This window comes from Podarcis raffonei, chromosome 5 (assembly GCF_027172205.1).
Source record: "Podarcis raffonei isolate rPodRaf1 chromosome 5, rPodRaf1.pri, whole genome shotgun sequence".
NCBI classification, from domain to species: Eukaryota; Metazoa; Chordata; class Lepidosauria; order Squamata; family Lacertidae; genus Podarcis; species Podarcis raffonei.
The window spans coordinates 20,125,304-20,197,392 of NC_070606.1; the positions used below are offsets into that span (position 1 = coordinate 20,125,304).

Genomic DNA, 72,089 nt, shown 5'->3' on the forward strand with positions numbered 1-72,089 from the left:
GTGGAGTTAGAACTGCAGCCTCAACCCTACTTCCTACTGTAAATTTTTTAAACCACATGGAAAGTACTGATCTTCTGGATTATATCTGTGCTAATCAGTTAAAATCTTAAGAGTTTCAAGCTTTCTTTAGACTGGGTGTGGAATGAAGCAAGCTAAGTTTAGAGACATCATGTAGGATCCATAGTCTGGGGCAAGCAAGAGTGGGCTCCCTATTTCTCCACTGGGCACGCTCATAATGCAGGGTGCCGACTTGGGCCCCAGATTATGAGATTACACAGGTGGTGTAATCGCCCCCCCCCCGTAGTGGCAAAAAGAGACAGAGACAGGGTTGAATTATGACAGGACACTGAACCACCAAGTTATGAAGTATTGGGAGAAGAAGGAGAGGGAGCTGGAGAACAGATAGCAGACACATCATTAGAGAACCTGGGAACTCCCCCTTCTCCAAGGACAATTAGGATTCAAGAGCAAAGAACCCAGCGATGTTTTCCTCCTGAGACTTTCCCTAGGGACGCAGGGTGTTGTTGGGGAAGGAAAAGGAGGGGCTCAGAGTGAGCAACGTCATGATGGCGTCCAGGACTAGATTCCTTGTCTTGCTCCACAATTGCTGAATAAAACCACAAATACGAACTTTCTTCTTTTTTCTTTGATCCTGGAGGCTGCCGGGGGAGGAGAGAATCTCTTGAGCCTGACAGGTGCTGATGCTGAGCACCCATAACAATTTTTTTGTGGGTGTCCAAGCCCCCGGGCCCCCTATAGCTTGTGCCAGTGACATAATGAGTTTGGGGATATGGACTGATGGGCCTTCCCAGCCGTACCCACAGGCTGACAATGGGCTGACAGTATCATGGTTGCCCTAAGTCAGTCTTTCTCTCCTTTAACTCTAGCCTGCTTGCTGGAGGGAAATGTTATCTCTGTCACCATATGGGATGTCAGAATCCCTGCCCTTGGTGTGATGATGATGATGATGATGATGATGATGATAATAATACTTGTACCCTGCCCATCTGTCAGGGAACTGCCATTGGAACTAGAGGCGGAGGCAAGGCTCCACAGCGATCCTGGAGAAGGGCCCAGCAGGGAGAGAGGCAGCTCTTCAGCTGGGGAAGGAAATCAGCGTAACACCAGGGATACAGGGGGGCCGATGGGGGAAGCAGAGAGGGGGCTCCAGGACTTCTCGCAGGACTCCTCCGCTGCCCACACCCACCCTGCGCAGAAGACTTCCGCGCAGGGAAAGTAGGCGGCGACTTGGTGTCAAAGAACTTCTTTGCTGGAAGAGGTTCAAGAAACGCCCACTGACAGATTCTGCTAGCGACTGAAACAGCCACGAAGTGAAGGGCTGTCCAGACAGAAAAGGTTTAACCAGGCAACCTAGCCTAGAGTGGCGGTAACTTACGCACGAGCAACCCCTAAAACCATTACACCATCTGACTGGGTTGCTTCAGCCACTTTGGCCAGCTTCCAAGAGAATATAAAGAACATATGATACACCAGACATTAAAAGCTTCCCAACAGAGGGCTGCTATAGCATACAAAGTTGAGCCAATGAAGTCTCTGTGTGGATCTTGCTCTCCTTGTCAGCTCTGCTGTGAGAACAATGGACAGCTTACAGAAAATTTGCCTCCTCTGTCTGTGTTGTGGCTCAGAATTTCCCAGTCCTGAAAGACCAGCATCACACCCTGTCAAAGCTGAGCATTCATTCGGGTTTGCTGCGGCTTGCTGCCAGTGTGCAGCTCAGAGTTGTCAATAGATCCTGGTGGTTGGGTGGACAGAGGCTGGCAGTTTTGCGTATAGGCCCCAGTTTAATGCAGAAAGGGTGTGCAAACCTGGGGATTGGTGAAACATCCATAGCAGCGGAAGTCTTAATTCTGGGGCTGCATTACAAAAAGCATCTTTCCAAGAGAGAGAAAAAGAGAAAACATAATTAAGTAAAAGCAATATTCTGCCTGTCATAACCATAGAAACAGCCTGGCTAAGCTGGGGGCATGTAAGAATTCTTGCAAATTTGATGCCAATCCATGTGACAGTCAAGAGTGTACACTCTGAGGCTGAATCAGGGAGAATAATTGAAGCCTTGCAGAAAGCCAGAGTGTGGGTGAACACTTAGCAGTAACTTGAAATTTAATGCACTATAGAGAAATGTGTGTTTTACTTCCTGAAAGAAAGGAATACTCATGTCTTTTGGATCTGGACAGAGAGACCATTTGTAATCCTTATTCCAGGAACTGGGACTTGTTAATAAAAGGCGGGGGGTACAAAACAGATAAGGGGAGAACTGTACTGTTCCTATTGTTATTATTAATCTATTTAAATTGTGCACCACAATAATTTACAAAGTTTTAAAGAATTACACAAGCAAAACAATAGGCCTCTGCTCTAAGGAGCTTGCAATCTAAATTTTGACTGGGAGCGTGGGCAGTCGGAACAAGAGGAGGAAAGAGAGAGGCAAGGAAAACTTATTTTCATTTTTGTGAGTGCCTCTTTTTTATGGGGCTTGGCAACCCTTGCTGTAAACATATTTGAGTTGTTTCAGTGCCATTCCCCTTAGTTTTTGTTTCCCTGCCTCATTGCAGCCCTTGGTCTCGTTTTCTCACATTGTCATTGACCCCACTGGCTGTTGTGACCCTCAAGAATGGATGGATGATGTAATGTGTAACATATCAATGAAATCACATTCGTCCCTGCTGCCAATGGCTTAAATGATAGCGCAGGCCACGAGGGCATTGGAGAAGGAAGAAAATGGCGGCAGGAAGAAGCAATAGCCAAAGGAGCAAAAGGACACTGAATAATATCAAAACAAAGCAAACATTCAGCCAGGTGGGGTTGGATGGTGTTTCGGCTGTGTCAAATGTGCTACTTTCAAAGGCCCATTACAAACGACCAACTTACCAAGCAGCAAGAGTTTTACTTTGTTAAGAACAAAGTTGTGGAGTCAGGCCAAATGTCCAGCATCCTGTTCTCACAGTGGCCAACCAGATCCCATGGGATGCCTACATTAATGATGGAGCCTTGCTAAAGCCCACAATAACAAGAGGTAGTAAATTCAACAGCATAATGATCAGATTTCTCCACTAGCCATATTCAGTCATTCCCCTGCATGAGGGGAAGAGGGCAGGGTCATAATTCTTTGGCTCCACCTTTGGTCACTTCTCAGTGGTCTGGACACCTTTCATCATAGTCAACCTGACGGTCTGCAACAGGAGAACAAAGACTACTCCTGCTGACCATGATCTGGAACCCTGATTGGTTCAGGGTTCTAAAACAGGAGTTGCGGAGCCTCCCTAGTGCAGACGTTTAGCTCAAGTACATGGCGAGCTGCTGAGATGCAACCAAGAGGGCAGGACAGACAACAACAGCACTCTCCCATCTTGTGCAAGTGTTATTTAGTGAGTTGGAAGGCAACTGTATAGGTCTGGACTCTAGAGGATTTTATTTTTGGGGGGATAAGTGAGAAACATATGACTATTGCTATGATTTTAGGCTGAATTGCATGATGGAGCTGCTTAGCTGTGTGTATGTGATATACATAAAACTTGATTTTTAGGTTCTGAGGTGGGACACATTGGCTTAATGGCAATAAAAATCTTTTTTTTAAAAAAAATATATCTAGATGTTTCCCCTGAAGAGAGCAAATCCCATGAAAGGGTAACTTGTTTTAGAAACAAGACCATTATCAGTATGACGGATAAAATATGAATCATCTGTATCCTTAAACAACAAGAAGAACTAAAACAGTGACAAACCATTGCAGCAATGTTGGAGGAGATAGGGCTTCACAAACAGGCTAAGTAGCAATAGCTACAGAGTGCTTCAAAGTGAAGTGTAGTCTCCCATATCACTGCAGTTTAGCACACATTTGGGACCACTTTCCCTTGGTTACAAGGGACGCGGGTGGCGCTGTGGGTAAAACCTCAGTGCCTAGGACTTGCTGATCATATGGTTGGCGGTTCGAATCCCCACGGCGGGGTGAGCTCCCATCATTCGGTCCCAGCTCCTGCCTACCTAGCAGTTCGAAAGCACCCCTAAGTGCAAGTAGATAAATAGGTACCGCTTTATAGCGGGAAGGTAAACGGTGTTTCCATGTGTGGCACTGGTGCTGGCTCACCAGTGCAGCTTCGTCACGCTGGCCACCTGACCTGGAAGTGTCTTCGGACGGCACCAGCTCCCGGCCTCTTAAGTGAGATGAGCGCACAACCCTAGAGTTGGTCATGACTGGCCCGTACGGGCAGGGGTACCTTTACCTTTTTTTCCCTTGGTTACCACAAGTTGTACCACAAATAAATACTGAAATTAGAAAATATGTGGTGCAGCCATACTCTGTGCTTTGGAGTTTTAGTTGACCCATTTATTAAGGCCTCGTTTCCTTCTGTCAAAGCACTGTGGGTGATTGAAGTTTGCCACAGCCACCTGACAGTTATACATTTGTTCACTGAAACAATTTCTTCTTGCAAAGGCCAAGGAACCGTTGGACAGGGGATGGGATTGTGTACAAATCCAACCCCCTTCGCTTTATTTCCAGAGTGTGCTTTGTTTCCAAAGTTGGAGTTGAATTAATAGTCATCACGGCTTCACATAGTATTATGAACTAAGTGGGTTTATGGAGAGATTTGATGGAAAGGCTTTATGGAGCAAGTGGGTTATGCGGAGAGATTTGAAGGAACAAAGGGAAGTGGCACCATATTGATTAGGAATGGGGAACCTGTGCCCCTTTAGATCTTGTTGGAATACAACTCCCATCAGCCCCAGTCAGCAAGGAAAGATAGGAGTTGTAGTCCAACAACATTTGAAGGGGCTCAGGTTCTCCACCTCTGAAGCACTAGGGTAGTAGTTTTCAATCAGTGTGCCGTGGCACCCTGGGGTGCCTTGTATGATGGTCAGGGGTGCCACAGGCAACACTGGCCTGTGTCCCTCTTTCCTTCCCTCCCTCCTCTGATGCCCTCTCACATCTCTGCCTCCCAAAGGCTTGCACAGCTGTTGTTGCAGCAGCCCTGACTGCAAGCTCCCTAGGCCACTGGTGTGTCTGGGGCTGGCCATGGGATGCTTCCCAGGCTCCTGTGGGGCAGTGTGAGGGGCAACCTCAGAGACCAGGGCCAGCAACAGAGGCTGCCCAGAGGACCCCCCAAGGAGAGGGGAGGCAAGAGGAGGCTGAGGGAACACTCCCCAAGGGAGGGTGTTTGAAAAAGGGTGAGAGGCTGCTAGCTCTGCAGGCAAGGGGTGTGACATAACTGGGCTCCTGAGCCCCACAGGGGTGCCACAGAAAGAATGTAGTTTGGTCAAGGGAGTCGTGGACTCAGAAACATTGAAAACCTCTGCACTAGGGGCAGCAAAAGAAAACAAGGGAGCAAGAGATCTTTGGTCATGTTGTTGTTTGGGTTGTTTGCTCCTAAAAGCAAGCAAGCACCAGAGATTGAATGAAAGAGGGAAAGAAAAGCAGAGAGGTTACAAATCAGCATTAAGTAGGAGGAAAACAATCCAGTTCCTGAACAGTAAGCACTGCAGCCTAGCTAAATCGTACACTTAGAAACCTGGTGTTTTGGGGCGTATTGCTGCAAACAGATGGGAAATATGCCTTGTGATTGCCAAGGTTTCGCGAGCCCCACACACTTTGCCATGGCAGTGTATCTGGAAGTTTACAAGTGGGAGGCAATTTGGGAACTTCTCTCCAGCGCTTGTGTTCCCTCCCTTTCCCCCTCTTCTGGAAGAGGAGCAAGAGATGCCTTTGGCTTTTCTTTGGCAACACCAGCAAATGGCGAGAACCTCACATTCCTAGAGATCTTTCATCCAAATGGCTTCCTATATACAAAAGCAATTTGCAGGCATCATTGACTGATTGCACAAACCACGGCCCCCAATGCTGCTGATTGGCCTGTCGCAGCAGTGGGACCGTGCCTGCGTCTATTTTTGCTGCCAAGGCAGGTTTAAAAGCAGCAGGCTTGAGGCCCTTCTTGTCATTACAGCTACAGCCATATGTATGCCCACCATCTGGTTCTGAGGGCAACATATGTATCTGACAACAAATGCAGGACCTGACTGTACGACTCGCTGACAAAAGCTGTACTGCTCTGGAGATGTGAATCAGAGGTGAGTTTGTGCTCTTCTACTTGAGATTAAAAGAATGCTGACCGAAAGGTATCCTTCTCATTGGACTGGATGAAAATAGAACATAAAGGAATGATGCATACTGACTAATGTCATACAGGTTTCACACACACACACACACACACACACACACACACATACACACACACTTTATTTATTTGGTCTTTCATATTAAAATTTTACAAAGATATATCAAACATAAATAATAAAAACAGGATTCCAAGGAATCTCCTGGACTTCCATCCTCCCCTTTGTGGGTCCTATTATTGATCATTTCATCCTACATCTTTTGTTGTTGTTGTTTAGTCGTTTAATCGTCCGACTCTTCGTGACCCCATGGACCAGAGCACGCCAGGCACTCCTGTCTTCCACTGCCTCCCGCAGTTTGGTCAAATTCATGCTGGTAGCTTTGAGAACACTGCCCAACCATCTCGTCCTCTGTCGTCCCCTTCTCCTTGTGCCCTCCATCTTTCCCAACATCAGGGTCTTTTCTAGGGAGTCTTCTCTTCTCATGAGGTGGCCAAAGTATTGGAGCCTCAGCTTCAGGATCTGTCCTTCCAGTGAGCACTCAGGGCTGATTTCTTTAAGAATGGATAGGTTTGATCTTCTTGCAGTCCATGTGACTCTCAAGAGTCTCCTCCAGCACCATAATTCAAAAACATCAATTCTAGGTCTAGGTTTGTCATTGCTTTTCTCCCAAGAAGCAGGCGCCTTTTAATTTTGTGACTGCTGTCACCATCTGCAGTGATCATGCAGCCCAAGAAAGTAAAATCTCTCACTGCCTCCATTTCTTCCCTTTCTATTTGCCAGGAGGTGATGAGACCAGTGGCCATGATCTTAGTTTTTTTGATGTTGAGCTTCAGACCATATTTTGCGCTCTCTTCTTTCACCCTCATTGAAAGGTTCTTTAATTCCTCCTCACTTTCTGCCATCAAGGTTGTGTCATCAGCATGTTGATATTTCTTCAGGCAATCTTAATTCTGGTTTGGGATTCATCCAGTCCAGCCTTTCACATGATGAATTCTGTATATAAGTTAAATAAGCAGGGAGACAATATACAGTCTTGTTGTACTCCTTTCCCAATTTTGAACCAATCAGTTATTCCATATCCAGTTCTAACTGTAGTTTCTTGTCCCACATAAAGATTTCTCAGGAGAGAGATGAGGTGATCAGGCACTCCCATTTATGATGATCCAAATCTTTTACATCTCCATTGTGTCTAGAATTCACCCTTAAACTCCAAGTGATATTCCAATCCTACTAATGATTTCAACTGTTTACAATGATCTTTAAGATGTTAAAATTCCCACCCCCCATTCCTTATTAAAATTTTGGTCCTCCTGATATCTGATTCTTCCGGTCATTTTAGCCATTTCAGCATAGTCCATCAACTTCATCTGCCATTCTTCTCTGGTAGGAACTTTTATCTTCTTTCCAGAGATGCACACACACATATCTTTTGTCCCTCGCTCTCACACTCTGCCGTTACACCTATGAAGTAGCATACAGCCTACACCTCTGATCCCAGATCTTTTCCTAATATGTGAACCCAGCCAGTTGAAGCTGTTCCCAGGGTGTGGCTGCTGTCGCATGCTGAAAGCTTACCTTGGGGCCACAAGTGAGAGCTGAGTGCAGGGTGGGGACCAAAGGTGGACAAACTGCCCCAGAAAGAGCATGATGTGTCCCCCACCAAAGGTACTCCCCCTCCCCCTAACACCCCATACACCCCTGCAATGCTTCCCCCCTAAAAAAATGTTTAGGGGTGCAGTGGTACCTCGAGTTAAGAACTTAATTCGTTCCGGATGTCCGTTCTTAAGCTGAAACTGTTCTTAACCTGATTTACCACTTTAGCTAATGGGGCCTCTCGCTGCCGCTGCGCCGCTGCTGCGCGATTTCTGTTCTCATCCTGAGGTAAAGTTCTTAACCCGAGGTACTACTTCCGGGTTAGCGGAGTCTGTAACTCGAAGTGTTTGTAACCCGAGGTACCACTCTACTCTCCTTTTGACTCAAGAAAATCACCATTTCATACTTCAAATCGGGGAAAATAAATACAGTAAATGGACAAAAGTACAAAGAACATGCATTACACTGGGAAAGGAAATGAAGCCGCCATCAGGGGTAGCAATGGAACTAATGATTCACTGTGCTAGAGAAGAAACTAATATTTTTTTTAAAAAAATATTAGTTTCTTCTCCCATTAGATTTACAAAATGTTTAGGGGTATGTGTATTCCTGCGTCCCCCTCCCCCCCCCCAAATCACTGCACTCCTGCATGTATACTGCTCTAGGCTAGATCTACACCACTGACCTGTTTAACGTTATTAGAACAATATTAGATACATTGTTCTAGAATATCACAGGGCATACATGTAATTTAAATCATTTTTATTACTTTGTTGTTGGTTTATTTCCGTCAAAATGCTGCTGGTTGCTCTGCAGAGCCCTCTGGTGTGACGTTTTAATAACACATTAAGAACGTTAAAAACAATGCACCATTTATCCCTCCACGTTACCACAACCCTTTTTGACCCTTTCTTAACGTTAAAAACATGCGTGTAGATCCACCCCTGGCTATGTCTGCTTGTCGCCAGCAGACTTTTCCCAGACCATCTGTGTACACACACACACACACACACACACACACACACACACACACACACTGGTCTTGAATCCAGACTAATTCTATGAGAAGATAAGATTCAAATGTGGCTCCTATTTTAGTTCAGAAAAATAGTGTGTGTCACCTCAACAACCAGAAGCATGGGAGGTACTGTCCTCATAGCGAATGGTGCGGATTTCATAAAGGGAGATTTGGATTTTTCAACATCAAGTACAAAACTGTATTTAAAAAAGCACACCTCTGGCTAATCGCCTGATGTTATACTTGCCCTGAGTGTTAAGGATTAGTACGTCAGGTCATGCCACATGCAAATTTACCACTTTTCATCATATTCCGGCAAATAATTCTCTTGGTGTGCGTCATTTTAAGCTGTCACAGCCATCTGCTTTTCCCATGGACCTGAATCAATACTGATCTCAGTTTGAAAGCACTTATGACAGGGCTCATATTTGTAGACCCACAAGCAGAATGGATATGTGCTAAAGCTAGTCACCTTGGCATTTTTGCAGCCTCACTGACGTATTAAATATAGGTATTCACCGTGACTATTAACCTTACAATTATTAAGCAATAAACCCCCACATACATATTTATTAGATGAATCTTGTATAGTTGCATAGTGTCTTCCAAAACAGATGTGGTTGTGGAAGAAGGTGCTACGAAGCCAGACTATAGAATTGGCAGAGAAAGGGGGAATCAAAAGTGGATATACCCTCTTGTTTCCCTTTGATGTCAGTGACTTGATATTGATCATGCGATAAGAAAAAGTAGTGAGTTTCCCTTACAATAGGAAGCGTCATTCACTCTAATATCAGGTATCACCTGACAATCTCTTGAATGCAGTGCTAAAAATACTGCCTAGAAGGGTACATTTAGGAGAAAATTACACTTGCCCCCCAAAATGTCACCTAAAGGGATTTATTTCCAGCTTCTTCTTCAGGTAAAAGATCTGAGGAGTTACAACTGAAGACTAGCGAACTTTCCTGGGGAGGCTCCATACAACCTTAGATTGTCATTTGATTTTGCCAATGATTAATAAACATATTATTATTATTATTAATTTCAAAAGGAGAGGGAGAAGGAAAGGAAATGTCACACAGATATAAGGAAGAACTGAAGTTACTACAATGAGGTCACTGGAAGCATCAGTATTAATTCATTTTATTAATTAAATGATATTTGTTGAAATTATTTAATTATCAAACATGTTATAATTTTTCATTAATTAAAGCATCCTTAGGGCACCTTTCAGGGCAAATACCGTCACAAGGTGGCTTCTGATACACAAAATGCAAACAGCCATAAAAATGGATAAAATAAGAAACGAGTAGCAGTTCAAAAACCTGGCAAATGGGTGGCATATAAAATCTCACCATCATAGCTTTGACGATTAAATACGACTTTTGACGGCAGCATTAGAAGAGCAAACAGGTTAAAAAAAAAAAAAAAGCAGGAGTAGGTCAGATTTGAAAAAAAAACTTTTAAAAATACCCGCTAGCCTGGATAGCTCAGTAGGTTAGAGCGTGGTGCTGATAATGCCAAGGTGTTTATATTATTCTTATTCTTATTCTTATTCTTATTCTTATTCTTATTCTTATTCTTATTCATATACCGCCATATACCTGGGGGTCTCAGGGCGGCTCACAGAATAAAATGAAGATATAAAACCACAAAACACATAATAAAAATAAAAATGACAACCCAATAACCACCCCCAAAGAGCCATATTTTAAAAGGGATAGGACTCATTGTTAAAACCGTGTTTATGGAAGACAATCTTACTCAGCTACGAGTGATCACCAAAGAAGAAGAAGATGTCAATCAGATCAACCGAAGGCCTGGTTAAAAAGGAATGTTTTTGCCCGGTGCCTAAAGGTGTATAATGAAGGAGCCAGACGAACTTGACTGGGGAGACCATTCCACAGACGGGGAGCCACTGCAGAGAAGGCCCCGTTCTTGTGTTGCCGCCCTCCGACCCTCTCGAGGAGGAGGCACACATAGGATGGCCTCAGAAGATTATCTCAGGGGTAGGTTCATATGGAAAGGGGCGGTCCTTGAGGTTGTGAGTTTGATCCTCATACGAGACAGCTGCGTATTCCTGCATTGCAGGGGGCTGGACTAGATGACCCGCAGGGTCCCTTCCAACTCTACAATTCTATGGTTGTGAATTCTATGAGCTGAAGGGGCCAAATGCACCTCAGGGGTAAAGAGTTCCCTAGACTGAGCTGCCCTGGGCCTAATGCGAAATGAGTCTGGGGGCTTCCCTGAATTTCAACTGGACTGTACTTATATGCCACCATATAAGTTGACATAATGTGCCCTGGTGTAGCAAAGGATTCCTCCTAAACACTGAGCCTCCCCTGTATATCTCTGCCCTGCTCACTTCCTGCCCTCCCACGCTGATGGTTTCTTTCAGGGACTAAAGCTTCTGCCCGCGATACCTTCCTCTGGTACAAGGCTGGAGCCATGCCAGCGCAGATCCGCTATGCTAGCACATTTCTGGACTTTTCTAGCGCGCGCGGGGGGGGGGGGGGTATTTAGGAATGAAACCACCCCCTACCCTGAGGAATGTTGTTGTTGTTTAGTCATTTAGTCGTGTCCGACTTTTCGTGACCCCATGGACCAGAGCACGCCAGGCACTCCTGTCTTCCACTGCCTCCCGCTGTTTGGTCAAACTCATGCTGGTAGCTTTGAGAACACTGTCCAACCATCTCGTCCTCTGTCGTCCCCTTCTTCTTGTGCCCTCCATCTTTCCCAACATCAGGGTCTTTTCCAGGGAGTCTTCTCTTCTCATGAGGTGGCCAAAGTATTGGAGCCTCAGCTTCAGGATCTGTCCTTCCAGTGAGCACTCAGGGCTGATTTCCTTCAGAATGGATAGGTTTGATCTTCTTGCAGTCCATGGGACTCTCAAGAGTCTTCTCCAGCACCATAATTCAAAAGCATCAATTCTTCGGCGATCGGCCTTCTTTATGGTCCAGCTCTCACTTCCATACATCACTACTGGGAAAACCATAGCTTTAACTATACGGACCTTTGTTGGCAAGGTGATGTCTCTGCTTTTTAAGATGCTGTCTAGGTTTGTCCGAGGAATAGGGACAGGCTATTATTAACCAAGCTGAGCAACCAGCTGATAAAAACTCCCATGAAGTGCATGCGTTGGTAAATCAGATCTGCGTTTCATTTGAAAGAGAGAGAAAAGCCCACGGGAAATGCAGATATGGCTTGGTGTACGCTCAGCATATGCTGATGTTGAACATGGTGCATTTAAGAAACGAACTGACAGACGCGAGGCTCCATGTTCACTGATACCCCTGGTTAAAGGGGGCCGTTTTAGCAGTTTCACCAACCCCTGTCACTAATTGGGCCTTTTACGTGAGTTACCATGTTGGTTCCCCCCCCTTAATAAATGAGATGTTTCCATAGTAACTGCCACATTACATGGGCCTGTACTTGTGATCTGTCGGAGACACAGATCAACAGCTCAGATAAATAAACTTCTCAACATGACATAAACACCAAGCTTCCTTAATATGCTATTGAGATGAAATAGCGACAGGCAGAATCTGCTCCCCTCCTTCCATCTCTCGCCCTCCCTTCACTTTTGCATTCAGCTTGGCTTTTTTTAAAAAACGGAGTCTTTGAATTCAGTCTAGCCGGCTAATGGAAGTGGAAAGAACTGCGGCTTAAAACATAAAAGGAGCTTGTGTCATCATGGTTGCTCTGTCAGGGACGGCAGCAGGTGCGAGCCTTGCCCCCGACAAAGTGTTGTCGGGTGGGCTTCTTCCTGCATTAGCGGGCTTTCTGACAGCAGGTGGTTGCGGCGAGCGGCAGCAGCGCTGCGAAATTGATTTGATTATTTAATTTCTATACAGCTTAATCTCTTAAACATAACTCAAAGTGGTGTACAAAGGGTTGCAGCGACAGCAGACAGTACAATATGCGGTGTGAAGCTGAATACCGCCTGCCATTGGGATTGCCCACAATGCTCTCTGGGAGTACGGCAAGCAATTTAAAATGGGGGGTTCCAACTGCCCACCACTGGCACTCAAGTGTGTGTGTGAACAGGAGGTCTTCGTATCAAGGGTCTTAGTAGACCACAAGCCTAACATGAGTCAACAGTGTTATGGAATGGCGGTGGCGGGGGGGGGGGAGCTAATGCTATTCTAGACTGCATCTACAGAAGGGATGTAATTGTCCCATTCTATTTTGCCTTGGTCAGACCACACATAGAGAGCTGTGTCCGGTTCTGGGCACCATAATTTATAAAGGATACTGATAAGCTGGAAAGTGTGCAGAAGGGAGCGACCAGGGCTGGATTTAGATGAAGAGAGGCCCTAGGCTACTCCATTTGTGAGGCCCCTCCCCATCCCCCACCCTCACGACTAGAAGAAAATGGAAGAGTGTTATAAACAAAATTGAGTGAAGCCAAGGATAATGACGGGTACTTAAAATTTTGCAGTGGAATTAAACTTTGTAAAGTTGACCTGAATAGTGAAATAGCCCAGGTGGGGCTTGTTAGCTTGGGAAGTAGGTGTGTGGTGCCTCAACATCCAGGACAGGTGGCCATCCAACCACTGCTTAAAAACCTCCAATGAAGGAGACGCCACAACCTTATGAGGGAGTTGGTCCCACTGTCAAGCAGCTCTTACTGTCAGAAAGTTCTTCCTGATGTTTATTTGGAATCTCCTTCCTTGTAACTTGAATCCATTGGTTTGGATCCTAGCCTCCAGAGCAGGAGAAAACAAGCTTGCTCCATCTTTGAAGATGGTATTTGAAGATGGCTATCCTATATCCTAATCGAAGAGCTGATGTTGGTTATGGTGCCCTTATTGAGTGTATGAGCAAAATTGGGCTAACTGATATGACCCCATGACTCAGGTATCAGACACTGCAAGCAGGCTCAGAGGACAACGAGGCTCTGACACTATCCTTGTGAGAAAGGTCTTCCAGAACCGAATTCGGGACCATCCTGATTGAAGAACACAGTCTTGCCACTCTCATGTGATGCTTCACTTGGAGCCAGACAGAGACGATATCTTCTTCATTTGGTAGAACCATAGGAACTCTCAAAGAGCTTTCAGGTGTTCTGGGTGCTTTGAACTCTTAACTGAGCACCACTAGGCTGCCCCTGAAAGCTTTGAGCTCACAGATCAGGGCACTAAAATAGCATTTATTGGAATAAGTCAGGAGATGAAGCGCATGATCCAGCCCTAATTAAATACCGCCTGAATCTCACCATTTGCAGCGGGAAAGTTAAGCACATAATAACTTCAGAATGAATTAACAAATACCTCTCTCTAGTATTTTTCAGACAATCCTCCCCACTCTCCCTGCTGGTTTTTGTAGGGGTACAGAAGAGAACTACTGCTGTCAAATTTGATTAATCTCCTTCCACTCAGTTTTGAGGGAAGATTTGTGGCAACGGAGTCCAAAGGAAAGTGGCTCGGAAGGTGTTAAGAAAGAAGCCAGTGACCCTGAATTAGTTGGTCTCTAAATGCCGTTACAAAAGAAAGAAAGAAAAATACATTGAATATTCTAATTTGGCAGAAACATTAACCATCTACGTCTAACGTACTTGATAGAAGAACTGAAGGGTAAAAATGGTCAAATCTGGAGGACAGACCAAAGTCTAATTTCTGTCAAAAGAACATGCAAGGCATGTGATAAAATAGCACCCGAAACAGCAAAGTGCTGTTAAGATTTGGCAGCATTGTTCAATAGAATTGCCCTTCAGCTAGGCAGGGCTTCTTAAATTTCTGATGGATGAGGTTAGCATTAGGCAACTGTTAGATCCCTGAAGGCTGGAGTGAAAGGGGAAGGGTGTGTGTAATGGCCTCTTCCAAAGGAACTACATCTGTGGAAAGCATTTTGGCCTTGTGACAGAAAATGATGGATATATGAATGTGAATGGCGTTAGGTTGTTTGTTTCTGTAGACAGCAGAAGATGCCCGTCAAAAGGAATTTATTCATCGACAGTATTTGTTACGTTAAGTTGTGCATAACCCAGGTTCTCTGGACAATGTACAATTAAGGACTTTAAAACTACCCAAAAGTATTTAAAAAACCATATAATGCAACACTAACATTCAGTAAAGCCAAATAACCCAAAACAGAGAATAAACATAGTGTTGGCTGCAAACATGTGACCTAGGAAGCAGTATTGATTGCATACGTTCTCTGCATTTCTGTATTTCTTTATTAGATTTATGCCCCATTTCTCAACTGTCAGGTCTTCAAAGCAGTTTGTTTGCTATTTAGATTTATTAGTCACCTCATAAAATAGGCAACGCACAGATATTTCAAATATAAAACAAGGGTAAAACGCAAGAAAAATGTAATCAAATCAATACACATTTTTTAAAAGCTGAAAGCCACCCGGTTGAAGCTAAAACCAGCCACTATCCATCAGAGTTTTGAGAGCAGAATCTCCTATTCAGGGGTTGTACACAGAGAGCTGTTGCTGCCTTACTGAGTGCACTTTTGATTCTTCAAAAGTAAAACTCTTACTCAGAGTAGCTCCAATGAAATGAATTAACATGACTAAGTTAATTTCATTCATTTCACTGCATCTCCTCTGAGTAAAACTTAGCTGAATACCACCCAGTCTTGCCACCAGTGTCTGCTCCTCTGAATGTTTCACTGTGGCAGGCATCCCCAAACTCGGCCCTCTAGATGTTTTGGGACTACAACTCCCATCATCCCTAGCTAACAGGACCAGTGGTCAGGGATGACGGGAATTGCAGTCCCAAAACATCATCTGGAGAGCTGAGTTTGAGGATGTCTGCACTGTGGTACTCAGTTCCATTAGTAAAAAATAAATAAAATAATGTTTTAAGTGCATTATAACACTGTGACGCTACATGGCGCTGCGGATTTCTGTCTTTTGGCAATGTAATTTCCCATTATGAGGTTTACAATGTGTTTTCCTGAAACGTTTTTTTGATGTGTCTAGATCCAGCCTATGTCTCATGGGTGTTAGCACTCTGTATCACCATACTTCCCTACTGAGAATAACACTTCATGCCTGTAATGGTTATAGGGGTTGCTCGTGTGTAAGTTGCCGCCACTCCTGGCTAGGTTGCCTGGTTAAACCTTTTCTGGCTGGACAGCCCTTCACTTCAGATCCAAACCAAAGTCACATGAAATTTTGAGAGAAATTAAGTTTTACCAGAGACAATATATGGATTTGATGAACCAAGAGATAGAATGGAAAATAAAACAAATGAGACAAAGGTCATTTGAATGTGCCATTAAGCCAAGTGTACATGTGATGCTCAAGAATTATGTTGGATATTGCTGTTATGCAGGGTGGAGTGGGTGTTCTGACTTCTGATGACTTTGGACAACCACTTTTTGTTTTGTATTGTTTTATGGATATTTTATTACATAATTTTGTACTTCACTTCTATTGTAAATCGCTTTGGGACTCTTTTCCCTTGTGTGAAGCAATAAATGCATCTACTAAACCAACGGATCAAACAGCATTGAGCTATTTGCTTTTGTAGAAGGCAGAAATTATTTTCTAAAATCCATTGAAAGGTTTTACACACTCCTGGTGAAAAGCCTTCTGTGGCTTTATCAGGACAGTTAGGTTTTTGCCTTCTCACAAGACATTGTCCAGAAAAGCAGAAGTGCCTATTTGTGATAAGGTCAGGTTAATTGTAGAATGGGTATCTGCATCTGCTGAGCATGAATTTCTGGAATGCTGTCTTCATCTTGGAACAGCAGGGTGATGGGTATTGCCGAGTGGAGAGGCATAACACTACTTCAAAGTCAAGTCCGCCAGCCATAATAAAAGCAAGCTGCAGAAATTCAAATAAAACAGATCTGGGGAGGAGAATGATTTTGATACTAAGATCTTGTGTGATGAATTACAGATCTGCTTTAAGCAGATCATTATGTTTTGAAATCACATGCATGGCATCCCCAGCCATAGCTGGTGCAAGGCCTATCTAATTATGGCTCCAGATGGATTGGAAAGCAAAGTTTTTCATGCTCCTCAGGCCATGCCTGCTTTTCCCCTATAATAGCTTAGGGCATGCGCCAAGAGGTAGTCTGACAGTGCAGTTCTCGCATTTTATTCAAAGCCCAGATCCTGCAATTTTTCACAACAACCCAGACACCGAGATGCTTTGCAGCTAAGCTCTTTGTAACACTTACCCCCATGCCAAGATAAGCTTCACTTGCTAAATTTAATTTCTGTATATCCAGGCAGCTGTTTAAAGGCAGAGCTGTTTAAACGGGGATGGGGGAAAGCAAAACTGCAACTCTATTTGGCAACCTGGATGAATTGTTCAAATAGTGCGCATGTATCCTGCTCACCTGAGCATGGATGGCAGCTGCGACTGCCTTGTGAAGGTCCTAATGGCTGGTGGGAGAAATATCCCAACTGCAGAAGTTTGAATTTGCCCATTTGTGGAATTGACCAATCACGGGCAGGCAGAAGACTGATGTCACAGGCGGGGTGAGGCTTGGGGGAAACCCAACTGGAGTCTTCACTTGGGTCCACTCCCTGGCCTTAAATTGGGCCCATCTCTTCACCTGGCACTGCAGTCATGCCTGTTTCTGAGTGTCAACTGCAGATGGGCAACTTCAAGGCCTCTGATCAACTTTCTTACAGCTTCTTTCTTACCTTTGACCTGGACTTGGACTGAACAGCCCTTCAAATAGAGGACACCTTGAAAAAGAGGACTGTCCTCTATAAAGGAGGACATGAGGTCACCCTCCTCTGTCCTGATTTCCTCCCCCATTTTTCTGGGCTATCACAAGTCTAGTTCTCCTCCTCTGCTTAAATAAGGATTGTTTTGAGCTTTGTTGAGAATGCTCCTTCCGGTTAATGTGAGGTATGGGAAAAGTAACCACAGCAAATGCTTTTGGGTTGTGCCTATTTAATTGTTGGGTCAGTGTTATACCATACAAGGGAATTATTGTCTCTGATCATAGCAATGGCACAAAGCACCCAGTGCTGATGAGGCTGAACGGGCCAGGCACAAATGGTGCTGTTCTTGTACCAGTCAAGCTGCAATATGGACAATAAAGCAGGATGATCCTGCCAGTGCTTTGCTACAGAACAGTGCTTGCTCTTGGCACAAAGTATAGACAGTTAATACTTAATCCTTGTGATCAGGCTTCCAGCACAGTAGCATTGCCATGTCTCGTAATCCTGGCAGTGGAAGCTGTGCCACAAAGCCAGTTGCTTTCTGCTGCTGCTGCTTCTGTGACACATGGGTGTGTTTGTGTCTGTTTGTAGCACATATTTGCCAACTACAGCTGCACCCTGCTCCAAAACTGGTCAACGTGAGCATGGGCAGGGATGAAGCAGGAAGTGCCATGAATGATGATCCATGAATGAGGGTTCATCAGCTTTTTGAATGGGGATGTGGAACAGAGCCTAAAAGCACAACTTAGTAGGTTATGGGTGGAGTTATTAGAATCTGGTGGGTCACAGGAGAAGCCTAGAAGAATTTGGAGTCTTTCCAATAAAACGTGGCTCTGATGACCGAACCAGTAAAATACTGGCTGGCTGGCAACTCTGGGCAGAAAGTCTGTTTTATCCCATTTTCACATGCAGGTGTGCATTTTTATTTCATTTTTGTTTTCCAGAAGTAGAGGACAACCAAGTATGGAGATGGATAAGAGAGCTGACTTGGGAATGGAAAGTGACTTAACATTTTCACCTCTGGTTGTAAAAAGGATAAAAGATAAACCGATATAAGCCACTTCTGTCCAGCCCTGATTTCTTCTTTTATCATGACAAAATGCCTAGAATACTGCTAGCATATTGTTTCTGCATAGCTGCTACCCCTGGTTCCTGCAAAATCTATGGGGACAAGATCCAGAGAGCAATGTAAAATACAGAAAGCTGGGTCCCCTTGTTCTGTTACGTCTGGTCGTGGAAAATGTAGTAGGCAAGCTACCTTTTGGGGATCCTTGTCCATCCTTTCAGGTCCTCATTGAGGAACTCCTCATTCATTCATTCATTCATTCAGTCATTCATTCATTCATTCAATTTAGAGAATGTATATACCACACTTAACCTTTCTGGCAAAAATGTTTACAGGAATTACAGATGGTTTACAGAAATGATAAAACCAAAATAGCATGAACAAAATAATATGAAGGAAGATAAGAACCCAATGCAATTTAAACATGCATTGTATTTTAAACGCCATCCTTTAAAACAGCAAGTCAACAACTGGACAGGATTATCTTCTCAAGCATCCAATAGGCCTGGGGTAAACAGCTGGGTTTTAAAGAAGAAATTTGAAGCACCCAATGGATGGAGCTTCCTGAATAAAATTTGGATAGTTGGCACGTGTAGAGGACCACCTCTGAGCACAGCCCTGGCATCTGTGTAACTGAGGCCCCTTAGAACAGCCAGGAGTGGCGTACCTGGATGTCATATGATAGGCATGCACCTTTGGCTCTTGAAGCAGCCTGAGATCCGGCAAGTAGAACAGCTGGAGCTGATTAGGGGAGGCAGAGGGATGCTGGAGGATGTGGTGGCAGCTTCAAAGGGGGATGAGGGTGGACTGGAAAGGGGGGAGATGTGAGACAGAGGAGGCAGAGAGAAGTGAAACAGAGGCCGCTGGGGCACGGAAGGGGAAGAGGGTAACACTGAGGAAGATTGAGGTGGAGAAGAGAGACAGTGGGGGGCAGGGAATGAGGTCCCACCCTATGGAGGAGACACGGTGGCAAAGCTAGACACTTTCTCACTCAAGTCATTCCATTTATTTATATAGTGAGTTTAGTGTAATATCAGTGGTAGGAAGAGGCCTCTCGGCCTTCTCATAATCTTAACTGCTGCACATAGATAAGATTTATATCTGTTGCTCTGGCCACTTTTGCCTCTGCCCCTGCTCACCCCCCATAAGGTACCATCGGACTGAAAAAGGTCCCCTGCCTGCTGTGATTCATGGCCCTTTTAAAATTAGGGGTGGAAGGGATTGAAGCTGGGTGAATGCAGCCTGCCACCATATTAGAGTCTTCCATTATCAGTACAGTACACTGGAAGCTGGTTTGGTTTTTTTAGAGGTCAGGCGCTGAAAACCCCTCCAGACAGCTCCTGCTTGTTCCAAGAGGCACTGAGGGAGAAAGGAAAATATTTGGGAGTAGCAATTGCTTTTGCGTGGACAGGCGGAGTCCCCAGATCCCGAGCGGTCCCCCCCGTCATGTGGAATAACAACTCAAGACAACGTGCTATGGGATTAAATTGGCCACAACTTTATTAAATTTCAAATGTGGATAGACCTTGGCTCAGGCATTGGGTGTTCTCCCTCCCCAGTCCCCAGCCGGGGACCTAGGGAGCATCAGGGTTATCCAGTGTGTGTGTGGGGGGGGGGATGGGCCGGCTCTGGAGAACATATGTTCAAGCAGAGATAGCCGCCCCCGTTACGCCGCCGCTGCCGGGGAGAGCAATGTTGACCTTTCGGCGTACGGTCAAAGCCTCCCTTCAGAAACCCCTTTGACGGGGAACCCTGGTATCGCCGCCGCAAAGAGGAAGGTGGACTAAAGGATTCCGCCCAAGGCCTGATACCGCCAAAGTTGTGACGTTTTGCTACGGGAAAGGCGAAACCTGCCAATGCAGGGAAATTCCTTTCCGGCCCTTTAACAGTGACCTTAACGTAGCAGCGCCCGCATACCTGTGAAGAAAAGTTAACCTGCAAAACCTGTGAAGAAAAGTTAACCTGCAAAATAAGACATTAACTGAGGGTGGGTAGGGTGGGAGAAGCTCTGGAGCCAAGTGAGGATTCCCAGGTAAGATCCTCCCTCTATTGTGTGGGCAGGTAATCCCTCCTCTACCTGGCTTGGTCTCCTTGGCAACGCTTCCCCCAGGTGGGATTGGACAACTGGCTGGGTTAGGCGGAGACCTCCAGGCGGAGACCTGAGGGAAGGCAAAGCCAAGCCTATGCTGATGGAGCCGCTCCAGATCTAGGGGCTGCGCGTGTCCACGCAAAGGGCGCCCCCCGTTTTAAGTGGGGAGTGGTCATTAAACACGCACATACACCACCCTGCTCGTGGCCGAGATGTCTTGTGGCTGCGAAGCCGTTCTCTAGCACAAAAGGATTCTTTTGTCTAAAATGGTTATAAAAACATCGAAAGGTCTGATTTTTGGAGCTTTTATGCTCCCCTCCTCCTCTTGTTTCCTAGAAAAGGTTTGTGCAGAACCAAAAAAGGGAATTAGCTCAGCGTTTGGGTAACACAACACACACCAGCTAGCTGCTGAGAAAGCCAGCCTAGCAAGAGATCTTAGAACAGGGCTCCCTCTGTTTATTTATCCCTTCTCCCTCAGGCAACGCATGGATTTGTTTTTTATTTCTAATCTCCACCCCCCTTCCTCCTCCTGCAAGGAATCTTGTGTGGCTGGGAGGTCTCCAGTTTCGGCTGTAGCTTCTGCCAGCAGAGGAGGCTGGCTGAAATGTTCTGATACTCAAACATCTCATTCTCAAAGAGCACACATGCTCCTTAAAAAAATAATCGCTATGCAGAGTGGCGGCAGAGAGAGAAGGGGCTGCTTTATAAATCTTAGCTTTTTGGATTTTTGGTAATAAGGATCTGGGTAGAATCAAAGGGATGCACATTCAGTGGAAGGGCCACCAATTTAAGGACATTTTACACAATCAGTAGTCCCATCCCTCCCATGTTTATGACTGGACCTCTGAATTGTTCAGTGAATAACCTCTTTTCAGCCCATGTGGGCTACATTTCCTCATGGGCAATTTTCTGAGGGACCCTTGGAGACCCCCCCTCCCACAAGTGCCCCTATTTTCTAGGCATAGCCCCAGATTTATAGAAGCCATTCCAGTTTCTGATTTGATCCCAGAATGCCCCACTTTTCCTTAGGGGGTCCCTATTTTCACTGGATAAATGTTGGAGGGTATAGTAAAGGTAAAGGTAAAAGGACCCCTGACCATTAGGTCCAGTCGTGACTGACTCTGGGGTTGCGGTGCTCATCTCGCTTTATTGGCCGAGGGAGCCGGCGTGCAGCTTCTGGGTCATGTGGCCAGCATGACTAAGCTGCTTCTGGCGAACCAGAGCAGCGCATGGAAACGCCATTTACCTTCCCGCTGGAGCGGTACCTATTTATCTACTTGCACTTTGACGTGCTTTCGAACTGCTAGGTTGGCAGGAGCAGGGACCGAGCTACGGGAGCTCACCCCATCGCGGGGATTCGAACCGCCGACCTTCTGATCAGCAAGTCCTAGGTCTGTGGTTTAACCCACAGCACCACCCGCTGGTATAGTAGGATGTCCCTATTTTCATGGGAGAAATGTCAGAAGGCATGGAGTTATGTGACCTCCGAGCCAAGGAGATAAGTAATTGTACAACCTTTAGAAGACATTTGAAGGCATACTTTAAAAGCTTTGTCATTTAAGCAGTTTCCCAAGATCTACTAAATGATTCCTCAAATTATACTACAGGATGGTGCATGTATTTGAGATCATTTCCAGAACACCTATATACATAGATATTCTGGCTTTTGTTAGTTACAGGGTCTTTATAGTGGGGTACTTGTTTCTTCAAGAAGAGCTACTGCAGGATACAATGGGTAAAAATATCCTATCAAATTTTGATCCGCTCTGGATCCCAATCCCAATCTGGCCACATGGGATTAAGCAATCTCCCCTGTGTTAGCCTTACTGCCACATAACATTTTTTAGGTTTTTGACCTAACAGCTGTGTGAATCAACTCTCAGGACCAAAGAAGATGTGATGTTACTGAATTGTTATCCAATAAATAGCACAGGGACCCTTATCTGGATCAGAACCATCCTGTGGGAGAAAGGGAGGCGTCAGTCCTTTGGACCCACTGTGGTCCCAATCTGAATTGGTGTGTGTGTGTGTGTGTGTGTGTGTGTGTGTGCCTGCAATTGGGAGGCGGATTCCACCCATGCAAGGTCTAAATATGTGAGGTTTCAGGGTATCAGTGAAGGGGTGGAATCTAGAGATCTGTCCTTTCTCTTACTTTGATCTCCACTGGCAACCTCATCAGAAGACCTTATCATACGTTATAGATTGCACTGACTAGAAGGGTATGCTAGATTCTTACTACTGGCTCATGGGTACTATGCATAATTTATGCAGATGCTCATCTATGTGAACAAGCCTTTTCTACTTCCTTGTTTAATCATTGTTCATGGGATTTTTAATGCAGATGGGTTTTTTTTAATGGTTTTTAACAGTTGGATAATTACTTTTTTATTTGAGGAAGAAAGACTTCAGTACCATTAAACTCCCTGAGAATCTTCCCTCAAGATATTGCATAGCTGCCATCCAAAAATTGGAAGTTCCACTGTATCCAAAAATCAAGGTCATGGCCAGTGTGCAGTTGATTATAGAATCATAGAACTGTAGAGTTGGAAGGGACCACAAGGTTCATCTAGTCCAACCCCCTGCAATGTAGGAATCTGTTGCCCAGTGTGGCAGAAGAGTGGGCAAGTTGTTTGGGCAGATATCTGCTGTAAATACAGTACTGTTGTTGTGCTTTTCCACAATACAAAGTCCAAGAGAAAAGCAAAGAATTCAGTTTTAGGAGAAGCAGATTTCTGCTGAGCCATGAAAAGATCCAGAATAAGTTAGGTTGTGCTACTGGTGCAAATAATTTCTTATAGGTCAGTGTGTGTGTGTTTGGGTGTAGATATACTGCAAAATGTTTTCCCCTAGTCTTTGTGGTTTAGGTTGTTGTAACGATTACCAGGATAATGTAATGTGAAGTACTTTGAATATTTATTTATTTCGTAACCCACTCTTCAGTGTTCACATACCCCCTATGTGAGCAACAATGTCAACATACAAAAAAAGTCATTTAAATAAAACTTAATATAAAATCAAACAATATCCTAACAACGTAACTACATCAGCCAAGTATTGGTGCTGATCACACGGGAGAAAGAAAGACATTCCAGAGTCAGGGTGCTACTACTGAGAATGTCGTCTCATGAAGTTGCCATGTACCATATCTCAGTGAACTGTGGTGGTGTGAGAAAGGGATTACTGGATGACCTCAGTCATGGCAGGTTGATAAGGGAGCAGGCGATCTTTCAGGTATCTGTGTCCTGAGCCATCTACAGTGGTGTCACCATTGTGAGTAATTGGGACTATAAGGAATGCTTGCATTTAATGCAACATTGCAAGCAAATGGCACAGGTTCTGCATTGCTACATCCCTAGGGGGATGTGGGTGGCGTTGTGGTCTAAACCACTGAGCCTCTTGGGCTTGCCAATCAGAAGGTCAGCAGTTCGAATCTCCGCGATGGGGTGAGCTCCCATTGCTCTGTCCCAGCTCCTTCCAACCTAGCAGGTTAAAAGCACACCACTGCAAGTAGATAAATAGGTACTGCTGCGGCGGGAAGGTAAACTGTGTTTCCATGTGCTCTGGTTTCCGTCACGGTGTCCCCTTGCACCAGAAGCGGTTTAGTCATGCTGGCCCCATGACCCAGAAAGCTGTGTGTCGACAAATGTCAGTTCCCTCGGCCTGAAAGCCAGATGAGTGCCACAACCCCATAGTCGCCTTTGACTGGACTTAACCATCCAGAGGTCCTTTGCCTTTACCTTATTTACCTATCTGAAAGACCTGTTCCCTCATACGAACCTATCCAGGTTTTCCGATCACACATTTTCAGGTCTATCTTTTTAGTCATAAGGGCTAGAAAGTTATTTAAAACAAAAAACAAAAATGGAAGCTGAATTCTGCACTCAGCACCACCAACTTGTGTGTTTTTCCTCTCCACTCTGAGAGCCATCGCGACATACACGCAGCCCAGGCTATAACTAGCTGTCTCCCTCTGAACTAGTGTTGCAGCTATTAGTGCACCAGCGAGAAATATTTTTCCTTTAGAGTCATTCTTTCAAAGCCCTTTTATTTCCTTATTAGTAATTTGTGACTTGACTGGAATGTTTTTGGCCGCTCCTGTGTTTTGTTGCTGCTTCTGAAACAAAATCCAGATCCTGAAATACCAAATAGCGATAGGTTTGAAAATAACGGAAGGGACTTTTTCATAGTAAGCAAACTGTGCCTTTTCTGTTCACATAGCAAATATGTACTGGCTGTTCGTTGTTTGTGAAGTACAAATTGTCCCGCCTGAGCATGTGTTTTGCTTTCTTCAGCACCATCTCCGAATTCCCCACAGATCCTTTGCTGATGTTAGCAAAGCATCTCCTCCCTGCCAAAAACTCCTAGCCAAAAACTTTATCCTGACTTTTAAAGATGAACTCACCCATGCGCATTACTTACAAAAGAAACAGGATGGGAGCAAAAGTTTTCCTGGGGAAAGGATGTTGTTTTCTGAAAGCACAATTGCTTTCCAGGGGGTGTTGCTATTACGTTACTTGTTTTAGATCAATTGCCCATTTATGGCTTGTTCAAAAATGTTCTGCACGAAGGCTGAGCTGACGCAGCCTACTTAATTGTGTGTTTACTTCCGTGAGTGCCAAAATACATCTTGCATTTTTGACACTTTGGAACGTATTTGCAAAGTTGCTGTGCTCCCCCCCCTTTTGTCTTTGCCTTCATAGTTATTATTGCCTGTTGTTAGTACAGTGGTACCTCGGGTTACAGACGCTTCAGGTTACAGACTCCACTAACCCAGAAATAGTACCTTGGGTTAAGAACTTTGCTTCAGAATGAGAACAGAAATCGTGCTCTGGCAGCGCAGCGGCAGCAGGAGGCCCAATTAGCTAAAGTGGTGCTTCAGGTTAAGAACAGTTTCAGGTTAAGAACGGACCTCCGGAACGCATTAAGTACTTAACCTGAGGTACCACTGTATTTACAAGCCATTTTTTTCTGGGCCATATCCCCACAAAGCAACATAAATAAAGGAAAGGATACAAAGATGCAGTATATATACAATATACATATCCAGTGCTCTTTTCCCCCCTTAAATGTTTAGGGGTACTCTCATTTTGACTCAAGAAAATCACCATTTTATAGTTCAAATTGGGAAAAATAAATACAGTAAATGGACAAAAGTACAAAGCTTCACAAAATGTTTAGGGGTATATGTCCCCCTGCATCCCCCCAGAAAAAAAACCACTGTACATATTGTGTGTGTGTGTGTGTGTGCATTACTGCAATAAAGTTGCTCTGAATCGCAAAAGGTTATTTGTGTGTTCAGACCTTTAAACCCCCCTCCCTTAAATAAATCCAGACAAGACTCAAATTTTGGTTTGGTTTTTGGCACACAAATTTAGGCCACAACTTTATTGATTACAGCAAGTGAGTGGTTGCATAGGCTCTGGTTCGACTAGCTCCCTGCACAGTTGCAGGTAGCACTGACCCAGGGCACCCGCAGAGGTCAGCCTAGGGTGAACACCCGGATAGGTGGAAAGCCAGGAACAGCCTATCTCCGCCACCCAAATGCCACCCTGGACTCAGGCACAGGCACAACCCCCTCTCAGGGGTTGACCAAACCACTGAGTCCCTGGATTCCTTTAATGGAATACCCTTCACATAGGGATGGCAAGAGCGTTCTCCCATTCCTATCACCTGAACCAGAGCCTATCCGCAACCTTACAAGTTGTGACAATTTGCTACACGGCAGGCGAAACCCAAATGGCACCAGCCAATCAGCCAAGTGGAGAAATTCCTGCCGTGCCCCTGTCCCAACGACAGACAACACACAACGGCATAACAAGGTCAAGCGCACAGCCCTAAAAGTAGAGAGAGGTGGGCGGGTATTCCGAATGCATGCGCTGAAAGAGGAAGCTCTGGGTCATGTGCATAGGTATATATAGGTCCCTTGATCTGTTTAGGCTGCGTCCCATTGGCCTGATCAAACCCTGCATCAAAGGACCTACCAATTGGGTGTTGTGGCTATCCAATTGTACCCACCCACAACACAGGGTTTGGTTGCCAGGTCTCACCACAACACGTGCCCTCTTTAAGGGAGGACCTGATTTACACTCTTGGGAAAAAGCAACACTGAAGAGGTAGGTTTTACAGTTTCACTTCAAAGCTGGTCCTGTAAGGGCTAACTGAAAACCAGTCTGGTGAATTTCAAGTGCTGCAAATATTTATTTCCGCTCTAAACAGGAGGCAGCTTAGTAGGAGAGGTGTTTGCTGATATTGCTTGTGTCTGTCGCCTCAGACAGGATGGCTATGCTAAGTTGAAGAGAAAAGCTCAGATCCTATGAAAAGTTCTACATATGAGCAACCTCAGACAAGCAACCAAGAGCACTCACACTTTACATTGTGGGTGCCCTTTGAGGGATTGCGCATGGTGCTACAGTTCCCAGGGAGCATACTGGCAAACAGGGGCTGGCTTGCCTCTCAGTGTTAAATTTTGGAGGTTCATTCCCAGCCTCAGCAATCAAGTTTCTTGCTGGGAGGTGGGGCCAGCCCCATTTATAAATAGGGGATGGAGCCGACAATAGCCAGGCAGTCTGCTCTGGAGATTCACCCTCCCTACCCTCCCATTGCTTAATGTTTCTTGTTTGCAGGTTAACTTTTTCTTCCTACTTAGTGGGTGCTGCTACAGTCTTTGACTGGTTGCTGTTGGAGGACTGGGAAGAAATTTTCCTGTGTTAGCAGGTTTTGTCTTCCCCATAGCAATTCGTCACAACTTTGGCGGTTATGGCCTTGGGTGGAATCCTTTTCTTCCCTATATGGGGTGTGTGTGTGACACCCCCCTGTGGCGGTGATTCCAGGGTCCCCCTCTTAAAGGGGTTACATAAATAGGTGTCACTGGCTATAGATTGAAAGGATGTCAGTGAACTACCCTGCGTGCAGGGATATGGGCTTGGCTGCCTGCTACACTTATGTCTCTCAGAGCACCCCCATATCCCATTTACCCTGATGAGCCCCAGTTCCCCCCAGCTGGGGGGCTGGGAGGGATACACGCCCAAGGCCTAAGCCAAGGTCTTCCTACATTCAGAAGTTTAAGAAAGTTGTGGCCTAATTTTAATTCCATATAACATTGTCAGAGTCTTTATACCTTCCTTATGATCCCTGGGGGCTGGGGCTGTCGCCACCTGGTCACGCAATATTGAATCACCGGTGAAGAGAAAGCATAATAAACACAAAGCAAAAGGGTGGAAAACTTCAGCCTTGAAGGCCAAATGTGGCCACTCAGGTCTAACAGGCTGTGCTTTGCTTTTTCTTTGAATGATAAGTGCCCCTTGCTTGCCCAGATAGAGGGCAGAGAGGTGTGTCAATGTATGTAGAAACAAGACAGGTAGAATTTACATATGTTGCTTGAATCCTGAAGCATTCAATATCCTTTGCACCACCCCTCATTTTGCAGCAATAAGGAGATGCCTGCTCCGAGGCTGGAGAACATCTGTTCAGTGACAGCGGCTGCACTTCTCGGGCTGCTCTTACCTGCAGAGCTAAAAGAAGGTCGAGCAAGGTAAGCCACACGTTTTCTAGTCGTGTTAAAACCTCAGCAATCTTCATCACACGTTCAGTGAAAAGAGCAGGCCTGTCTTCCAACTAGCTGCAGGGCAAAGGCAGGAAAGGAAGCAGTGAGACACTTCTGAAATGAAAAGCAGTTAACTGGAGCAGTCGTGTTGTTGATGGTTTGGCTAGTGGTCCACATGTCTGTAACAATCTGTACTTCCTGCCCTGAGCTTCCTTGCAGGCTGACTTAACCTTTCCCAGCCGTGCGTCACACATTTTCGGAGACTTGGGCATTAGGAGAAAAACAGCTCACTCAAGAGTTGGTCATGGAGAACTGCTTAGGTATGTGTTGTGTAATAAATGCGTCTTGAAACACACATATAGCAGTAGTTCTCCCTCGCAGAATTCCTACTTTGTTTTTCTTGGTTCTTTGCACAGGGAATATATATTTTGTTCTATTTTTACCAAATGATTCAGACTAAAAGGACTTTAGGCTACAGCAGCTTATGCCAGATGTTTGGTTCAGGTGCTTGTAGGGCACAAAAGCCCTAGGAATCAGGCAGCAATTCTTTCTTCACTTCAACTCATCACCTCAGGGATACCTGAGGGAAACAAGGATTTTCCCAAACCTAACCCTGGTCCTACCAGGCCCTGTCCAAGGTGTGGTGGACCAGCAAAAATGCCCCCGCCCTCATTTCTCACCAGATGTTAAGAGCAGGTGGGTTTTGGGGTGGGTGGGATCAGAGCAAGCAAGCAATGCAAGGGGAGGGAGCAAGTTTTGTTTTGGAAATGTTCTATATCATGAGATCGTTGTAAGCTACCCTGGGACGCTATGGTAAAGAGCAAGTCAGAAATCTTCCAACTAAATGCATAACTAGGCAGGTGAATAAATGGGTGGGGGAAGAGGGCAGGAGAGGGGGACAGAGTGGGCCAATTGGTAGGAAGGGCTGAGCAGGATGGGGAGGCGAGTGAGTGATTAGGGACAGAGGGAGAGCCACGGAGATGGAGAGGAGAGTGGGGCAGTTGTGGGGGGGGGAGTGAGCAGGGCGACCAAACAAGGTGCAGAGAGAGTGGGCAAACTGATAGATACATCTGGAGGAGAGTCAGCAAGAAAGTCAGTTGGGCAGAGGCTGCCACTGATTCTGTGCTCCCCTCCAATATGCCTTCTGATCCATGAGGCTCACTTTGACTCGTGACAGAGCTGGCCCTACAAGAGAATAAATGGCTCGGCAGCTTGTGATGGCCAAATGCAAGCAATTCATTGCAGACATGAATCCACAGACACACTGTGGATAGAGTGCATGCAGCTGAAAGTGTGTTTAAAAATAGCTAACAACCTACTTAGGTATTCTGTTGGAGGGAAATAGCAAGCTTCTCTATTTATTAAGTGTTTTCTGGTGGGTGTTGTTGTTTAGTCATTTAGTCGTGTCCGACTCTTTGTGACTCCATGGACCAGAGCACGCCAGGCACTCCTGTCTTCCACTGCCTCCCGTACCTTGGTCAAACTCATGTTGGTAGCTTTGAGAACACTGTCCAACCATCTCGTCCTCTGTCGTCCCCTTCTCCTTGTGCCCTCCATCTTTCCCAACATCAGGGTCTTTTCCAGGGAGTCTTCTCTTCTCATGAGGTGGCCAAAGTACTGGAGCCTCAGCTTCAGGATCTGTCCTTCCAGTGAGCACTCAGGGCTGATTTCCTTAAGAATGGATAGGTTTGATCTTGCAGTCCATGGGACTCTCAAGAGTCTCCTCCAGCACCATAATTCAAAAGCATCAATTCTTCGGCGATTAGCCTTCTTTATGGGTAGGAATGGATGAATCTGTCAATTTTGGTCCTCCCCTCCCCCCTATCTTATCTTCAGTTCACAACATTTCTCCTAGTTTACACTTTTATTGTATGCAATTTGCCTAATATACACATTTCTGCAAACATTTTTGTATGTCATTTTTAGTAATACACACATTTTTATGCACTTCTTTTGGTTGGAAAACTGCACCACAAAATTCAAGGAAGTGCAAATTTCGGAAGATAGCTATGTGCCGGTTTGCATATTGTTTCAGGAAGTGCAAATGAAGTAAGTCAGCCTTAGATTGCAAACCAAACCAAACTACTTACTCATCCCTAGTCCTCCCACAACACTAGTAAAGATACATACATATATGTATGTATTCATTTTTACATTTACTCACCATATCAATTATTGCAGTCACTTTAAAATCAAAGATAAATTACTTGTTTGGAATACTGCTGCAAAGCAGTTCTTAAGTGCTTAGCTCTTTCAGCAACCCATAAATTAAAATATAGCTTCTCAGTTTGTATTGATACGTATCCATTGATATGTTTTATGTTAGGCAATTGTCCAAGCTCAGCTGATTAGAGCATGGTGCTGATAACGTCAAAGTTGAAGGTTCAATCCCCATATAGGACAGCTGAATATTCCTGCCTTGCAGGGGGCTGGACTAGATGATCCTCAGGGTCCCTTCCAACTCTACAATTCTCTGATTCATTGAAGTGGATTTTAAACAAATGAAAACAAAACCTGTTTCTGGCCATTTCAGTTTATGTCGAGATGACATCTCTTTGCTCTGCTGCCGTTCTCCTTGCAAATCTAATCCAGCTTCCTTTTAAAGGGAATCATCTCGTCCTTCTCCCAATTCGATCCTTTGTTTTTTGTAGACTATTATATTTCATGGTTCTGTATTGGAGAGTTGGCAGTACTATTAAAAAAACCCACATGTAATGCTTCCGCCCATTTGCTTTTATGCCATAATGGAAGAAAAAGATTCTTGTTCCTCGCCTCATCTTTGAAGGTGGAAATCCCGTGTGCGGTTACCTAGAAACAAATCCCATTTGACATAGTAGGAATTACTTCCAAGTAAGTGTATACAAGGCGTTGCACCATACATTGCTTTCTTTTCAGCAGTTGAAGAGCATAAGTCCATTGCCTCCAGTCCTCTCCAGAGTGAACCCCCTTTGGGTGCAGAGCAGAATCATAGACTGGAGAAGAGAAGAGAAGAGAAGAGAAGGGAAGGGAAGGGAAGGGAAGGGAAGGGAAGGGAAGGGAAGGGAAGGGGACTATGTTATGCACGCCAAGTGCAAATGCAAGAACGAAAAGGTTCTCCCTCCCCTCCCTGTCGTGAGTTGAGCCTTCTTGAAACCTTCCTCAGAAGATATTGATGCAGAGTTCTACAGTATTAGTGTTGTGTCCATATTTTGCCTAAAGGGAAATTTTGTTTTCTATTACTTTTTGAAGATGGCCCATGAATCCAACAAATGAAGACAAAAACTGCATTTGACACAAGAGGGGTTATCAGCTTGTTAAAAAGGAAGGAAATGGGTTACCATTCACGTATTTTTGAATAATTCTAGTAAAGTTTGACATTTGCTAGTCTCTATAGCATCTACATAGCTCCCGTGAGCCAACCCAGTGCTTGATTCTACACCTTGACATGACACATTCCCACATCCTAGGAATCTGAGGGGAGTTTCCAGTATTTAGATAAAGCAGCTCTAGTTGCCACTATCAAATTAGAAAGTAAGAGTTTTTTTCCATTAGAAACTTGATCTTTTAATTCCTAGGTTCCCAAAATGCTTTGTTCTCATAAAACAATACCATGAGGTATATATATTTTCAATTTCCCAAGTCTACCAGCTATAGAGAACATCACTGTTAATTTTTGCAAATTTCAACAGAGATTGGAGATCTAATGGTTTATTCTTGGCACTTGGGCTGGTGTTTGATTCCATTGCACTATCACAGGCATAGACAACCTTGGCCCTCCAGATGTTTTGGGACTACATCTCCCATGATCCTTAGCTAATAGGACCAGTGGTCAGGGATGATGGGAATTGTAGTCCCAAAACATCTGGAGGGCCGAGGTTGCCCATGCCTGCACTATTGTCTTAAATAACTTTTAAAGTAGTGAAAAAGCTGCAGTATATGTGTTTATCTTTTTCTCAAGGTGAAACCATTCTTCCATCAGTCCGGTGACTGGGTTGCCCACCTCTTCACATAACCTGGATTTTCTTACTCTAGATATAGTAGGACCTGATATATTAGTGCTAACATCCTCTTAGGGACAGAGATCAGGAGGTGTTCAAAGCAGGCCTCTGTCGTCATTAAATTTGTATCTTATCTGTCCCTACAAAATGTGGTGATTATACAATTTTTCTTTATCTATTTATTTCAAAAGGTTGACCTCACATTTCTTGACAAAGTTGCTCATATGGTTTTAGGGCTGGATGAACCTGTCAAGTTTAGTTTCTGTAAATTTCCTTCTCTCCCCCCATCTTAAGTCCAGTTCTCACAATTTCCACATCTGTTTGAATCATACCCATTTTGTAGGCTTTTTGTGTGCACCCTTCCCCTAAAATGCACATTTGTGTATTGCAAAATTGAGAAGAGTGCATTATCTGATTGATAGCTGCATCCCAATCTGCATATATATTTAGCACTGGGGGAGTTAGGTTGGTTTGCTTTAAAATGTAGACCAAACAAATTTCTCCTCCAACTCTCTGTTTGTCCAGTTGGGAGTTTGATGCTGTGGAAAAAATGTCTCTCACCATGCGCTGAGTGAAACTGACAATTGGATCTGGGACTAGAGTTGCTGCTGCATTTTGCCTGCAGTGAAATTTTAAGGTGAAGCTGTGGAATTAAAAGGGAAAGAGCTGTGGAATTGCACAGGAAAGGGGAAGAAAAGGATTAATGAAATGGCTCAGAGGAATCCCCCTCATCCTTAGCTCTTGTAATGTTATCAGGAAGTGCTACCACTATAATGCCTCTTGTTTACTTATGTTGCAACTTGTTCCTGCATGATGTACGGATGTTAACTTCTCAACCTCCGTTCTTGCCAAGAAACTGTCACTGGAAGCAGTTAGCATTAGCACAGCTAGCCACTCAACAAGCGTTCTTGTCTACTATAAATATAACAAGCGCAGGTTGAAGACCTCAAGCTTAATGCCTCACCATAGGTTATGGGGCTGCTTGGCCAGATAATAATAATAATAATAATAATAATAATAATAATAATAATTTATTATTTGTACCCCGCCCATCTGGCTGGGTTTCCCCAGCCACTCTGGGCGGCTTCCACAAAGACCAAAAATACACTAAGATGTCACACATTAAAAACTTCCCTGAACAAGGCTGCCTTAAGATGTCTTCTGAATGTCAGGTAGTTGCTTATCTCTTTGACATTTGATGGGAGGGCGTTCCACAGGGCGGGCGCCGATACCGAGAAGGCCCTCTGCCTGGTTCCCTGTAGCTTTGCTTCTCGCAATGAGGGAACCGCCAGAAGGCCCTCAGCGCTGGATCTCAGCGTCCGGGCAGAACGATGGGGGTGAAGATGCTCCTTCAGGTATACTAGGCCGAGGCCGTTTAGGGCTTTAAAGGTCAGCACCAACACTTTGAATTGTGCTCGGAAACGTACTGGGAGCCAATGTAGGTCTTTCAAGACTGGTGTTATGTGGTCTCGGCAGCCGCCCCCAGTCACCAGTCTAGCTGCCGCATTCTAGATTAGTTGTAGTTTCCGGGTCACCTTCAAAGGTAGCCCCACCTTCAAAGGTAGAGCGCATTGCAGTAGTCCAAGCGGGAGATAACTAGAGCATGCACCACTCTGGCGAGACAGTCTGCAGGCAGGTAGGGTCTCAGCCTGTGTACCAGGTGGAGCTGGTAGACAGCTGTCCTCGATACAGAATTGACCTGCACCTCCATGGACAGCTGTGAGTCCAAAATTACTCCCAGGCTTCACACCTGGTCCTTCAGGGGCACAGTTACCCTATTCAGGACCAGGGAGTCCTCCACACCAGCCCGCCCCCTGTCCCCCAAAAACAGTACTTCTGTCTTGTCAGGATTCAACCTCAATCCATTAGCCGCCATCCATCCTCCAACCCCTTCCAGACACTCACACAGGACCTTCACCGCCTTCACTGGTTCTGATTTGAAAGAGAGGTAGAGCTGGGTATCATCTGCATATTGATGGGCACCCAGATAGATGCAATATGGCAATGCCGTGGGAACTGCTTCGTACCATGGGCCCGAAACAGATGAGGGGCACCACTGACTCTCCTGCCTAGATTTATCTGATCCTGGAATAAAATGTCTAACATTTTGCAACAGCTGAATTACATATTCTCTCCACCCAGTTAGAGGTAATGAGGACAGATCCATGTGTTTAATCATGGAAGTGACCCATGGCGGAAGGGCCATGGCTTAGGGGCAGAGTATGTGCTATGGATGCAAAAGGTCACAGGTCCAACCCCTGGCTGGAAAAGACCCCTCTCTGAAACCCCAGAGATCCACTACCAGTCAATTGTCAGGGGCTGGCTGGACGCAGAGGAATGGTGGAAGGAACCAGCTGGGGAACCCCCAAGGGAAACAAGCTCAGAGCCTGGGGATTGGTGGTGGGACAATGATGAGTGGTCAGCAGGAGAAGACTGTGAGGAGAATGGGAGGAGGGAGGCCAAGAGGCAGAGATAAGTCAAGCTGATGCAGAGTCATGGGTGTGTCTCCCCTTCCTGCTGCGACAAGTTCCCATCCCCTCTTGTCTCCCAGAACCAGGAGAGGCATGAAAAGGGCAGAGGAGAGATTGGCTTCAGGCAGGCACAGTCTCCAGTTGCTTGGGGAAAGCCCTGGAGAGGAGGGGGACTTAGACAGCTGTGGGGACTCAGTCTCAGCAACTGATGCATGGGGCAAAACCTACCAGGGATGAGCTGCTGTGCTCATTTGGTAGGCCTAACACTCTGCCAAGTTTGTGCAGATCTTGTTCATGCTAATAAAGAGTTAACTCGAACTTGAAAGGTGTGATTTACGGCCAGCTCGCTCCTGTCGTCAGTATAGCCAGCATCGAATCAGATGGACCAATGGACTGACACTTTAAAACTCCATTTCCTGCACTCTATTTAGAAGATGGTGGTGGTGATTTGATTTCAAGAACAAACGAGGTGAGCAGAGCAGGGAACGAAAAGGAATGCTAAACCTTCCCAGCAATGTGCCCCTTGACACGACTTTTCCCTCAGCCAAACTCCGATGCAAGAAGCAAGCCCTGCTTGCAGAAAAACATTTGGGGAGAGAGGCAACATGGGATGAATGGTTTAGCACTATTTGCTATCACACCCACTTTGCCCTTAAAATTGGAACAATCCTTCACCTTGCATTTGATTGGGGCAAAAGGATCTGCTACAATCATGTCTAGCTTAGCCCTCAGTCAAAGCAGTCAGATTTCTTGGTTTCCTTTAGGGGCCAAACTAGATTGTACATAAAAGGCATGGTTGCCTTTCATATTTCTGTTTGGTGGTTGTTTTTGAAAACACAACTGTAGTGTGTGTGTGTGTGTGTGTGTGTGTGAGAGAGAGAGAGAGAGAGAGAGAGAGAGAGAGAGATTAGGACTGAAATCATGGTGCTCAGTGAGTGTTTTTTCCTAACCTTTCCCCCTTATGCTGATGAAAATCACCAAACAAAACTATTTCCCGTCTTGATTTTTTATATTGAATGGGAGCAGACAGAGAAATAAGCAACCAAAACATGGCTCTGACGTTGCATAATGAGTTGTTTGCTTTGTTCATCCACACACCATGTGTATGACAGGAATAATTTTCTGTTTTCTAACAAAGTTCTATCCCATCCAAATTCTCTTGGCTTCTACCTCCCGCCATCTGGCAGAGGTTTATAGAAAACTCCATCAGGTCCTGAATGCTTGTGCTCTAAGTGGCACTGAGCAGATCAAGGACGGATAGATATCCTGCTGCTGAATTTCTTTATAGCATCCTTCGCCAACCTGGTGCCCTCCAGGATGTTTAGAACTACAACTCCCATCAGCCTACACTTTTGTATTCTGAATGTGTGAAAACAGAAACATGGAGGGTTGTTTCACATGTTGCATTCCATGCTGTGAACAGGGCTATCTTCATAACCATAATTTCTTCATAACCAAAAGAGGAACCTCCTTCCAAGACATTCCACATTAGGGTGTAGCCCAGGTGAGCCTGAATCCAACCAGCATAGCTGTCTGTTCCAGGATATACCAGGCAATACCAAATCCTTGTAGCAAATCTGCATAGGTACAGGACTGCCATGGAAATGTCTTATTCATGGGTCTTCCCACAGTGCTGTAGTGATATTTAAAGACTTTCAAGCACAGTCCTTTTGAAATCTTAACTGCATCCACATAAAGGGTGATTGGGATTATGCTGGTTGCCCACCCCTGTATATCAACTGTACATTCAGTTGATGAGGTACCAGTTGATCAGGAGAAATAGCAGAGATGGGTCCAACACAGAAGCTAACACCAAAAGGTAACACAACAGAACTTTTCCCAGCTCCCCTCTTGCTTTATTGAAACCACTTTTCCCATCAACATGCTGCCCTCACTTGCTCTGCTCAAACTTCGGCCATAATTTAAAACCACTCTTTTCTTCCCATTGTCTCTCTCTGCTTGATCTTAAAAAACCCACTATTTTCCTGCCAGCGTTTCTGCATTTTGGTTTGATCAATTCAAACTTCTACCATTAGAATTTTAGCATTAGCTGTTTTTGCAGCTGCATCACACTGTCGACTCATGCTAAGCTTGTGGTCTGCTACGACCCTAGACCCTTTTCACATGTACTACTGGCAATCCAGGTGTCTACCATCTTATATTTGTGCAAAAAGCTGTCGAAAGCAGTGGATGGGTGATGTTTTATGTATGGCAGAGGGACGAGCATTCCACAGTGCAGGGGTAATGGCAGAAAATGTGCATTTTCAAGTCAACCTCCCCTTTTTGTGATATTCTGTAGGCTTCGGTGCTGCAAGTAAAATTTTCCCGTGGGCGCTATATGCTCCAGCTAGGAAAGATAAATATCCAGGCATGCCACCCCCCCAAAAAAAACCCAAATGCAAAATGGGATAGTGGTTCCTTTGGCCTGTAGCTATGTTCTTTGGGAAGAGAGAGGTGGAGGCTGTATCTGCAGCCCTTGCCTCAGGGTTCTGTGTGGCCAGGTTTGGGCTAATGGGGAGCCACAGACCAAAAGAGGTTGAAGATTACTGGTCAAGGTTGAGGGTGGTTTTAGCTTCTGCCATGAGCTCTCCGAAATCAGCAAGCACAGAGGCTCCTGAAGATGAGTGTAGCTGGTTTCACATGCTGGCAGACTGAGTGTTTATTTTACCCTGCCTGTAATGAACTCCATTCGCCTGCACTTCCTGCATTTTTAAAATCACATCAATATGGTTGCTGTTTCCTTTTGAAAACTGAGTGTTACAGAGCCACAAGGTCAAATTTTGATCAGTCTTGTTCTCGTAGAAACTGCACAAGTAGATGTCAAAGGAACAACTCCAAGTTTATAAAGAAGTCTCCCCAGGGTTTTCCCCCACTCTGCAGACTGCTGGCATCCTGAACTCATTTGTTCCTTTACTACTTAACCATAAAGGGTTTAGTCTTTCAAGGTGCTGTTTGCATCCGGTGAATGACATAAGTATGTATGAATTTTAAGCACGAGGAGGTCCGTGGAAGTTCATTTTCTCAAAGCTTAAGCATTTGCTTTATCCTTTACTTAGATGAGGAATTGAGTTTTAATATGTACCAGAATGAGCTCCAAAAACATTGCATCAGTTTTTCAGTAATTCTGAGATCTCAGGAAAGTGTTTGCTAAAAATTATTCCAGCCGCTCCATCTCTTTCCTTGGATTCCTTTTTCTGGAAGAACTGAAACAGGAACAATGTAGAGGAATTCCTGTATATATATATGTGCAGTCATATAAGGAAGCAGTTCTTTGAGAACTCCCAAGGTCCTACTATGGTAACTGAACGAGATGTTGTCTCTGCAAGTGTCTGGCTGTAGCTGAAGCCTTAATGCAGCACAGTGAGCCCCACCTTATTTTGGAATCTTTTTCTGCAGAGGGCTGAGGAGACAAGAGTACCATGAACCAGAGGAGAGTGGCAAGACTGTGTTCTTCAGTCGGGATGGTCCTCAAGTCAGTTCTGGAAGACTTTTCTCACAAGAAGAGTGTCGGAGCCTCATTGTCGTTTGAGCGTGTCTGTGGTCTCAGAGTAATGGGTCCCCACAGCTGGACATTTCATGGCAATGATCCCAGTTTTGCTCATACACTCAGTAAACACACCATAGCCAACATCAAATCTTTGATCAGGAGATATGTGAGCCATCTTCAAATACCTAAAAGGGTGTCACAAGGAAGATGGAGCAAGCTTGCTTTTTCATGCTCCGGAGGGTAGGACCCTTAATGAGTGGTAGCCCTTTAAATGTTTGAATATAGTTATCATATCTCCTCTCAGTCTCCTCTTTACCAGGCTAAACATACCCAACTCTCTTGACTGTTCCTCATGAGGCTTGGTTTCCAGATCCTTGATCATCCTTGATCACCCTCCTCTGCACACATTCTGGCTTGTCAATATCCTACTTAAATTGTGGTGCCCAGAACTGGACATATTATTCCAGGTGTGGTCTGACCAAGACAGAACAGAGCAGTACCATTACTTCCCTTGATCTGGACACTAGACCTCTGTTGATGCAGCCTAGAATAGATACTGAATGTGTGCTACCAGATTTTGTGTAGTATATGTCTAAACATCGGGGCAGCTGAAGACAACCAGAATGCTTGAGTCCTCATGGGTTTGCGTTTGTGTCCTGATTAGTAACTGCCATGCAGCTAACTATCCACAATTTTATTTGGAAACAAAGGCCTGTAGCTTCTGTCCTTCAAATGCTGCAGTTTATCTCCAAACTATTCTGAGCTGAAAGCATCTCGCTGATCTCCCCAACTAATGAGATGAATTGATTTGCTGTATAATTCTATGCCAATGAGTTCATTTACACCTAGCACCGTGTGTGGAAACATCATTATGAGGGGGAAGCAAGCTTTTTGTAGCCAGTCTCTTCCCTACGAAAGCATTCAATTGTATCATTTTTGCCTGTTGGCAACGACTACTGTGTGTGTGAAAGGTAATGCCCAGTGATTTTAATCACTTATTATTCTTACATAAATTACTGGCATGGGTGACATATATTTTTATTGTGCTTAATTGATTTCAGCATTGAGCAAAGCAATCATTTGGAGCAGAATGTCACGGTTTCAAAAAGAAATAGCCACTGTTTAGGTGCCAAGGAATGGCCAGGCTGTTGCTGTTGCAGTTGCTTTGGCCAGCTGGTAAAGTAGCTTGCAGAATGTTTGTTTTCCCCACTTTATTTCTGCATTTCCAGGAATGTTGGATTTGTTTTCTTAGGTGAAAGGGGAGTTCTTTCCCTATTCAGCAGAGAAGATGCAAACCTGGTAAATTCAGCACCATTTATAGATGTAAGGTGTTTCACCGTACACCAGATAAGATTTTGAGGGGCCAGTACTGGGTTTGGAGTAGGAAACTTGATGTAAGATGGTAGAACATGGACCGTTTCTGACCTGGCTGGTACCCCTTTTTCCTGAGCAAAGTTTTGGATTTCAAAACTTTTACCTTTAAAGAAATTCATACACAAAACATACACAAAACAAAGTTAGTGAGCATATTGATCTCAGATGCTCAGTAGAGAGACTGCTTGGCTTCCCCAGCTTCAATTAAAACCTAGGGAAAGACATAATGAGGTAAGTCCTGCAATGGGTCTTTTTCAGATTAGGCAGCTGGGAAGGCTGCAGAATGTTCCACAGATGCTTAATGGGGGGAAAACACCCCTCAGCCACCTCACAATTATACGGTAAACTGAGTCCTACACCCACTGAAATTTTAAAACATCCAAAGAATGAGGAAGACGAATGAAAGCTTCTTTCTAAGGAACAAACACTTTTGAGAAATTGCAGGATACGTTTCAACATATCACTTTACTTACATATAACCATTCATCAGAATTAAGAATTCTGCATAGCTCAAAAAGCACATGGTGCATTGTCTATAAAAGTGTTCAGATAATATATAAGTGTCATAATCCAAAGCAAAAAACAAAACAAAACCCTATCCCATTGAAATCCATGGTATTAAAGTGCTTAATGTTAGATGGGTTGCTCTGAGTTGATAATTAGCTGTTGTTCTCTGCTCTTTACATGTGAGTGTTTAACCTAAAATCACTGAGGGTATTCAGTTGTAAAACTCCATCTTGAAGGAAGTTGCCTCTTTAGTCTTTTTCTGGATGCCACAGAGACAACAAAGGATGTGATAATGGCTCTTCAGGATGCAGGCTGGAATGACAGAGAGATAACAGTTTTGATTTCTGGAAGAAGAAAACTTATTTCTTGTAAGATGCTGAGCCTGTGCTGGACATGCACAAGATATGGCATGGAATTTTTTGGAGGAATCTTTGATTGTTTTTGCTCTGTTTTGAAGTAAGTTATGCAAGTAAAGTTTTGAACAATACTTATTGGTCTGGACAATGTTTTGTTCCAATAGGAGTCAGTTTTTATGCACCCAGTTGCTTCAGGCTGCACAATATTAATATCTGCAATACTCTTGCCTGGGAGTCAGCTCTATTTACTTACTGGGGCTCTTTAAAGCTGGCAGCCACCATGTTGCTTTTCCCTGAGTGCCGCATTATAAGGGGCATTTTAGGTAAAAGCGGCATTCTTCCCTGAGAAGGACTCCCATTTTTGTTACCCTCCAAATGCCTTTCAATATGGAATGTTTTGAGCAATCTAAAATGGCAGCCACCAACCAGATAGATCTTTGAACAGCTCTCGTGTTGAATGAGGACACAAGATGGAGGGTGAGCTTTCACTCAGCCTTAGAAGCAAATAAGAAGAGCTTTTGCTGGAAGGGCTGCCAATTATGCTAGTCCTAAGACCACAATCTAAAGAAACCATGTTGCATATAGGGCCTTCTTTTATGAGCAGGGAGGTTTGCCTCATTTTATATGTTTTTGTATGTTTTGTGGCATTTTACACATTGTGACTAGCTGTTCTTTTTATTCATTATATTTTAGTAATAATTTCTTGTAACTGATAAGTGTAAACTGTTTAATTATTTAATATTTAATTTTACTGTTTACTATTATATTCTAATGGGTTATTGAATATTGCTTTATTTGATATATGTGTTTATTTTAAAGCTTTTGTGACTCTTTCGTTTTGGATCAGATTGTTATTATGCATGTGATCTCTGCTGTCTATTCTGTTGCTCTTTCAGCTTGTAAGCCGCCTTGTGCATAGTAATATAGAAAATTAGTATACAAATTAAAAGTGAAATGAAATAAAATTTTCTCTGTGTATGTGGAAAATTCCTTTCTTAAAGGGGAACGAGGAATCCCCTGAATGCCATGAGCTCTGGACTGGGGTCCACCAGAATGCCTTTTGAGATTGTTGGGGTACTAAAACACTTCATATTATGGGATGTAAAATAATGAAGATAATTACAAATAAGGAACACTTTCTCCCTCTTCCTGCCTCATCCACTCAAGGCTTAGTTCTTCTGTCCTTAAGAGTGCTGAAAGAGTAATTTGGAAGGGGGGGGGGAAATAGAGGCTATTGGAGTGAAACGTAGGCTGCAAATGATTGGAAGCTGTAATAGCATTCCTGGTATCTACCTGGCAATTTTATATAATCAGATGCCTCCTTTATTTAGCGGTTTGTTAAATCGCCGGTTATAGATTTTTAAATGTGTTGCTGTATTTCCGAGGACTTCCAAAGCTCGCCCTTCTGGCCCCATGATTGCAATAGATGGCCGGGAAGGGCATTCCATTCTTTATTGCCTGTTTTTAACCCTTGCCATTTAAAACATTTAGGTGGGGGGAAGAGAACGTGTGGGAATGAGACTCCTATTTTAGTGAGGTTAAGCCATTAAAGAAGAGGCTTTCGTGATGATTCTGTTGCAGTTAAAAGGCTTAATGGAGATGCTGTGACTGCAGCAGGAGCAGGAGCCTTGGAGAGAGAGACTTGTGGACTTTTGTCCGTTATGGAAATAGGAGCTTTTGCAGGGTCTGATGCTGTGGTGTTATTGTGCCATTTCAGATTAGCACTGTGTAGGGCGAATTTTCAAAACAGAGTTCAGCTGAATGTCCAGCAACAGGCATTTTGAGCTCAAAAGGTAGGACTTACCCAGGGGTTGGCAACCTAAAGCCTGGGAGCCGGATGCGGCCCATTCGCCTTCTCAATCCGGCTCATGGACGGTCTGGAAATCAGCATGTTTTTACATGAGTAGAATGTGTCCTTTTATTTAAAATGCACCTCTGGATTATTTGTGGGGCCTGCCTGGTGTTTTTACATGAATACAATGTGTGCTTTTATTTAAAATGCATCTCTGGGTTATTTGTGGGGCATAGAAATTCGTTCATTATTTCCCCCCAAAATATAGTCTGGCCCACCACATGGTCTGAGGGATGGTGGACCAGCTCACGGCTAAAAACGGTTGCTGACCCCTGGACTAACCCCCTCAGGGGGAAAAAAAATCCCTCAACTTGTTTAATCTCAGGGTTGTGGGCTTGAGGAAAAGCATAGGAGCCAACTGCTAGGGGCTAGGGCCTCTCTGGCCCCCGTATAGTTTTTTTGAGGGGGCTGCAGCCCCGGATGATGGGCATTGCCATTCAAATGGTGAGCATGCACTGCATCATGTGATTGATTACTTGAGCACCCCCTCAAACACAATATTTTATTCAATTCAGCACCCCTGAGTGAAAGATTCTTGCATTGCATGCGGTTTCCCGGCCAATGCACCAAGAAATGTAGCCTTATTGGAGTTCACCGATTGGGTCTGCGTTGCTCCCGGACAGGAGGAAGGAAGTCAAATGACACCGAGGGTTGGTTCAGAGAAAGAGTTCTTTATTTCTGCTCTATGAAACAGGAGAAAGGCACTTGCGTGGTCAGTCCACAGCAAGTCCAAAGAAATGAGAAATTTCATGCAGTGTATATACCCTCCAGGCACCCTCTCCCCCTTCCCCAGGAATCCAGCCACGTCAGCTTGTACATGCAGGTTGACATCACAGATGTTCCTGCTCCGGCACTCTTAACCATAAAAGGGTATTCCTTCCTATACTTCTGACCATAAAAGGATATTCCTTCCTGTACTTCTGACCATAAAAGGATCTTCCTGTTCCTACTCTTATCTTGGAGCAAGAGGTCACCATCTCCAAGAACACCCTCTGGCGTTGTTCCCAGACTAGGTCTGTGCGTCTTTTGTGGTCAGGATATAAGATAAGGCACAGACCTGTTTTCCCTGTTCTACTGGTACAGTCAAGGCCATCCTTGCCATCACAAACTGATAAAGGAGAGGGCTCTGAGCATTTGTTTATACAGCTGGGTTTTGGCTCAAGAGCTCAAGTTAAAGCATTTTAGCTAAGGAAAAATAGGGATTTTGGTGCAGTTTGGTGACCCCATTGTCCCTTCCAGCTCTACAGTTCTATGATTCCTTCATCCTGTTTTTGTGTGTTGGTGGAAACAGTGACTTGCACTCCCAGACATTAATAGGTGCCTTTTTTTCTTTCCTCACCTGCACCAAAATGAAGGGAGGCAGCATTGCTGTCACTCAGGTTTAGCAGCAGGACCCCCACACAAATGTCATCTCCTCAGACGTCTGCATACTCAGTGAAGGATTGAAGGCACAACTCTCAGTTGGATGCTCTCAGTTGCTATTTGAGAACTCTCTTTGTGTAGCAGGACCATTCTGACACTCAAAATGTGCATCAGAGTTTGCTCTAAGTCTGCTGTTTTGACACGTGTGACACAAACATACACACATACATACACACACATGAGTGATAGAGAAATTTTGCTGCTCTTCTATAAGTTCCTTTTATTTGAACTTACTTTGAAATTCCTTCAGGTAAAAGGTAAAGGTAAAAGGACCCCTGACCATTAGGTCCAGTCGTGACCGACTCTGGGGTTGCGGCGCTCTTCTCGCTTTATTGGGGAGCCGGCGTACAGCTTCCGGGTCATGTGGCCGGCATGACTAAGCAGCTTCTGGCGAACCAGAGCAGCGCACTGAAACGCCGTTTACCTTCCCGCCGGAGTGGTACCTATTTATTTACTTGCACTTTGACGTGCTTTCGAACTGCTAGGTTGGCAGGAGCAGGGACTGAGCAACGGGAGCTTACCCCGTCGCAGGCATTCGAACTGGCGACCTTCTGCTCTTCCGGGTTGGCGCCATTGTTTAATGGCGGATTCCCTCCGAGCTCCGGAGGGAATCGGCTCCGTAGCGTCTGGGTCTGGCCGCTGCGGCGAAGCGGGGACCCTTAAAATCACAGGCGCGGATGCCTGTGAACACAGAGACTCGGCGGGCACCATTTGCGTCCCCCCAATCCGCGACGGAGCCTTTTTAAAGGCTTCGGAACGGAGGCAGGGTGAGGCGTGGTGCTGAGAGTACTCCCTCGCCTACGGAGTGAAGCCGCAAGCCATTGACAGAGAGCGCCAACTTCTTCCAAGATCGACTGGACTCTAAAATACTAACCCGTGAGTAATACGGAGATTGGGACTTTAAAAAAAAAAAAATTTAATTTTGAATTTGGAACGAGCGGGAAGGGGCTAAAAAGGAAGTCACCCCCCCCTCTTTGTAAACAAGTTAAAGCAAAGGACTGGGCAACCAAGGTCGAGAGAACCTGTTTTCTAGTGAAAAGATCTTGATTTCACGGTTTTGACACTATAAGGATTTACTGGAGGATAAAAAGAATTTGGGGACTGGAATTTCACCCCCCCCCCGAGACCCGGGAACGCCCCAAGAGAAAGTCTGTTGCATGGAAGATTTTGACAGCTGTCAAGAGAGCTGCTAGTCAGCTAGTTGCCAGCTGGAAAAAGAGAACATTGTTTCTGCTGTTTTTGTGGGTTCATCTGGTATAACTTTGTTGAAAACAACGAGGGCTGATACAAAATAACTGGACTTTTGGTTTCGAGCTGAAAGGAACATTAAGGAACTAAAATCCCCCTAGAGGGGTAATAGGGATACTACACTACAAAAATGACTGGAGTATGTAAATTCCAAGCAGAACTGGACAGAGCGCTCGTTCTCTTGGGAAATTTGAAAGATGAATACAATGTTATGTCTACAAAGATATCACTACTACACCGGTCAGTAAACAACAGTTTTGAGCTGGATAAAGATTTGAAACAGGAAGCCTACTCAACTGAACAAATAAATGAAACTGAAAGTGCAGAAATGATGGAGCAAGGTGCTGTTTTTGAAGAAAATGAAGGAGAAGCAGGAGACGTGCAGGAGCTAAAGGAGAGTTACAATATGAGGCCTGACATGATGATAAAAAAGGATAATAAAAATTGGATGTGGAAAGCCTGGTCTGAATGGGAGCCTGGAAAATGGAGAGATCTCCCTTGGAGGAGATCTGAAGACCTGAGGATTATAAATCTGCGGAAGGTGAAAGCTGGAGCCTTGGGGACATCTGGATCTGTAAGAAATTTGAAACAAAAGTTGGAGCCCCCCATAGGCTTTGCCTTTAAGTATGGAAGACTGGCTGGAAGCAACAAGGACTCTGCTGGTCCGGTGCCCCTTCGAGACTTGGGGTTTAACATTAAGGACCATCAAAGAGACCGGCAGAAAGGAACTGAGAGAGATAAAAGGGCCTCAGATGTGAGGTCTCCAGGTTAAATAAATAACACAAAGACTGATGGACACTGGTCGGGGATTGGAACCGGGAAAAGGGTGGGTAGAGGTTGGGAATCCAAAGGGCACATAAGGATAATTTGTTTTCTTTTTTTACTTTTAATTAATGGTAAGGAAATTGGGTAAATCGTGGAAGGGAAATTTTGGTCGACTTTAGGAAAAAGGTCTAAGAATAGTTAATGAGGTATAAGTATTGATGTGTGTTTTAAATAAGGTAAAATTGGTTTCTTCTTTTTTAAATTAATTGAAAATAAGATTGTTAAAAATAAATGGAGGAAATGGAAAAAAGGAAGTAAAGTAAAAAATGGTGTGTTAGAATAAATGTATAAGTTAAGGTAAAGAAATAAGTTAAGGACTTGCTGAACTGACAACTTAAATTGGAATACAAGAAGGGGAGGTGTGAGGAAGTCTGAGAAATAAGGTTAAGAACGATAACTTTATGTGTTTTCTCTATTTTTCTTTTGTTGTTTAATTTTGTTATGTATTTTTGTATTTTTCTTTTGTTCTGTTTATTTTTTGTTCTTGTTTGCTTTTTGAAAATGCTAATAAATATTATTTAAAAAGAAAAAACGAACTGGCGACCTTCTGATTGGCAAGTCCTAGGCTCTGTGGTTTAACCCACAGCGCCACCTGCATCCCTACTTCCTTCAGGTAATTCATCTAAATAGCACCCCTCCACATTCTCTTCCATTTTTTTTGCCTTAGTTAAATTCCATTTATCTCTCTCGCTTGCTCACGGGTACACTCTCTCTTTAGTGGAAGCCGGTTAGATTAATTTAGGCTGCATACGCACTCGGCCGCTTGCAGCACAAAAAGGTCGCTTTTCCCAATCGGCAACTATCCGTGCTTGTCCTCAACATGCAGCTTTCAATCTAGATTGATTCTAGATCCTGCTCATTGGCAAGAGTGGGTGTGGTGACTTGATATGCATTTGAAACCCTCCCCTTGGTTTGTTATCCATGCCTTTTCCTCCCTGCACATGCCTTGGGTGAATGAAAAAGGAAGCGATGATTGCGACCTTAATATACACCCACCCACAACATCATTGGGCACATGTGGATACATTGTTCATTTCCGGGACTACATGCATCTGTTTTCAAATAGACACACTGTGGGGTAATGTAGAATCAATCTGCAACAAGCTTTTATTTTTAGAACGGAGCTGGTTTCTCAAGAACTGCTTTTCAGGGGCAAAAAATATGCTGGGATCTAGATTGTGTGTGGACAAGATAGAAAAAACAAGTACACAGTCTTCCACTGGAAGAATTCTAGAATACAAAGGTCATATGTACACAGCCCTGGGGTCGTGCCTTGTATGTCAGTGGTATGCACACAGAATCTCTTTATCACAATTGTAGTCTACCCTTTCTATAAAGAGCTAACAGAACAGCAGTTCTGTTTCCAGTGCATCCTCACAGTGACCCTGGGAGTCAGGTTAGACTGTGACATGGTGGTTGGCTCAAGGTCATCCACTGAGTTACAAAGCGATTTGAAGCCTGTTGTTTCTGCTCCAACAGAGCAGAAATCAATATTCACAGATATCCAAAACTTTCTAGCATGTGCAACTGAATGTGAAATTTTGAATTCATTGTTCAGATTCACATTTAGAATGTGAAATTTTAACAAAACTTTGAGTGCTTTGATATCTGTTTTTGCAGCATCCAGCTTGAAGTTCCAGAAGCTGTCAAATACTAAATACCATTGTGTGTTATCAACTCCTGCCTGATACTAATACCATTCCATGTTCGTTTTTCAAATATTAAATACATCTTCCTGCCAATCATCAAATGCTGTCAACCACTAAATGTCATTAAATACCAGTTCCCATATATAGTTGGGTACCAAGCAAATATCATCTATCAAATGCTGTCAGATACTAGTACCATTTCTTGCCAACTGTAAAATACTATCAGATATCAGGTACTCAAATATCATGGGGTATTTTAAAGAATAATATTAAATAATAATGACAAAGAGATAAAATTATAGGAAGAATAAAGAAAACAAAATACCTGTTTTCGAACACCTCCATTGATGAAAATTTCGGTTTCTGAATGGCATAAACCCAGAAGTATATGCTTCAGTTTTCAAAAAAGTATCAGAAGTCGAACATGCCACACAGCTTCTGTATTGAGTTTTCCATATTGCATTTTTCATTTTGAGATTTCCGTATTGAGTTTTTGGTTTTCGAACATTTCAGAACTCGAACAATCTTCCAGAATGGATTACCTTAAAACCGAGGTCCCACTGTGAAAATAAAGGAAAAAATACAAATACAAACATGTTCAGAGTCCATGCTAAGGATACCAGATGTTGATGCACAGTCGTTCAGACTATTTCAAATCGAATTCCTGCAATGCAGGAATCTGAACAAGAACATTTGGTATCCAAATTTTCAAAGGAAATCTCTGAAGTGAAATTGCTTCAGGTGTAGCTCAATAACTTTTCTACTAAGTATTATGTCAGTGTTATATGAATGGCAGTGCTACATTTTGGAATAGGTTCTAGCTCAGTTGGTAGAGCATGAGACTCTTAATTTCAGGGTCCTGGGTTTGAGTCCTACATTGGGCAAAAGATTCCTGCATTGCAGGGGGTTGGACTAGATGACCCTTCCAACTCTACAATTCTATAATACTATGAAATATAAAGGACAGAACGGGGGGGGGGGGGGATCACATTGTTTCTCACCTAGCAGCTAGATGTAACTTGCACATGAATCATGTTTAGGTAACCAACATTGTTCAATTACCACAGTTTGTGTGGGGAAGCTTGCTTTGGGTGTTTGTCTTTGGCAGTGTAAAGTAGAGGCTCCAAAATGAAGCCATTGGTGCAACAAGCCCACAGGTCTGATTCTTCTTTTGCATAGTTACAAGCATCCTTTTAGACTCTGCTGAAAGACGAAGTACCCGGCGATGTTTTTAAGTAGCTGGCTCTTTAATGTCTCCCAACCATTTCCTCCTTACTACTGAGAATTACCTTCTGGTGCCTGATAACAATTTCAACAGCAGGCGACCCATCCATATTTTTGTAGATAATTAGCAGAACGGCTATACAGCAGAAGTGGGTCATCCTGTACTTGTTATTCACAGATGGTTCAATATAATGGATTTTGGAAGCAACATAACAAAAAAAAAATTGATACCAGTTTCAGAGAGGCAGAAGAGAGCAAAGAAAATCAAGGGGAAAATGTTTATGGAGGGTTGTAGCAGGTGCATCTCTAATTGCTTACCAGAGTAAAGGCATGATGTGGTCCAGGTATTTTTGCAGCCCCACACAATGTAGTGTTAAAATGGACAAGCATCTGCATTGACCTCTCTCTCTCTCTCTCTCTCTCTCTCTCTCTCTCTCTCTCTCTCTCTCCTTCCCTCTCTCTGCCACTTTGAAACATTGCCTCTTGCTGTAGCACTACCAGGGGAAAACATAAACACAATGATGAGACCATGCAGATAGCCTTCGTCTTCAAGAGGCTACCCGGGATGCTGCTAAGAGGCCAGAAGTAGCTTAGCTCCCATCCCAGAGGTGTACCCAACTGCACTCGTTATTTTCTCCCATGTAAGACCACTGAACCATATATATTCTTTGGATTTCTTATTAACTTGCACCATAAGATCCAGGGCAGCTTACAATCTGAATAAAATAAAATAAAATAAAATGATTCATAATCAGGAAAATAGGTTTTGTGTGTGTGTGTGTGTGTGTGTGTGTGTGTGAGAGAGAGAGAGAGAGAGAGAGAGAGAGAGAGAGAGAGAAAGATGCCACACACATCTCTGTGGGAGAGTCAGTGTGGTGTTGTGGTTTAGAGTGGTAGACTTGTAATCTGGTGAACCGGGTTCGTGTCTCCACTCCTTCACATGCAGCTGCTGGGTGACCTTGGGCTAGTCACACCTCTCTGAAGTCTCTCAGCCCCACTCAACTCACAGAGTGTTTGTTGTGGGGGAGGAAGGGAAAGGAGAATGTTACCCACTTTGAGACTCCTTAAGGTAGTGATAAAATGGGATATCAAATCCAAACTCTTCCTCTTCTTTTTCTTCTTCCGTGGGAAGGAAATTCCACAGCTTAGGGGCTTCCACTCTTGAGGGTGATGGAACTGGCAAGAGGGACCCAATGAGGATCTAAATGTCTGAGAGGGTCTAGTTGTAGGGGCACTCTATCTGGAAGACAATTGTATTTCGAGGAGATAAGTGGCCAGACATGGTCAGCTCTTCCTGCTTCTGTTTATTTCCCCTCTATCTCTTGTTCTACTCTTTGATGGCTGAGAGCAGCCTTTAATGTATAATCTGGTAGAAGGAAGAAGTGATAATGCAGGGCACCTTCTGACCTTCTTTGATGTTAGACATTGTTTGGAGGAACGTGCAGTATTGGAAGAGGGGCTAGCTAATTAATAATCTGCACTAGCTAGTTGGGCAAGGCACGTAGGCTAACAATTTAGCTCTCTATAAATCAAATGGTTTTGGGGCATAGCTCTCAGAAGCTCGTGCAACCTGAGACTACCTCGGGGTCACTTCACCACTTCTTGAGGACTTCCCAGTGGCAGATCGAGGTGCTTGCTTGGCAATTTATATAATGCTTGCTGTTTAGAATAAAATCTTTAATCTTCTTACTCACTTGTGTTTGTATTGCTTCTGAATCTCATTAAAAGAACCACCTTGCATTTGGCAAGACGCTAGCGAAGGAGATGGTCTTTCATAAGTGAACGGCATAATGCTTGGCCTCTCTCTCTTCTGGGCCTCAACCACCACCACCCACCACCTAATAGCCTAGCCTTTAGCAACAGGAATCCACAGGGGATTGTGATGCAACACACCCATCGGGTATACAGTATACAAACCTTCTCTTCAAGCACAGACACACAAACACACACAACTCTAACCTAGCTTGCTTCTGAGTTCTGAGCTGGACATATACCCTGCAAGTGTGCTTTAAATAGGCCTGAGATGAGAATGGGGATAGGGGTAACAGCATGCTGAGGTCACAAAGGCACTAACGGCAGCCTTAAAGGGGATATGGACAAGGCTGGTTTCAATGGCGGACATTGGGGTCTCAAATTTCAGTGGCACCCTGTGTGGTGCTAATATTTGGTGCCCCCCACCTCTCGCCTTCTACATCATAGTTGTGGCACCTTCTACAGCACCCCTGGGGCTCTGTACCCAGTGCAAACAAACCAGTCCTTCTCCCCTAAATCCGTCTCTCGCTTCGGACAGAGCTCACAGCTTCCCTAAAGGCACCTCTCCTCAGCTTCCAAATGGTTTATCTCCCATTTATAGCTAGACAGAGAAAGCAAGGAGAGCACATTATTGAAGAAGATTAATCCCCCCACAATGAAGAGAGGAGAATTCCTATGCTTATACAATAGGTGAATGGGGGATTTCAAGGCTGCTTGCCTCCATGTCTGTATGATTGTGTGTTTGTGTGTGTGTGTGTGTGTGTGTGTGTGTGTGTGTGTGTGTGTAGCAAACAGGGTGCTGATGAGTAAACCCAGCATATGATTCAACACATCTTTAATCTAGTATTGACTTTCTCCTTTGAGATCTCTATAGCAGTATAAAACCAGCACACAAAAAGTAAATACATCTTGAGCTGGGATTCGTGTCTGTGGTGGGGGGAGGAGAAGACCCAAGGGAAGAGAAAGCTCAGTTGGGGCGGGGAGTGAGTCATTCGTCTCAGGTGAAATCTCTGGTGGGGCATTCATTGTCGTGGCTGTGTGCAAGAGCATTCGCTTGCTGAGAGAGATGGAAAACTAAGATTGACATAAGAAATGAATTCTTTTCTCTCTCCCTTCCAGAGCAAAGCTGAAAGGAATACATGCAGCCAAGTGGAAAAGGGTTGTGTATTTCTCTTTGCCATTTCAGAATGCTAGATTATGGCTCCCTGGCAAATATTGTGTTCATCACGCAGGGAAAGAACATGCTCAGACCTTGATGTGACATTGGAGAAATAAGGAGAGGGGGGATTTAGTCTATTAAAAATAAAGGGTGGGAATCTACAATGAAAGAAATACTTTGCTGACCGAGATGAGTCGTCTTGAGTAGGTTTCTATTGAATATTTTCTTCTTTTTTCTATTCAGCTCAAAATCACCATATTTTGTGCATCTGAACAAATAACACCCCGTACCCAAAACAACCCCTAAACTTGCTGAACATTTCCAATTAAATGCTTCTCAGGGGTCCCTCAGCTTTTGTTTTTGTGTGTGTGTGTGGCACAATTTCCCTCATCTTTCCTCACGCTTATTTTCAGACTCATTGGGATACACTGCTGTTTAATCCATTTAGCTGCACTGACCCTCATCACTTTTGTCTGCAAGCTTCCATGACAGCATCTCCCTCAGACAAAGAATTGTGGTTTCACCTCCACTTTCCGGAAACAGTTGAAGACATTTTTGTTCCGACAGGTTTTCCCAGCTGGATAAAGGGGTCTTTACCACAAGTGCCCACTTGTTAGGGTTTTGCTCCTGTTCAAAGTGGAATAGGGAGTGGTTATTGGTTGGTTCTTTCCTCCAATACCGTTTTATCTTCTCCACCACCCATTTTCTTGTAGAACAATGAAACGCCCATGCACTGTGGCTTAGCTGTAGCGAGATGATTCACCTACATATGAACTCAGGTCTGCAGCAAGAAAGCTTCTGGGGGAAAGGTGAAGCTTTATAAATATTTGAAATCTTACTGTGAGCACGGGAAAATGTGACACATGTTTTATAATGCAATATCTGCTGCAGCACTATTATTTCAGAGCTTGTCGCCTTTTGTCGACACTCCTCTTGCAATATATGCCATTATTTCAGAGCCAACAGTTAGCACTGTAGCGATGGTTGGGCAATGGGCACTTGCCCTGGACATAGCCTGGGCAGGTGCATGAAATGGGCGCCTTAATATAATGCAATATCTTGGACGTTGTTTTGCAAGAGAAGCGCAGTGGTTCGTGCTTCCTTTTCCTATCTGCTGCACTTCATCCTCTGCCCCAAACGACGTTATTTATCTCCCTCTCCCTGTTTGACTTCCTTCCCCCTCTTTCTGAGGTTCCTTAAATTAATTTTTTGATATCTATTCTGCATATCCAAATTCATTTAATTTACTCATTTAATTATTTACTTTAAACATATACTCTTATGAACTTGCAGGTTATTACGATAATCCTGCCATTGTTTTTATCTGTTTGCAGTTTAACTGTAAATATTCAATAAAGCATTTCCGTTCTTTTATAAAAAGTTTGTTATCTTGATTTCATATTCTTCTGGTAAGTGTCGCCATTTCTGCATATTCCATAAGTTTTTGTAGACATTCTTCCTTTGCTGGGTCTTCTGCTTCTTTCCATTTACCCCATTCATTTCAATGCAAAGGAAACACACTGCTGCAGAAGGGAAGGAGGTTGTAATCAATTGCCTATCATTGGAGACTGAAACACCCACCATTTATGTTCCCATTTCCATCAGAATTCTCTTAAAACCCCTACTTGCAATTTGCCAGTGGTCTGAAGGACCTGTACAGTGGTACCTCGGGATAAGTACTTAATTCGTTCCGGAGGTCCGTTCTTAACCTGAAACTGTTCTTAACCTGAAGCACCACTTTAGCTAATGGGGCCTCCTGCTGCTGCTGCGCTGCCGGAGCACGATTTCTGTTCTCATCCTGAAGCAAAGTTCTTAACCCGAGGTACTATTTCTGGGTTAGTGGAGTCTGTAACCTGACGCGTCTGTAACCTGAAGCGTATGTAACCCGAGGATGTGGAACCTCAGGCCTGGGTGCAAAATGGAACTCTCCCCACCCAAGCCAATCTATCTGGGCCTTAGCACCAGGAAAACTGGGACTGGGAGGCAGACTAGATGGAAAATATCTGGGGGCTGGGTGGGGACTGATAGTCCAAAGGTGTGTGTGTGGGAATCGAGGGACCTTCCACCCTCCACAAATGTCCCCCCCTCTCTTTGCGCATATGAGGTGAACATGGGCACAGCAATCTCAGATTTGCAGCTGAATGTCTCGTTTTGCCCTTAGGTGGATACAAAAAACGTAATGTGTGAATTGTCCCTAAGTTGAACCCTGGGATGTTCTAAATTTGGATTACTTGACTTGAGTGTATTTAAGTGCATGTTTTGTCTAAATGTGATGCAAATCAGAGCTGATACTTGAGCATCTTCTTTGCCTTAGGTAAAAAAATGAGAATAAATGTGGTAGTTTTAGCTCTAGGGATTCCCTTGATTTGAAAATTCACTGTGCTTGTGATGGGATAGAGATGAAAGAAAACTGGAGACAAAGTTGGGGGAAACAGCTTCTTTTATAGGTAGGGTCTGGTGCCTTTAACAACCACATGCCCAAAGTTCAATATATAACACTTTTCCCATCACTGCATCTTCATTAGTGCTGTACTGTATTTTTTTTTAGAAGTCAGCATTTTTAGGGGAAAGTTGCCTTTTGAAGGATGCAAGAAGATGCACTCCCCTGCCTTCTATAATTTTGTGTGTGTGTGTGTGTGTGTGTGAATGAAATGTTCACATTATTCTCCAAAATGCTGCTGCTTCATTGCCTTATTTTTTTTAATAATGAATTTTATTAGTATTTTCCACACAACAACAAAAACACACAAGATATCAAAAGATAACAATACACAACACACAAAAATCAACATTCAAAAACTAAAAAAGACCAAACAAACAAAAGAAAAGAAAAGAAAACAAACAAATTCATATCTTACAAGTTAATATTATAAACACTAAAACAACAACAAGACATTGACTTCCACCAATCCCACAGCACCTCCTTTATCTCTCATTCTGTCTTCCTGTTTTCCTGTTTTCTTTATCCTCTCTATCCTAACATCCAGATATAAATCCTTCTTTCATGTCCTTTCACTTCACAAGGTTATTCCCATTGCCTTATTTTTTTCATAAAAGGCCTTCACTGCATTAACTCAGCAGGTCTGGAATTATGTAGATGTGATGACATCATAGACCTATGTAGCCAATTAGATTTGATGGTGGTATCTTGGAGGACAAAGGAAGCAGCGTTGCCCATGCTCTCTGACCCTGCCCCATTATTGTTTGTTGAAGCACTTCAATACCTGTACTTAAAACAAACCAGAAATTCCCCCAAGGACATAAACTTGCAAGTAGTTCTCAAGAAATGGGGTGGATGGATGGATGCGAAATTCAACCCTGGTTTTGGCTCTGTTTTAATTTGCATCCTGAGAAAAGCTTGATACGATTATTATTTTTAATGCAACTTCACAGGCACTGGAGACCTCGCAGCAAAAATGATAGTAGCTCTTAAAAAAGAGGAAGACTCAATAGTACAGCAGAATGCTAAGAAAACGTGTCTCGCTGCATTCACATTTTCACTTGGCTATTAATCATGGGACTTCCATACTCAAAAGCAATGTATTTATAATTGGACCACATCTCAACAGTATAAACCCCACTTGGAAGATATCATAGGTGCATGTTATTATTGGTGGATGAAACCCTTAGTCTCAAATCATGTTCCAACTGGCAATGAGAGTGACACTATAGGATGCTAATTTTCACACACTCCCTCAACTTCCACCCATGGATTGGGACCTGCTGGATACTTGAGAGTTTCCCTGTTTTTATTTTTAAAGATCCAGGCATACAGTAAAATTGGGAGGTTTCCAGAAGCTGAAATGAGGCAAAGGGCTTCTTTTCAAAAGTGGGATTCCTGCCAAATGAACCTCCTTCTCAGGCTTAAACTATTCCCCACGTTCCATATCACCCGAAACATTTATAAAATGCAGAAAAGGTGAGAGACCATCATGAATAAATAATCTGTAATAGCAGAGATTTCCTGATATGAAAAGAAAAGAATTAAGATGCTCTTGTTTTCAAACAGTACCCCGGCAACTGGGGATTTTTCTAGCTGTGAGCTAGAGAATTACAAATTTTAGACAATGATGTATTGACGAAAACAAACAAAGGCTGAATATCAGAAATACTCCAGGGGCTGACAGAAATCTCAAGAAGGCACTTTCTCTCTCTTTTTTAAGGTAGTCCAGCTGACAATGACATTTGACGGCATATATTTTCACTCTTTCGGTAGTGAATTATGAAAACTGTGTAGTTTAAGTATGGGTGTCTTTGGATACTGCTGTTCAAAAAAGGAGAAGAAAGTTTGGGGTGAAAATTGCTCATAGAACTACAATTTGTATTATTTCCAGAGAAGTAGCTGTGTTAGTCTTTTGGAGCAAAAGCAGGGGGCGTGTCATCTTAAAGATTAAAAATTATTAATAAACATGTAAGTCTGTAAGGTGCCACAAGACTCTTTGGTAATTTTATATTATATTTACTTTAGGATCTAGGGAAATGTTTAATGGATGGCAAACTGCCAGCTGGAAGAATGGATTGTGCCTCCAAGTTTTTACTTTGGGAAGGACCAAAGCTCAGAGGTAGAGCATCAATGCCTTTGTCCATGGAGTTTTCTTGGCAGGGATACTGGAGTGGCTTGCTGGTTCCTGCTCCAGGTCCCAACATCAAAAAAAATGAAGATCATGGCCACTGGGCCCCATCACCTCCTGGCAAATAGAAGGGGAAGAAATGGAGGCAGTGAGAGATTTTACTTTCTTTGGCTCCATGATCACTGCAGATGGTGACAGCAGTCACGAAATTAAAAGACGCCTGCTTCTTGGGAGAAAAGCAATGACAAACCTAGACAGCATCTTAAAAAGCAGAGACATCACCTTGCTGACAAAGGTCCGCATAGTTAAAGCCATGGTTTTCCCAGTAGTGATGTATGGAAGTGAGAGCTGGACCATAAAGAAGGTTGATCGCCGAAGAATTGATGCTTTTGAATTATGGTGCTGGAGTCCCATGGACTGCAAGAAGATCAAACACATCCATTCTTAAGGAAATTAGCCCTGAGTGCTCACTGGAAGGACAGATCCTGAAGCTGAGGCTCCAAGACTTTGGCCACCTCATGAGAAGAGAAGACTCCCTGGAAAAGACCCTGATGTTGGGAAAGATGGAGGGCACAAGGAGAAGGGGACAACAGAGGGCGAGATGGTTGGACAGTGTTCTCGAAGCTACAAACATGAGTCTGACCAAACTGCAGGAGGCAGTGGAAGACAGGAGTGCCTGGCGTGCTCTGGTCCATGGGGTCACGAAGAGTCGGACACGACTAAACGACTAAACGACAACAACAGAGCATCAATGTTGCATGCAGAATGTCCCGAGTTCAATTCCCGGCATCTCCAGGCAGTCACTACCAGTCAGAGTGGGTAGTTCTAGCTGGATGAGCCAATGCTCTTATTAAGTAAAGGCAGCTTCCTACGTTCCTAGGTACAAAAATTAAATCAGGGTGTGATCAAATGTTTGCTGACCACTGATAAGGAAAATACATGTTTTCCACGAAGAAGGATTCCACACTTTGATGTGACAGTGCTGTATGTTGCATGCATGTCGCATGTGACAGCCATCTTCAAATATGTCACATGGAAGATGGAGCAAGCTTGTTTTCCCCTGCTCTGGAGGGTTGGAGTCAAACCAATGGCTCCACATTACAAGAAAGGAGATTCCGACTAAACATCAGGGAAAGCTTTCTAACAGTAAGAGCTGTTCAACAGAGGAATGGTCTCCCTCGGGAGGTTGTGGACTCTCCTTCCTTGGAGGTTGGGTGGCCATCTCTCATGGATGCCTTAGCTGAGATTCCTGCATTGCAGGGGGCTGGACTAGATGACTCTTGAAGTCCCTTGTAACTCTACAATTCTATGATTCTATGTAAATACACACATCTGTATGTAGTTCCTTGCCTGAGAGCTCCAGTACTGCTAGACAGTGTTGAGTTTATTATGGAGCCTGGCAGTCACAAGGCAGGCAGAGTCATGCAGCAAAACAAACAAAGCAATTCTGGCTCCATGACCTCTGTCAAGAGAATAAAACAGCCCTTGAGAATACAGAAGTAGGCTAGCCCCACTTGAGACCAAGGGTATTCACCATGCACGTGGCTTTATAACTCAACTTGGAGAGGATTTTTGACATATAGTTTCCCTAAACAACGACAACGGAGCCAGAAGTCAAAGGTTTATAGACTTTCCTTGAATCTCTTATAAACAAGTGTGAATTGATCCTGATGGGATTTTATTTTTGTTGCTGCTCTTTGAAAAAACTTCAAGGCAGGTATGCATGTTGTTTCTGGATCACAGCCCCCAGCCTGAGCATTTTGAATGCAAAGCATTCGTTCCCAAACTGTGTGACGGACTATGTTGTTGTGCCGGAAGAGAGCATGTAGGGTGCCATGGAAAAGAAATACAGTGAGCCCCAAATGCTCACCCACAAAGGAGGTTGCCACTGCGTCTTTGCATGATGTACTCCTCTCGATTTTCTTCCTTCTAGTCCGGCTCTGTGGGGAGGCAGATTCATTCTGTCTCTCTGCATGGGTGCAGATGGATCATTCAGCCACTCCTGATGCAGATGTATGGCCTACTTTTGGCAAGGTATGTTGAATGGGTTACTGCTCTGAGCTGGCCTCCTCCCAATCGAGAAACATATCTAGATCGATTACTCATACAGAGCAACAGGAAGTGGACTCCTCCTCTAAATGTGGCTCATTCATTTCCTGTTGGCTTTTGTTTATTTATGAACTGTCTTGGTATTTCTCCTTGAAGTCAAAGGTGGCATACAAATAACAGTAACAATAATATATTTTTAAAAATAAATTATTCCACTATGTAAAGGCCCATTATTTCAGCAATAAGGGTGAAGTGTTTGGCTAATTCTGTTTCAGGAAAAAAAGACCTGTGGTCCTCACTGGTAGTTTGGGAAATATAACAGAAATGGGGGGGGGGGGAATCAGTTGGTCAGTCAAGTGGGCCTGCAGTTGGTCAGTCCAGTTCTTCAATAGCAAAAGCTCTCAGATTTTGTAATAGCAAAACTCCATACTCAAAACTCCATACTCCCGGGCAGGAGATATAGAAGTAGAATCAGCCGTACCAACAGGCTAAAAAATAGCTTCTATCCGTGGGCTGTTAGGCTGTTGAACGAAAAATAACATGGTGAAATTGACTTGCGAGGTGGTGTGTTGTTAGATAAGAGATTGGGTTTTTTTTGGAGGGGTAGCCTCATTTAATTTCATTGTACACAGGTTGTACAATGACAATAAAGGTATTATTATTATTATTATTATTATTATTATTATTATTATTATTAAAAGAAACAGGCCCAAGCACAACACAGCAACAGTGGCAGCTGCACCAAGTGAGAGGCCAAGTTGACCAGCACATAGCTACTGGGACAAAGCTATTGGGAGACTTGAAAGTGCAACCATGTTGATTTTGGACCTCTGTGTAATTCTTGTAAACGGAGCTCTCATCTCCAGCGAAGCTAAATTGAGAATAAGAAAGAGAATGAAGTTTGAAGAAGCTATGTAGCTTCATTGCGGATGGAGTCAAACAGGGTTCAGATTTGTATACAAGGTAACTGGGAAAATGCGCTGTTCCCCTGGGTTATTTGGCCCATCCATTATTCACAGCTCAGCTTTAACTTGTGCTGCCTAAATGGAACACGTCAAAACATGAACAATCAGTCCATTGCGGGGAGGAGAAGGGAAGAGGGTGGCTCTGAGGACACTGTGGAGTTCTGAGAGTGTCTTCAGCCAATGGGCCCTGCAAGCAGCAAGCAACCACCCTCGCTGTATCTGTGCAGGCTCCATTTAGCCATTTGCCAGTAGATGGAGTAGTTAAATCATCTGTCTGTCATCCATCTCTTTTGATCTGTTTCTAAACGGCCAATCTCCACAGTTTGTAGGCACTGTTAAATTCTCACCTCCTGGCTTCAAAGTGCCTTGACAGCCACATCTTTCTTGTGCTGGGCGACGAGTTTTAGGTTTTATAGCGAACCTCTCTGAACCAAGAAAGAGGAAATAGTTCAAGGCTTCCCCGAAGGTGGAATGAGATGAAACAATGGCCTGGTGGCAGGCGGTGCTCACCCTTACTGCTGTGGTGGCAGAGGGGCGGGTGGGTAGAAGAAGGCAGAACAAATGAAAGGGGAAAGAACAGAGCCCACAGTGTAATTTCAGGTCTGAATACTGTTAGAACTAACTTTTAAACAGGGAGATGACTGCCCACTAACCCAAACAGCATCATCATTTCCGACCAAAATACAAATAGAGTCCCATTGTGGCAAGACTGCAGACTTTTCCCACGAGATCAGGGATGGATAGGAAACCAGTGTACCTCTAGATGCTGCTGGACTACAACTCCCATCATCCCTGGCTATTGGCCAGGCTGTCTGAGGTTGGGTTGATGGTAGTTGAGGTCCCAACAACATTTTGTGGGCCACAGGCATTAGGCCAGGGTTGCCCAAACTTGGGTCTCCAGCCTTTTTTGTGAACTACAACTCCCATCATCCCTAGCTATCAGGAACAGTGGTCTGGGATGATGGCAATTGTAGTCCCAAAACAGCTGGAGACCCAAAGGCTTACGCTATCCTACCTTGAACCTTGCAATCCCCATCCTTCTGAATGAGCCACCTGTTATCCACCCGAAAATGGCAGGTGTATGCCTTGCTCTTCCTGTTATCTCTGTGTAATATTTAGCCTTATGCAACACTGTGACATGTATTTGATGTCATAGCATCATGACAGCCTACCATTGTTAGGACACTGGCTGCACCCTGACAACCTATGATATGGGGGCACAGGAATGGAAAGAAATTTGGAGTATCACAAAACAAGGTAAATTGTACTAAACTTTACAGAGGAGAGAGAGAATAAGGCAAGTGGCCGCCATTTTTGGTGGCGGCTCCATGTTTCTGGCATTGTACTAATGCCTGTGTATTGAAAGAAGCAAAGATCACCATTGTCAAAGCAATGATTATTCAATATCAACTTTGTTGGACTGGTCACGTTGTTCGGATGCTTGATTATCATCTGCCAAAGCAACTACTCTATTCGGAACTTAAAAATGGAAAGCGTAATGCTGGCGGTCAACAAAAGAGGTTCAAAGACTCTCTCAAGGCAAATCTAAAATATGTAGCATAAACACTGACAACTGAGAAACACTGGCTTGCAAGCTCTCCAATTGGATAACAGCCTTTACCAATGGTGTCATGGGTTTTGAAGCCACTCAAACTCAGGACGAAAGGGAGAAACACGCTAAGAGGAAGGCACACTTGGCAAACCGTCACCATGATCAGCTCCCACCCAGAAACCTATGTCTCCACTCTGGAAGGACATGTGAATCCAGAATTGGCCTCCGCAGTCATTTACTGATTCACTTTTAAAACTGTGTTTATGGAAGACAATCTTACTCGGCTACGAGTGATCGTCATAGAAGACGACTGTACTAGCCTTTGTTTCGCTTCTTGTATAGCCCCAAAATCTATGCCAATTTGTGGCAAAATGACTTGAATTAATACCTACCATCACCATATTAAAATGTTTTGAGAAAGGAATTTATGTAAACCATGGGGGGGGGGACCTGTGGACTACTTGACTACAACTCAGCATCCTTGGCCATTGGTCATACTGGCTGGAGCTGAAGGGATTTGGAGTTTGACAACATATGGGGGGGGGCACATGGTCCCTACACTGATGTAAAAACCCCCCACCAAACCCAAACTTAAAAAACAACAACAAAGAGTCATGTCCCATATGCATAATATTTGGGTGGGTCTGAATTTTCTGGTGACAAGAAATAATATGAGCATTTCTTTTGAAGTGCAAATTCCATTCCCTCCTTAATATAGGCTTGCCTCGGTGCAAGCATTACACTGAAGGTAAAAAAAGAGAAAATGGACATTCTGTGCTTGTTAATGACTCTGAAATCAATCTGCAATGGCTGTTTCATCCGCAATTCGGCTGCAGTTTGAAATTTAAGAGAGAGAAAGGGAGTATACATCTGCCTGGCTGGAAGCAAAGTGCAATTCTACACTGAGGCAATATGCATATCAATGGACACTGGCCAGAAACCAGAGCTTTGTGGGTGGAAAAAAAAATCTATTTAACAGACAATGGAAAATCAGCCAGTCTGAAGGCATGTGTTGGCTGTTCCTGGGAAGAAGAAAAGACAGAGTCGTGTGTAGTGGGGAAAATAAGTGCTTTTAGAAGCCCACAAAGCGCAGGTAGAGATGAGAAGAAAAGGATCAAACGTTTCAAGGGATGGCTCACAATTGAAATGTGAACCCCAGGCAATTTTCAAACGCCCTCCAAATAAATCCCATCACTGGTATGTGGCACTTGTTGCCCTTATCCTAACGTTTTTTGTTTGAAGACAAACCTTTCAAGCTCAGATCTATGCTCTGCTCATTGCATCAAGCGACTGCTAAACAAAGCTGGCAAATGATCCCTCCCTCCATCTTTTCAAGCAGATTCAATGGCCCGGTGGCTTTTGATGCGTTTCCAGCAGAAGCGGGTGTTAAGCCACCTACGCATATTCCACAGCAGCTCCCACTTAGGTTGTAGCCATTATCATAGCATAGGATATGACCTCTCATATCCACTTCTGGTCCTCTGAGACTTCACTTACTAGCCAATAATTCCTGGTGGGGTAGGAGCAGGCAAATCTGTCAACTTTGGTTTCTCTCAGTTTTTCAGTTTTCCAATCTTGAGTTCAGTTCTGGACATTTCCACATCAGTTTGCATTTAAAAGATAAATAAATACATCTTTACGAAAATGCATCACATTTTTTGTGCAAATTTCTCCCAATAAACACATCATTGTATGCAATTTTGCCTAATATACGCATTTTTGCATACCTATTTCCCCCACTGTATTGCATTTCCCGAATTTGAGTCTCCAGCCTTTTTTGGACTACAACTCCCACCATCCCTAGCTAGCAGGAACAGTGGTCAGGGATGATGGGAATTGTAGTCCCCAAACAGCTGGAGACTCAAATTTGGGAAACCCTGCTCTAGGTGGTTACTGCTCAGGCTGCTGCTGCCCTCAAAGGCTTACACTATCCTACCTTGAACCTTGGAATCCCCGCCTGCAAAGCCACTTGCCTGAAGAGGGGCCGAACAGACTTAATAAACAAAAGTAGCTTTCAAAGTGAAGAGTTGTGAGACTTCTCCCAAATTTTCTGCATGTAGGCAAGTTTTTGTATGGGAAGAACATTCCCTAATATAAGCTGGGAATGGTTCAGCTCGGACAAATCTCATTTCCTTGATCAGCTCAAAGAAAGCAATACCTTTGAGAATGTGCTGGTCCTATGTGTAAATGAAAACCTAAACTTCGTATCTCTTGGCTGAGATTTCTTCTAATCTTCTAGTTTTTATATTCCACTTATTTAAAGGGAAAGTTCTCAGACGAGTTTATAAATGGCCCAGTTAAGAAAACAAGCTGCATCATATATGCCTTCTTGATGTTGACCAGCCTTCATCAGTCTGGGGTCCTCCAGATGTGTTGAACTCCAGCTCCCGACCGCTTTGGCCAGCATAGTTTGCTGGTTGGGATTAATGGGAGTTGTAGCCCAAACGATCAGGACACCATCTCAAAATGCTTGGTACAGCTTTAAATGCTTCCCAAGTATTTGGCTCATGATGTACCAGGGAATTCAGTATCTCTAAGATATGAAATTGCAAATCTGCCCAGGGATAGGGGAAGGGATTTATGAACAACATTTTTCTGGCTGCTTCCCAGCGAAGGATATGCATAATACTGAGTGGTATCATTTAACAGAGAAAAGAAGAGAGGAAATCTTCACATTCTTTACCCATCCCTCCTTGCCCCATATATTAAAAAATACGACCGTATATGCATTTCCTCTCACTCAACAGTTTATATGTGAGTCTCTCTCCAATGTTTTTATTTTAACTTTAGAGGCGCCACAATTTTCACATCCCCTAGTCATCCAAAAGCCCCGTTTAAATGACACTACTTATTGTTCATATGATCCCAATATGGACCTGCTGTATTTTTTCTTCTTTTAAAAAAACCTCAATAGTTTTCACCAGGGTACCATTAATTGTTACAAAATGTGGTTTGCTTAATGTACTGACATTAAACAAAGCCAGATGTAGCTAAGGAGTGAAATATCCAGATGAAATTATGATTTAACGGAGAAACTATGTGTGGATTAAGGTATACGAGTGCATGTGTGTGTAGCTGACAACCATTGGAAGATGCAATCCATAGCCCCATCTGTCTTTACAAACCAATTCTCTTTATTCTTTTATTGCTGGGATGGTTTTAATATTGTATTCATCTTATACATGTATTGGGAATGGCCTTGGGAGGCCCTTGCAGGGCAGAAAGGTGTTACATAAATGTATAAATAAGATCAATAAAATAAATTTGCCAATCATTGTCAGATGGTTTTATTTGATGCCAAATCAGTATTGTGATATGTTTCAGAGTGACTTAAATGCCCATTTACAGAAATTGAGATGTCTCCTTGCAAAGATAGTCCGAGGGTTTTGCAGAAACAAAGAAGGCCTATAACTGGTCCATTCAAGCATGTTACCCTATTGTCCAGAAGAGAAACAGAGTACACCTCTGGGGAGAGAAGAATCAATCAATTTCTGTCACATATGTTCATTCTATCCCATTTTCATTGTCTTTTTTTTTAAAGTCTGCATAAAGGTTCACATTCAAATATGAATTTGAAATGTGCTTTTTCTCAAAATATACATTTTTAAAAATACTTTGATTTATTTGTTTTAGCCAAATATTAAACATCTGGGAAGTGTGCAAGTTGGTGGACAACTCAGCCATATGCAGCTAAGCGATACAAACTCAGGAGGTGTGGAATCAGGTCAGTCCATTTCAGAATTTGCAAAGAGTGAATTCCTTAAGCATCCCTCACCTTCCTCTGGTACGCTGGGTTCTCCCTTCAGACATGCACTGCCCGTCACATCTTTTGCATCCTGTTAGTATCTCCCGTTTCCAGGCTTTCTTCATAATTGCCTTCTTCATCTGGAAGATGAGGTTGATGATATATCTGTCTCTTAATGGAGTGAAGGTGGCCTTCTCATTAGGGAAGATTAACTCATAGGTCATATTATGTTAAATTGATTAAAGGAGGTGCTGGCTGCGTGTATAATAATATCGCAGTAATAAGGGTTCAGGAAAGGAAGCTTTCCTGTGTCTGTCCAATTCCAATGTGAGATTTCTGCCTCTCATGCATACACTGCTGCCTTTGAGGTGCTAAAAGAAAGAATCTCTTGTTAAGTGTGCACAGAGAGGCGGGGATCCATCTTGAAATGTTAGTACTTCCCGCAGATTTGGTCCCATTCATGATAGTGAGTGTCACTACACATGCTAGTTGAGCACTTGTGATGGGACGGATCCCAAGTCTCTGGAGCCTTGAGGAGATGATCAAACTGAGCAGAATGTCAGGATGACAAGTTGGGGCCAAAGGACCATTCTGTTTCTTTGAGAGCATTTTGCTCTCACCTGTGAATCCCCACCCACCAGGCTGCATCAGTGGGTTATCCAACCGTGCCAGCTTTAGGCCCCTTAGCCATGGTCCATTGATGGGCTCTGCCCCCTAACCCATGCAGCTCTACTTTTTTGTCTGCCTGGCTCTGTCTCCTGAATTCACCAACCTTCACCCACTGCTACAGGGTCTGAGCCTCAGTCAACAGAGCAAGACCAATACCACTGCTTATACAGTCGTACCTTGGAAGTCGAACAGAATCCATTCCAGAGGTCTGTTTGACTTCCAAAATGTTTGGAAGCCAAAGTCCTGCTTTTGATTGGCTGCAGGAAGCTCCTGCAGCCAATCGGAAGCAGTGGAAGCCCTGTTAGATGCTTGGGTTCCAAAGAACGTTCGCAAACCGGAACACTCACTTCTGGGTTTGCGGCATTCAGGAGCCAAAACGTCCGAGTACCAAGGGGTTCAGGATCCAAGGTATGACTCTATATCGGTGCAATGGGGGTCTCTAGTGAGTGTGTATGTTTCAGGATTTCTTTCAGAGGTAGGGTTTCCCATAAAAAGAAGGCCTGGTTCCCCAAGGGGTCATAGAATTGCCGAGTTAGAAGCAAGCCTGAGGGTCATCTAGTGCAATTCCCTGCAATGCAGAAATCTCAGCTTGATCATACATGACAGGTGGCCATCCAACCTCTTCTTAAAAACCTCCAGTGAAGGAGAGTCCACCACCTTCTGAGTGAGTTGGTTCCACTGTCAAACACCACTTACTGTCAGTACGTTATTCCTGATGTTACGTCGGAATCTCCTTGCTTTGGGATTGTGAAATGTTGGATGAGGGAAAGATTGCTGGCTGTTTCACTAGACTTCTTCCAGGACTTAAAGCTACTGAAGAATGAGGTGGGAGGGAGGAGGTTCCTGCCTCACTTCTCACCTCAGTGCCTCACAGGAAGCCTGAACCTCTGAGAGGGCCCAAGCAGTAGGATGATGCCCTCCTGGATCTGATAAAAAAAAGTCCATCATTGTCCAGTAACGTGTCCTCATAGTGGCCAAATTGATGCCTATGGTGATCCCACAAGCGGGGCCTGGGTGAAACAGCACTCTGCCTGGTTGCCTTCCCAGCAAATGGTATTGAGAGGCATAATGCCTCAGAGAGTAGAGGGAGAGCACACCCATTGTGGTTAGTGGCCACTGAAGAAGAAGAAGAGTTTTGACTTGATATCCTGCTTTATCACTACCCTAAGGAGTCTCAAAGAGGCTAACAATCTCCATTCCCTTCTTCCCCCACAACAAACACTCTGTGAGGTGAGTGGGGCTGAGAGACTTCAAAGAAGTGTGACTGGCCCAAGGTCACCCAGCAGCTGCATGTGGAGGAGTGGAGACGCGAACCTGGTTCACCAGATTACGAGTCTACCGCTCTTAACCACTGCACCACGCTGGCTCTCCCACTGATAGGCTTATTCTCCATGAATATGTCTAACCCCCTTCTAAAGCCATCCACATTGCTGAACATCACTACATCCTAGTTTATGTGCTGTGTGAAACAGCACCTCATTGTGTGCCCCCTTTAAAGGTGTGCAATGGTCCTTAACTCATTGTGGGTGCTTCTACTTCTCTTGTGTCAAAATGCCAAACGGTAGCATTGGACTGAAAGAGCATTTCAGATCTGGGAGTGATTCAAAGACCCCAGAAGAGTACGATGATGCGTCAGCATCCTATTGGCTCCCGGAGCAGAGCAAGGAGCAGGAAAGGAAAGAATAGTTGGCAAAACCAGAAAGATGCATTTGTTCCACCAGTCAGGCTGCCTAGCAAACCTCTCCCCCGTCTCCTCTCTGTCTTCTCTGGGCTCTTTCTCCTATCCGACAGCCTATTTCTCTTCTCATTACGCCATTCCTGTTCTCCCCAGTGATTAAGTGCACCTTCTTCCTAACCAAGGAAAACAGTTGCCGCTTGGCTTCTGGAGACATAAATAAACAAAAAAGGTCAGAGACGCAATCCCTGGTGGAGGCAGACAAGGACTGAGACATCCTGATAAACTTTGGCTGTAGAGTTGCAAAGATGGCAATGAATTAAAGGGGATAAAAACGCAACCCAATTATGTATGCAGATGGGGAGGGAGTCTGGAAGTAACTGAACACATCATTTAAAGGAAATAAAAAGGGGGGAGAAACTAGCAACTGATTTAAATGTCTCGGATCCCTGCTGAGACTCATTTCCTAAACCAGGATATGTAGTCTGCCATTCCGTCTGGGTTTTTTCCTCCCAATTTCCTTGGCTTTTTTCCCAATGGCTGGCTTTGTATATGTGTGGGGGGGGAGGGGGGGATTGTATCAATTTATGTTTTACTTATTGTTTAGAATCCATGATGTCATACTCTGAGACCCCTTGGAATCAAATACACCCAGATTTCTGAATTTCAGAGCATTCCACCAACATTTTTATTTCACCCCAGCCCCCCCCACAAGTTTGTGATGAGCAGTTCGATTCAAAGAGCTCCTTGACTTCACAGCTTTCAACTTTCTTGCTCGGAAGTAAAATCCTCTAGAAAATTGCTCTCTGGCAAAATGGAAAAGGTAGCAGTGCATTTTCTCTGAACCAGGAAAGGTTGTAGGCAGGTAGAAACCAGATTTCGTTGCCAGCAGAAATGTAAGGACCATCTCCATGTTCAGTAGCAGGTCCAGGTTAGGTCCAGGTTGCCACTTCTCTGTTGCAAATTGCACATGGAGGTGAGATCTAACCCAAGGATATGATCACTTGTTTGGTTTAAGGAAGCGTAAACAGACATGTAATTTCAACACACAATTTTAACATGTAATTTCATTATGTGTATTAGTTTTAAAACTACTGATATTATTTATAATCATTACGTTTTATATGCCAATTTATTTTAAACTTTTGATTTTATCAGTATTTCAATTATCTATTTTATCTATATTTTAAATCTATATTTTATATACATTTTAAATCTGTATTTCACCTGTATTTTTAATAATATTTTTATGTAATCCAGTTTGCCAATTAAGCGATCTATAAATCCATTGGGCAAGCTGAAACAGACAGGACTATTGGAAGCATTGAATTCCTCCCTAAGTGTTGAAAATTGTAGTATTCTGAATTGTTTGTGCATAGCTTGTGTTGAGTTGGATTCTTTAAAATTGGTGGGTCAGAAGAAGTATTGGTACTCACTTTGGGGAGTTTCCATGATGCTCTGATCATGCCTCCTTTATTACTCACTGTCCCAACAATATGAAACGATGTGATCAATGGAAGTCGTGCCTCCTGTTTGAAAGGAAGCTTCCTCAGGTGAGAAGAAGAGGCCCAGAAGATGACCTCCTGGAAGGACAAGTAACTCTGTCACATTTCTGCATTGGATCAAATCATCTAAGAAAGGCTGCACTTCACTTTTGACTCTTGAAGGTGTCTGCCCATCCATTTATGGGTGAGAGTCGCCCCCTCCCCAGTCTTCACTAATCCCATAGACCCATCAGCAGTAATTCATCCTTGGCTGCTAGATTCTATACGTGGCTTTAGCCAGAAGAGACCCAAAGAACAAGGCATGAAAGGTTAATAGAAGGCAGAAAGCTTCCTTGAGTAATCACAAAGGAAAGCCAAGCAGCACTCGAGGCAGATGCTCGTTCGGAAGTGACACTGAACCCCCTCTGGAAGACTCGGCACTGTATCATGCAAAACAGAACACCCTTAATTTAGGATTTAATAGCTCCGAATCTCTGGTGGGTTGAGAGAGGGATATTAATTCTGCCACAATATTGGATTAGAGTGGAGGCAATGGAAATTTGTCTTACCTGTTGTATTGATTTAACTCGAGCAGATAATGGCCTGACATGAAACAGTGGAAATGAAAAGGAATCCGCCTAAGCCTGCAATCCCAGTGCGATTCAGAGGATGTTGCAGCAGGGCTACCTGCAAGTCGGGGCTGGCTGCCGCATTACGGAGAAGTGTTGCCGGCGCTTCTGCAAGGCTGCGCCGGTAAGCTTTGCAATGAGAAGGCTACGTGCATAATTACAGGGATTGGCAGTAGGAGCAGAGTGGCTTCTGTTCTGGCTAAGGTAAAGGACCATAAGCTAGAACAGAAGCCACTCTGCTTCATGTAAGAGTTGGACTCTTTCAGCGAAGTCCCTTTGTCGTGCTATGTTATCTTGTAGAGGCAGGTTTTACAGCATGGCCCTCCCAACAGCAACACTGCCCCTCCCTGGGAGATAACGATTTGGGGAAGGGGAAGGACCTACATTGTCCTTCTCTCTAACAAACATTACTTTTAGAATCATACATTTGGAAGGAACCTCCAAGGCCAGCAAGACGAACCCTCTGCTCACGGGTGCCAACTTGAATAAAATATGGCACATAATCGATCACATGACAAGGTGCATGCACACCATTTAAATGGCAAGGCCCATCAACTTAGGGGGCAGCCCCCTCAAATATTTTATTGGGGAGGTTGAAGGCCCCGTGGCCCCTAGGAGTTGGCTCCTATGCCTCTGCTGTTGAAGGAACTCACCAGTACGGCAGGCATGAGAGAGGGGGTCAACCAGCCTACCCAAAAAACCTCTAATGCAGGAGAGTCTGCCACCTTTTGTGACAGTCCTGCTTCTTTGTCTCCTCCTGTTCCCAAATCCCTCCTGTTATGTATTCAGACTGGCTGCAGTTCTCACTCTGGGCCACCAGTATGCAAATGAAGGATTGAGAGTTGCTTCCACCGATTGGGTAGTTAGTTGGAATTTGTTACTGTTACAAGTTATTGAGCATTGTATAAGGCAGCCAGCTTCACTGTTGTTCAGAGAGACTTAGAGCAGTGCTAACTGCTGTAATAAAGAGCTGTTGCTTAAAAGAGCTGTGTCTGTCGCCCATCTTTCCCACTATACAACACCTCCCATCACAGGACACCTCGCAAAAGAAGTCCTTGCCCAGCTTCAGCCCTTTGGAGCACTGCTGAAAAGTGCCATATAAATGTCATTCTCATGGAAATGCATTGTTTTCCTTGACCCACACCGCTCAATGACTTCTGTTCCTACCAGTTTTACTAGGTGATCTCACATCTACTGCTGAGCATGGTCTTTAAAAGGCTACCTCGATATTAGCTGGAGGTCACCTCTTTCCAAAATTCCATGGAGCAAGAGGTGCAGGGGATAAGCAGAGGTTGGCATCATGGTTTTCCAGCAGTTTCATAGGGTACAAAAGTATGGCATGTGCACTGCAAAATCCACACCATCTGTTACAGGGTTAGCCATTTGGACTGAAGCTCAGCAGGGAAGATTATACCATATGAGTGAATCGGGGCCACTGCTTCCTCATTGTTGATTTGATATATGGGTATTTATTTGTTTATTGCCTATGTATCCCACCTAAGAACATCATAAGAGCCTGATGGATCAGACCAGCGGCCCATCTACCATCCTGTTCTCACACTGGCTAACCAGATGCTTGTGGAAAACCCTCAAGAAGGATTCGAACACAAGAGCCCTCTCTCCACCTGTGGTTTCCGGCAACTGGTATTCAGAAACATTGCAGCCTCCAATTTTGGAGACAGAGCATAGCCATCACCCTCCAAAGAGCTCAAGGTGGTTCTGTTCCTCTCCCTTTTTTAACCTCAAAACAACTCTGTCAGGTAGGTTAGGCTGAGAGACTGTGGCTGGCCCAAGGTCACTCAGTGAGTTCTGTGGTTTAACAGGACATGCGGGTTCATATGGGAGAGAGCAGTTCTCCCTAGTTACGAGCAAAAAAAAGACAATTAAAGACTTCATTGTCCATTATCAAGAGCTGGACTAGTCAAAAACCTAGAGAGAGGACCCTGTTTTGTATATCCAAAGAGCATCCATACTACAGAATCCAACACAGAATTTGGAATTGCGAGAATGGGGGCAGTGTTGGTTGGGGTTTTTTTTATTATTAAGGACTGTGTTTTTAGGCCTTATAGAGAGATATTTGAACATGATTAGGTGGTCTTGGTGAAACTAGGTAGCCAGTGCAGCTGTGACATATGAGTTACAACCAGGATGACCTGGCAAAATTCATTACTTGAAGTGGAGATTCAATTTCACAGTGGCTTTGATAAGAGGGGCTCCTGTACTCATGCGTCAAAGTCAATAAGACTTTTGTATTGGGTAGGAGAGTCTCATGGGCAACAGTGTTCGGGTCCTCGATTCCATCATCTCCTGTCTCTTTGTCAGATACTGTTCTGCTAAAAAGGCCAATCAGGAAAAGTTCTGCCAGTCTGCTCTAATAGGTTTTTTCCCTCTGATCTAACCTGACACCTTTGATGACAAGAAGGTGAACTGTGAAATGTCTTGAGAGTGCGATGGGATTATACTTCCTCCCACCAATCAAGCCAAAAATCCCCCTCCCCTTTGATGCTCTGATGTAGACTTGCCTGCTTTAATTCACATCTCCAAACCATAGGGAAATGATCCATGGCACAACTAGGTCACGACAGGCACAAGAAGAAAAATGAGTGTGCCTGTGGAACTCTGCCAAAGCTGGAACTATTCATTTTGGGTCTGAGCTTTAGAGATGTTCAGCACTGGATGAGAGATGCAGGTGCTCTCTGACTTGTACGATCATATACAGGCCGGCGTGGAAAGCCAGCGTGGTATAACCCTGGGAGACCAGGGTTCAAGCTATGAAGCTCACCATGAGCCACTTTCTCAGCCTAGCATAACTCACAGAATTTGTGCAATGATAATTGAGGAGGGGAAGAACCATGTATACTATACTACCTTGTGCTCTGTAAAGGAAAGGTGGGGGGGTATATATATTTATATGCCTATACCCATATATATGTATTTAAAACTCAATAATATTTTTCCTTTTGTGGGCAAACAAATAGGGCTTGCAGAGGAAAACCTCCCAGTGGATTATGTCTCCAAACCAATTAGCATTAAGCTCATAGAGATGAGTGTGTGTGTGTGTGTGTGTGTGTGTGTGTGTATATACACACATACACAAATCAGAGGTGTTGCAAACTTAAATGTTTCAGCTGATTGCCAGCCTTTTAACAAACTGATCTAATTTATCACCTCTTTTTGTAAAGGAAAATATATATATTCTGCTTTTCCACCCACTGGGACCTCCATGCAACTAACAACAATATAAACAAGCCAACACAATTAATAAATAATGTCCCTAAAGGCAGATAGATTATTTATATCTTTCTCACTGTTAGGAGATTCTGAATGTGCACCCTTGCTTTGTAAATTTAAAACAGGGTATTAGGCCACGG

The 72,089-nt window shown here is 44.0% G+C and overlaps 3 long non-coding RNA genes across 3 annotated transcripts; 1 reads left to right on the plus strand and 2 right to left on the minus strand.

Moving 5' to 3' along the window:
• The first annotated feature begins 5,940 nt into the window (after positions 1–5,940).
• Positions 5,941–39,622, plus strand: LOC128413747 (uncharacterized). Its single transcript, XR_008330430.1, has 3 exons — positions 5,941–6,081; positions 27,960–28,064; positions 37,921–39,622. It is a non-coding gene; the product is annotated as an uncharacterized LOC128413747 (long non-coding RNA).
• Positions 39,623–56,698: 17,076 nt separating this feature from the next.
• LOC128413392 (uncharacterized) lies at positions 56,699–60,065 on the minus strand. The gene is made up of 3 exons (XR_008330321.1): positions 59,980–60,065; positions 59,312–59,482; positions 56,699–56,826 (listed from the first exon to the last, which is right to left on the minus strand). It is a non-coding gene; the product is annotated as an uncharacterized LOC128413392 (long non-coding RNA).
• A 3,722-nt stretch (positions 60,066–63,787) lies between these two features.
• Positions 63,788–65,246, minus strand: LOC128413393 (uncharacterized). Its single transcript, XR_008330322.1, has 2 exons — positions 64,292–65,246; positions 63,788–63,981 (listed from the first exon to the last, which is right to left on the minus strand). It is a non-coding gene; the product is annotated as an uncharacterized LOC128413393 (long non-coding RNA).
• Positions 65,247–72,089: the final 6,843 nt, after the last annotated feature.